At 43.7% G+C, this 72089-nt stretch overlaps 1 protein-coding gene and 1 non-coding gene across 2 annotated transcripts; one reads left to right on the forward strand and one right to left on the reverse strand.

Annotated features, from left to right (window-relative positions):
* Positions 1-22321: 22321 nt before the first annotated feature.
* Positions 22322-22428, reverse strand: LOC142722599 (U6 spliceosomal RNA). The gene has a single exon (XR_012874893.1). It is a non-coding gene; the product is annotated as a U6 spliceosomal RNA (small nuclear RNA).
* Positions 22429-28482: 6054 nt separating this feature from the next.
* NRL (neural retina leucine zipper) lies at positions 28483-47227 on the forward strand. Its single transcript, XM_075852829.1, has 3 exons — positions 28483-28664; positions 37178-37609; positions 46031-47227. Exons 2-3 carry the CDS (start codon positions 37178-37180, stop codon positions 46406-46408), a joined length of 810 nt encoding a protein of 269 aa, XP_075708944.1. The 5' UTR covers positions 28483-28664; the 3' UTR covers positions 46409-47227.
* Positions 47228-72089: the final 24862 nt, after the last annotated feature.

Here is a 72089-nt window from a genome sequence, read left to right on the forward strand (position 1 = left end):
TAGAAGTGTATGACAAGTGTTTGTGTGTGTAGACCTGTTCTCAGGGGGGGCTGAATCCTGGCCGATATCTTCCCCATTGCAGACATTGTGTGTAAGTGACGGGGGAACAGTGTTATCCCAAGTATTGAACTGGTGTTTGTACAATGATAAGATGTCAGCAGTTCTCTAGACATTGTCCCAAGGTTAGTTTGTTTAATAACTGTATTTAAGAAGGGTTGTGGGAATATTAAATATTGAGGTTAAGTTTTATGTAAAGTTCTGGACCAGCCTTAGCATTGGACTATTAGAGTCATGCGTCAGATAAAAGGTACAGAAGCGGAATATTCCCATTCGAAAACATTTTTATTTGTTTATTTTTATTTTTGTTGTGAAAGGGAAATTTTAGAGCAGAGAATTCTGTGCAGTGTATATGTGTAAGTATAGATATGTATATAAAGAAGAAGAATCAATTTGTAAGTTCTAGTTACTGACCAGTGTGAACGTTTGATGTAAAGATGCTATTTGTTAATGTTTTTCTTCAAATTAATTATTTGATTAAGATCTAATTGGTATGTCCCAGGCTTTACAGCTGTTGCTGCTAAATTCTGTTAGAGCTGTTTGATTTGCCTACAGAACAGTCCTGGCAGACCGGTGCCAACCTTATCATACCCGCCTCACACGAAGAGAACCGACCTTGAGAGGCCTTCCCAGGTAGAACGAACCAGATTAGAGTAAGAAAAATTGGTCTGAGACACTTGTCAGATACACATGTGGAATCTGTGTATATTTCTGTGAGATGGAGATGTTCTAGGCAATCAGCTGAGATCAAGGTACAAATCCTGCTGAAAGGGTATCACCAAGTGCAAATGAAATGTACCCAATAATTACACATCTTCTAGGTGCCCTGTCCATTGTAACAGAGAAGTTTTTCCTTATATAAAGGTGTTTGATGTCATTTAAGGGCCTGACATTATTGTATGTACTTAGAACAACGTTTATAATGTATGCGGATGATGTTATCACCAGATTAGTATTTATTTTAACAATTGACAAGAGTTGGGGGTCCCCAGCAAGTGCCAGTAAATATGAACTAAAAGACTTTTAACATGATGAACTCCATCACTGAGATGCGGCAGGCGCAGCCTGAGCCACTACAACGCGTTTATCATGAACTGACGGCAGTGTCACAATTCTAAGCGGCCGCCCAGACAAGTAACTTGCCAGAGGAAGAGTACAGATGCAGAGGGTTTGATAGTCACAATACAACTTCACTAATCCGCCTACGTGGGATCTCACCCCAGGCTCACAGCATGAGGTTCTATGTACAGCCCGGTGACGTAAACTAAAGGAGACTGTGTCGGACAGATGAGAAGGACCAAACCAAGTCCTGATGACGTCAGCAAAGATCAAAGTAAAGACCAAAGACCTGAGTGAATCCGTCAGCAGGATCAAGTGTTTTGATAAGTAAGTGGCTAGGAGGGGGTAATAATAACTCCCCCACTGGACATCAACGTAGTCTGACTCCACAATTGTGTGGGTTACCCTGAGGGTGACAGTCAGTGAAGAGCAGAAGACAGGAGAAGAAGAAGACGATGGTGTACAGGACTGGCAATGAACTGATGGGACCCGAAACCTGAGGGTGATAGCATTATGATTATTAGTTGAGGCCCTATTGTTTATAATGTCTGAGGTTTATAATTATAATGTGTGCAAATATGCCACGGTGCTGCAAATTACAATCTGAGGAGTTTTATGTGAAGGTGTGAGGTGAAGGTCACTGTGCTGCCCATGACCTGTTATATCTGCAGGGGTAAAAGTCCCATTAGGACAGTAAGTGACAGTGCGACAGTTGTTACCATTAATAAAATGTAGACCGGATTAATTATATATATATTACAACCAGCAGCTGTTTGTAGATTATATCAAGACAACCATCCTGTATCCAGAGGAGAATAGGGAAAGTTAGGACCACTCCGACACCTTGGAAGTCCAGGTACAAAGGGGGGTTACTCATCAGGAGTAGCTCGTCTCAAGCTGGTGAAGAAATCCAAAACCCCTACCCGCCTGGTTCGAGTGGTCAGTGGTAGGTTGCTAGGCAAGACTCAGGGATAGAATAATATTTTTAGGGGGGACTGTCAGGGATCATTACCATGTTTATTGTTTGAAAAATATTATCCTTACATATATATATATATTCAGTATATTACACAAAGAGATTGGATTCATGGAGCACAAAGAGCCTGCATAACACGCCTATGGAAGACACCGCCCCCTGGAATGCAAAGAGGAGTGTGCAGAAGAATGTATAAGAAAACTTACAGCAGAGGAGCCAATGGGACTTAAGCAAGTCCAACATCTCGAGGGAGGGGCATGTGTCTCTTTCTGTGTTTCTTTGTTCTGAATAAAAAGTTTTTCAGTCTTCCTCCTGACTGAGAGAGGGAAGCTTTGTACCAGACATTTGTGTGGTGTACTTCTCTCCAGGCATGCCTTCAGCTTTCAATTTACAGAGGTGGTTATTCGGTGTGAAATACGGACCTGACATATTCACCCACCTCCCAATAAAGACACGTGACAACCGAGGTTGGATGTGAAATGGCCACAGCAGCCGTTCATTAATTTACATTATTTTGAAATGTAATTTAATCCGAAACATTCGGATAACTCCTTTATGAATTCGACCAGAGAATTCCTACTATAATTCACATGACCCAACATGGGTCAGAATCATACATAACAATCAACATTTTTTAACACTAAACAGAGCAGGGGAAGTGCTTGAAGCCATTTTTTCCGATTTCCTTTAAATTAGCCATCTGCAAACCGCCACCAACTATTTACCTCCAGCCGTAAACCAGCTCGGAGGCACCGCTCACCCCTGCAGATGGCTCCAACCACCAGAAGACCACTTCAAAGGGATAACACCCTATGAAGTCTTCAAATGATCTACCTTTTTGGGGGACACATACCCCCGATGCGACCCCCCCACCATTTTGTACTGACCAACCTCAAGGACTCCCCCCGCCAGCTGCCATGACACCCGGACCTGCTCAAAAGAAATGAGAAACACAAGTTACATAAGCATACATCAAAAGCACAATAAAATAGACAAACCTACAAACCAACCCAAATCCAAAATTACAACCTAATTCAGGGCGGGTGGGTGGGAGCTAACTATTTTACCTGTTGTTCCTCCCGCTGCTTCCGGCTCAATGCCAAAAACAGCGGGAGGAACAGATACCACACCCCGACTCCTCCCCTCTCCGTCTCTTCCCTCTCCCTGCCTCCACTAACCCTCTTCCCTCCTATTGGCTGACCCTCCCTCCTATGGCAGTCATGGAGGCTTACCGTTAACCCCTCCGTGCTGCCGTCCAGCCTCCTCTTGACTGGCCTAAGTAGAGTCATGTGTTAATTAACCATTTAACCTTTTATTCCCCTTTATTCACCCACCTCCCAATAAAGACACGTGACAACCGAGGTTGGATGTGAAATGGCCACAGCAGCCGTTTATTAATATACATTATTTTGAAATGCAATTTAATCCGAAACATTCGGATAACTCCTTTAGGAATTCGACCAGAGAATTCCTACTATAATTCACATGACCCAACATGGGTCAGAATCATAAATAACAATCAACATTTTTTAACACTAAACAGAGCAGGGGAAGTCCTTGAAGCCATTTTTTCCGATTTCCTTTAAATTAGCCATCTGCAAACCACCACCAACTATTTACCTCCAGCCGTAAACCAGCTCGGAGGCACCGCTCACCCCTGCAGATGGCTCCAACCACCAGAATACCACTTCAAAGGGATAACACCCTATAAAGTCTTCAAATGATCTACCTTTTTGGGGGACGCATACCCCCGATGCGACCTCCCCACCATTTTGTACTGACCAACCTCAAGGACTCCCCCCGCCACAGCGAAACAGGCCTTGACCACCTTGACCACCTTAACCCTGTGAGTCCCTCCAAACCACCACCGCCCTCTCAATTCCTTCTGCTAAAACCAGGCTCCACAAATCAATTCCAACCTCGGTCAAATGTACTCCATCACTCCTCCAATAATTTTCGACTCCTGACTCCAAATCCCTGTGTCGAACACAAATGCCCCCGTTCTTGGCAACGAAACGTGACACCGCCCGGTTTACCTTAATGCGGGCTTTGTTAACCCTCTCGACTGATCTTGCTAAACGCCAAAACTTCCTCGGAACTATGTCCGACCAAACAATAACTAGGCGTGGATAAGATGCCCATAAACACAATAAATCGTGTTTAATATCCCGCACTAACTCACGAAACGGGCGCACCCCCAGATCATTCCCCCCCCACATGTAACACCAGAACCTCCGGAACCCTATCTAACTGAGAGTATGTTTGAAACTCGGCCAGTACCCGGCTCCATAACATACCTCGGAATCCCAGCCAGTGTAAAACCGCATCGTGCCGCGGAATGCGAAGCTGGCGGCCATCTGGGCGAACGTCCACCCGCAATGCCCCCCAGTGCACAAAAGAGTGTCCTAAAAGCCACACTAAGCAAGGGCGATGATCTGAAAAGAAAGAACAAGCACCTCACATGTCAAAAATCAAAGCAAAATTACCCACTCACAACAAATGAGGGCGCACGTAAGTCCGAAACCTATTGGACTCCCACCGGCCAATGCGACGCACACCCTCATCGTCCAACCCCCAACGCCCAGCTTCAGTAGCAGCGCCGATCCTGAACGAGTGAGACGAGTAATACCCATGCCCCACTCCAACCTCAGCCAAGCATTTTTTAAATAAAGCACCAAATTGATACCTGGACCAAAACGAGCCATTCTCATGACGGAGCAATGGCGACTCAGGCACCCCACCCCGTGGCTTAAAAGCAACCATACAAGCAACGGGACACATCGCCGACCCCGGGAGGGCAAACAACACTATCCGTCCCACTTGATCAGTCTTGGACCGCCGCAAAAACAACTCGAGTCTATCCCATATAGACCCACATCCGCCTGTTGCAATCTCCCAGCCCTCGCCGCACTAGGAGAAACCAACTCCCCAATTCTGAGTTCTCCAAAAAACGCGAGGGAAAAAGCCAAACGAAACAACTCTACCTCATAAGGCGAATTACAAACAGCCCCCAGCGATGCGCCCAACGAACCAAGGAGGGTAAATAACACAGGTCGCCTCTGATCTGCTACCGCCCTGCCGCGACGCAAACCTTTCAAAGCTTGCCTTACTAAGAAATGCTTGGACACATCCTGAAAACCCCCGTAATTTAAATCCAAACGCCAAACCCGCAACAAAACGATTCACTTTAGCCAGGGAAAACCCCGCCTCCCAAGCATCCCCCAACCAGTACAACAATGCCACCAACCTGTCTTGCTCCGTGCTGACGTTACCCAAGACTCTTACCCACTCCTCTCACTGCTGCCAACAAGCCGAATAAGCGCTCAAAGTCGCACTAGCCAACGACCGTTCAATCAACCGTTCCACGGGACCGAAACCAGATCCCAGAGATGTTCCGGGCAAGCCAAACCGAACAGCTCCACTCCCGGTGCCAATTGACGAAATCGATCCCACTGCGAGCGAGAAAGAGCATCAGCAATACAATTGAAAACCCCTGGTACATGCACCGCAACTACCCACGTGTTTAAAGACAAGCACACCAAAACTAGGTGACGCAACAACTGAACCACAGGTGGAGAAGATGCTGATAAGTTGTTAATTGCTAACACCACCCCCATGTTATCGCAGTGGAAACAAACCTTTTTATCCCTGAGCCTGTCCCCCCAAATGGTCACCACAACCACGATGGGGAACAGCTCGAGCAGGGCCAGATTCCGCGTAAGACCACTGATCACCCAGCTGTCCGGCCAGTTCCCCGCACACCATTGACCTGCATACGCGCCAAAACCACCGGACCCTGCTGCGTCAGTAAACAGCTCCAACTCGCACATATCCTGTACCGGTGACATCCACAACGATTTACCATTATATTGCCCGAGGAACGCATCCGAGACCTGCAGATCCGCCCTGTGATCCAACCCAATCCTCACAAAATGATGGGATGCCCGGATACCCGCCGTCGCTGCCGCCAATCGCCTACTAAAAATTCTACCCATTGGCATAATCCTACAGGCAAAGTTCAACTTCCCCAGCAGCGACTGGAGATCGCGCAAAGTGATCTTCTTCAATCGGCAAGCCCGCCTCACCTCATGCCGCAATGGCAGTAATTTCTCCTCAGGAAGCCTGCACTCCATTGTAACTGAAACAATTTAGATCCCTAAAAAACAGATGGTAGAGACCGGGCCCTCAGTTTTACCAGGTGCCAGAGGGATTCCAAAATCCGTCGCAACCTTCTGCAAGGAATACAATAAGTTACCGCAAACAGGGGAACCGCTAGGGCCGACACACAAAAAATCATCAAGATTCGTCACCCATTCCACGAAACTACTAAATGCCTCGAAGTATGCGCAATAAAGAGAGCACCCCATTGGAAGACACCTATCGACATAAAACCCCCCGTTCCAGAAGCAACCCAACAGCCGTTGGCTCTCTGGATGTACCGGCAGCAAGCGAAAAGCCGCCTCAATGTCAGTCTTTGCCAACAACGCCCCGGGTCCCGCCTCCCGCACTAACGCACTAACGCCACCACTTTGTCAAATGACGTGTAAACAACCGAGCATAAGTCGTGATCTATCCCATCATTCACCGACGATCCCCTGGGAAAAGACAAATGCTGAATCAAGCGGAATTTATGAGGCTCCCGCTTTGGCACAACTCCCAAGGGGGATACCACTAGATTCTCTATCGGCGGCTCGACAAAAGGCCCGGCCATGCGGCCCAACGAAACTTCTTTCAAAAGTTTTTCTGAAACGACCGCCGAGTGCAGAAACGCCGACCTAAGGTTTCGCCGTGTAACCGGAACCTCATATGGAGGAGGGGGGATAACAAAACCAAACAAAAACCCCTCATAAATTAACTTGGCTGCAACTCTATTCGGATATTCACTTAGATACGGGGCCATCCTTTCCACCCTCACCGGCGACCGCCCCTTGACCAACGGAGGAGGACTGAGGGCCTGACCGCCTCCCTTTTCGCATAGATTTTGCGGCCCAATGCGAGGAGCCATTGCACTCCGAACAGATATGCTCAAATTTACACGTGGCACCGAACTTACATTGGCCATCATTGAATTGCCAGCAGAACCCAAGTTTCGACCCAGAGCCCTGTCCGGACTGACTAGACTTACCACCTTGGCCAACGCTCCCGGGAAAGGACTGCTTAACCGGGGCTGTAACCCGTAACCACAGCGCAATATCCTTTTGATCCCACCGGATCGCCGGCCGGACCGCCTTCCGCTGGCGAAATTGCTCATCGTACCGCAACCACGCCTCGCCCCCGCACGCCCGATAGGCCTCCCCGATGGCATCAAAATAACAAAACAACGCCGAGCAATTTTCCGGCGCCTTTTCCCCGATCACACTTGCCAAAATAGCAAAAGCTTGCGACCAATTGACGAACGTCTGCGGGATAAGCCTATACCGCTGACGTTCCTCTTCCTCCTTCTTACTCTCATCCCGCTTGCCCTTATGCAAATTTAATTTTTCAAGCGGCAGAAGAGAAAAAATTTCCACGTACTCATCCTTCTTCCAAATCCGTTCACGGACCTCCTGCTTAAGGTGAGCCCCTAAAGGGCCCTCAAAACAGACGTAAACCTCGCCCCGAGCACGATCATCAAGCCGAATTCTATCCCCATCCCTCTGCGCCTCGGTTTGGACAGACACTGCTACAGCTTCTTTGGACACCCCCTGAACATCACCAACCATGGACCGCAACTGTACATCACGAGGACCTTCCCAGACCACCACCGGGGACTCCGCCGGAACTACAGGCGCCGCTGCCCTATCTAAGCGCCCGACTAACTCGCGCAAACAACCCACTAAATCCGATAAGCCATCGCGCCCGACAACGCCACTACCGACAGCCGATACCTCCGCGCTCACTGCCCCACCCCCAACACCCGACATGAAAATTGCTGGATACGGTAAAGTAGGAGTTACACACTCACGAGGCTGCCCTGGCGCTGTGTTCCCGCCAGCCGGAAAATTCTGACTGCGCTGCGACTCATCCAGCTCTCCATCTTCCAGATCCTCTCTCGCTGCCGACTGGTACTCGCACCGACATCTCCGACACGGGGATCCCGGCACGCTGGCAGAGGGGCCGACAACCTGCCACCCGACCGCAGGGACCCAGACTTCCGACCGGACCTGTTGCCTCGTCGTCATCGCTGATCTTGGCGTCCTCACCGATGCTCTCGAGGAAGCCTGCCCCCTTGCCGGCACATCCCCATGCGGGGTGGCCGTGGACTGCACTCCGAACACTGCGTCTGAAGGCGGAGGCGTGACAGGGAGCCCGGCCTGCGACTCCCTGTTAACCGCCGAGCCCCGTCGCGGCTGGGGATTCCTTCCAGGACGCAGGCCCTGGGAGGAGGTGCCCATCCCAGCAGCCTGGCCTGCAGCGTCCTAAGAAGGGCTCCCCCTGCGACACCGGGCCCGCGGGGCCACATCTGGACTCAATCGTTCGGGTGGGCGGGACCTCCGTTAGCGGCGGGGTGACCGAGCCTGAGCAACCGCCGCTCCCGACGACGCCCTCTGCTTTATTGGAGCAGGGGCAGCAAGTATCAGCTCTCCCCCCACCGCCATGTCACCAGCGTCTGTGAGGGGGGCGGGGGAGGGGAGCGCGTCCGTGCGAACTGCCGACACAGAGCGCCGGGCTCGGCGCGAAGACAGGGATCCGGGCCAGCGCCGTCACTGTCTCCTCCAGCCATCCCGGATCATGGTACGTAGCTGCTGCCCGCAGCTGATCGAGCAGTGTGACTGGAGACGCCATTACAGGTAAGCAGGAGCAGGGAAGCTAACTATTTTACCTGTTGTTCCTCCCGCTGCTTCCGGCTCAATGCCGAAAACAGCGGGAGGAACAGATACCACACCCCGACTCCTCCCCTCTCCGTCTCTTCCCTCTCCCTGCCTCCACTAACCCTCTTCCCTCCTATTGGCTCACCCTCCCTCCTATGGCAGTCATGGAGGCTTACCGTTAAGCCCTCCATAATGCCGTCCAGCCTCCTCTTTAACTCGTGTTCTTTAGGTTATTGTCTTGTTGCATCACCCAATGTCTCTTCAGCTTGAGGTCATGGACTGCTGCCCTTACATTCTCCTGTAAAATGTTTTGATACACCTATGAATTCATTGTTCCCTCGAGTATCGCAAGGCATACAGGCCCTGAGGCATCAAAGCAGCCCCAAACCACGATGCTCCCTCCACCATGCTTCATATTTGAGATGAGGGTTTTGTATTGGTGTGCAGTGTTCTTTTTTCTCCAAATATAACATTGTGCATTTGTGCTAAAAAGTTCCACTTTAGTCCATAGAACATTTTTCCAGAGGCATTGTGGAGAATCCAGGTGGTCTCGGGGCAAACATGAGACAAGCCGCAATGGTTTTTTTGGACATCAGTGGCTTCCTTCATGGTTTCCTTTCATAAACACCCTTCTTGTTCAGTGTTTTTCTAATAGTGGACACATGAACAGGGGTTTTTGCAGTTTGAGAGTTCTCAGTTGGTCTTTTTGTGTTATCCTTGGGTTCTTTCTCCCCTCTCAGGATTGTCATTGCGCTCTTTTATTGCATCTGTGTATGTGTCTCTTCACGACACATACACAGATGCTCTATAGCAGCTACAGGGCATAGGAGATAGACACGGGAGCCGATCTTATCTCCTAAGTTTCTGCTGTTCTAAGTCTGAACTGTGCATGCTCTATATCATGCGCAGTTCAGAGCGACCCAGCATAGAAGCTGGTTTGTAGAGGGAAAGAACATTTTGGTCAGGACCGGCAGCAGGTAAGGTGTGTGTGCGTGCGTGCGGGAGTGTGTGTTTTGCATGTTTGGGGGGGGTTTGTGTGTGGCGTGGCTTCATTTTTGGGGGGTTTGTGAGTGTGTGGGGGGTTCAGGTTACCGGTGTGCGTATGGGGAGAGAGGTTGTGCGTGTGTGAGGTTGGGGTGGGTGTATGTGTGGTGGTGGAGGGGTTTGTGTGTGTGGGGTGTGTGTGTGAGGGTATGTGTGGGGGTTCGGGTGTGTTTGTGGGGGGTAGATGTGGGGGGGTTTGTGTGTGTGGGGGTACGTATGGCAGTGCATGTGTGTGGGTGGGGGCTGCATGTGTTGGGGAGGTTTGTGGGGGGGGGGGCTCCATGATGTGCCAGAATTATAATAACTATTAATAGTTTTGGCGGGTGTCTAGGTCCCATGTGCCACAATAGAAACTACAGTTCATTGACCTCTAGTTTCTCTTGCGGCGCAGGGGAGTAGACAGAAGACTGCTGTAGGTAAGTATAAGATTTTTTATTTTTCATATTACTAACTTTATATTTTTTTCTTTTGCAGGTCCCGCTGGACCTATTGGACTACGTCGTAGATTAGTTTGACAAAGTCGTAGATTCGGTGGACTACTGCGATGATCTACGTTTTTTTAAATAAAATGTTTAGCGAGGGACTTGTGGGGAAGTTTTTATTTCAATAAAAATATTTTCTTACGCCTCTGTGTTTTATTAATACTATATTAGTGCCTTAGTATTCGCAGTTGTCTGTTTGACGACGTCCATTACTAAAGCGGGGCTTAGTGTTAGGGTATGTTCACACGTAGTCAACAAAAACGTCTGAAAATCCAGAGCTGTTTTCAAGGGAAAACAGACCCTGCTTTTCAGACGTTTTTTTACCAACTCGAATTTTTCGCAGCGTTTTCACGCCGTTTTCGCTGCGTTTTTTACGTCCGTTTTTGGAGCTGTTCTCATTGGAGTCCTGCACTTCTTTTGACGAGGCTGTATTTTTACGCGTCGTCATTTGACAGCTGTCAAACGACGACGCGTAAATAACAGGTCGTCTGCACAGTACGTCGGCAAACCCATTCAAATGAATGGGCAGATGTTTGCCGACGTATTGGAGCCGTATTTTCAGACGTAAAACGAGGCATAATACGCCTCGTATACGTCTGAAATTTGGCCGTGTGAACATACCCTTAGGCAGTAAAAAGGCTAGCACCAACCCCCCCCCATTATTACCCCGGTACCCACCGCCACCAGCGGTATCGGGAAGAGCCGGGTACAATCCAGTACCCGACCATCTGTAGTGATGGTCGGGCACTGGGGCGACCGCAAGCTGGTATTATGAGGCTGGGAAGGGCCAAAAACAGTGGCCCTTGCCACCCTTGTAATGCTAGGCTGCGGCTGCTTTATTGTATCTGGCTGGTTATTAAAGTGGGGGAACCCCACATTGTTTTCGTTTTTTAAATCAATAAATAATTGCTGAAAATTACGTGGGGTTCCCCCCCCCCATTTTCATAACCAGCCAGATAAAATAAAGCAGCCGCAGTCTAGCATTACCAGGGTGGGAAGGCCCACCGTTTTTGGCCCTTCCCAGCCTAATATTACCAGCCTGCGGCCGCCCCGGTGCCCATCTATCACTACAAATGGTCAGGTACTGGATTGTACCCGGCTCTTCCCGGTACCCTGTTGGCGGTGGGTACCGGGGTAATAATGGAAAGTGCACGAAGCGAGGTGTGGACCCACTGGGCCATACCGCGTAGCAGGATGGCAGCTGGCCAAACAGTTTCTGGGGAAAAAATCAGATTGTCATCGAGATACACCACAACACAAACATAAAGGAGATCACGAAAAATGTCATTGACAAATTCTTGAAATATTGTGGGGGCGTTACACAGGCCGAAGGGCATAAATAAGTATTCGTAGTGCCCATCACGAGTATTAAAGGCAGTCTTCCATTCGTCACCTCGACTAATCCGGATCAGATTGTAAGCCCGCCGCAGGTCCAGTTTAGAAAAAAATTTCACCCCCCATATGCGATCAAACAGTTCAGAAATCAAAGGCAGTGGGTACCTGTTCTTCACCGTGATCTGGTTTAGGCCTCAGTAGTCAATGCAATGTCGTAGCAATCCATCTTTTTTCTTAACAAAGAAGAACCCCGCTCCGGCCGGGGATGAGGATTTACGAATGAAACCCCTCTCCAGGAGAACATGGAGAAACAAGAAGGCAACCCTGTCAATGGCTGAAGAGGGGCAGGCTGTGGCGACTGGATAAGGCCCAGACAGCGGTCAAGACACTTCGGGTCCCACTGGAGAACCTCTCCAGAGTTCCAATCCAGGACGGGGGCATGCAGACGGAGCCAAGGCAAACCCAGCAGCACGGGGTTGACGGCCTTGGACAGGACGAACAGGGAGATGAGTTCAGCATGAAGGGCTCCCACTTGGAGTCTCAACGGCTTGGTTACGGACACAACTGGGTCAGGCAATGGCAGTCCATCCACCGAGGCAATGATCAATGACCTTTCAAGCGGGATAGTAGGCAACTGAAGAAGATCCACAAGGTCTTGGCAGATGAAGTTTGCTGCAGAGCCGGAGTCCAGATAGGCAGAGACCAGATGGGACCTCTCGCCAGCAATGATGGTTACGGGAATGAATAGTTTGGAAGAGAGACGCACAACATGGCCAGCGAGGCCACAATATAATCAAAGTCCAGAGGTGCGCCTGCGCTGTTTCTCCTGGACCCATAATTTTAGTCGGTCTACTTGCATCGGGACCTCTGTCAAAGCAATAGAAGCAGGCAAGAGGGGTTGCTGGAAGTTGGGCGCCAGTCTAGGACGCCGACGTTCCTGACGAACCTCGTGAGATCTCTCCCTCAGCCTTATGTCTACCCGAGTGGCAAGCAGAATCAAGTCGTCCAAGGCAGGAGGCAGGTCTCGAGCGGCCAGTTCGTCCTTGATCTCGGACGACAGGCCATGCCAAAGGATGCCACCAAGGCCTCATTGTTCCAGGATAGCTCTCCTGCCAGAGTCCGGAACTGGAGCGTATACTCGCCCACGGATGTGTCCTCTTGGCGAAGGTTGAAGATAGCAGTGGCTGCCGATGAGACTCGCCCTGGCTCCTCGAAAACAGTTTGGAATATTCGCACGAACCGCTGGAAATCTTGGGTCTCGGGTCCCTGACGTTCCCAGATAGGATTAGCCCATGCCAGGGCCTTGCCAGTCAGGAGGGATATGATGAATGTGATCTTGGCTCCGTCTGACGGAAATGCTCGGGAGTGCAAATGAATGTGCCATTGGTTCAGAAAAACCCGACATGCACTGGCGTCTCCATCGAACCGAGAGGGCAATGGCAGCGAGAACCGAGGATCCGGGTAGGAACTGCCAGGAGGAGTAACAGGATGGTCGGCTTGAGGGGCTTGCATAGAGGCAGGAAGAGAAGCAACTAGCATCCCTAGCTGCTGCGCCATAGTGTCCACTGCCACAAGGAGATGATCCTGCCTAGCTTGGAGATCCAGCAGGTCCGCCTGCATGGCTTCGGAGGTTGACATGCCTTTGAATTGACCAGCGGAGTCCATGGCCAGAGCGTACTGTCACGAAGCGGGGTGTGGACCCACTGGGCCGTACCGCGTAGCGGGATGGCAGCTGGCCAAACAGGTAAAGTACAGAGTTCAATAGTTCCGCGAGGATACCTGAGGCAACGTAGACAGTAGCGAGGCAGGCACGTCCTGGACCAGGCGGCGGGAAGACATCAGGTGAGGCGTAGCAAATCAAGCGTAGACTGTAGCACAGCACGGCAACAGCACAGCACGGCACTAGAACTGGGTAACACGGAAACAGGATACGGGATACAGGAACAAGGTACACTGGGAAACTGGGAGACCATTAGCAGGACAAACTATGAATAACAAACAACGCTCTGGCAAAGAGCAAGAGGGCAGAGCCCTTTTTATAGCCCAGGGCATCCTGAGCTAAATTGCAGACTTCCTGCAAAATGCGCGCACTGGCCCTCTGAGACCATGTACGCGCGGGCGCGCGCGCCCGCCGGAGATAGTCTCGATGTCCGGAAGTGAGTGCCGGCGCCTCACAGGAGGACGACGCTGCACGCAGGTGAGATGTCCATGGCCACAGCCGTCGAGGTTTAAGCCAGAACGACGGCCCGTGGCCATAGACGTTACACCCCGCCTTAGTAATGGACGTCGTCAAACAGACAACTGCCATTACTACGGCGCTAATAAAGTATTTAAAAAACAGACATAACTCCCTGTTCACACAGAGTTTTTGGCGCTGATTTTTACTCGGAAACTGCGTTGGAATCAGCGCCATAAAACTCCTGAAATCACCCTGCATTCATTTTAATGTGAGGCAGAGTCTTCTTCCGGGGCAGCTTTTGGCCGCTCGCTGGAAACAAAAACTACGTGCAAATGTGTCAAATACACTAGCGTTTCTTGTGAAGCGCTTTATAAAATACAGGTGTTTTTTTGTCTGTTTTGTGAGCGCTTTTTGCACGTTTTATGGCGCTTAATTAGGACTCCCACTGTCTGTGGGAACATTTGGCAAATTTTATGCACCAAAGGATTGACCCTACACCTTTTTTATACACAACGCGTTTTTTCAAACGCTTGTGTAAAAAAGCACATTGTATGTACTAATGGCTCGTGTTCCCATTAATGTAAATGAGAAGCTTAAGCAAGCCTTTTTTTCAGCTTTTTTGTGCGTTTTTTGATGCATTTTGCACGTAATTAGTACTCCCATCGACTATGGGAACATTTGGCGCGCTTTACGTGCCAAAGAATTGACCCGACACGCATTTTCAAAAACGCTCGCATAAAAAAAGCGCATTGTATGTACTAACAGAGCGCTTTCCCATTGATGTAAATGGGAAGCTTAATCAAGCGTCTGTTTCTGCATTTTTCGGCACATAAATTCAACTGAAAATTCATTCACCACAAGGTCTTTCGTTTTGACTTTCATCATACTAAGGGTATGTTCACACTATTAACAAAATACGTCTGAAATTACGGAGCGGTTTTCAAGGGAAAACAGCTCATGATTTCAGACGTTTTTTGAGCAACTCGCGTTTTTCGCGGCGTTTTCGCAGCGTTTTTTACTGCCGTTTTTGGAGCTGTTTTCAATAGAGTCTATGAGAAAACGGTTCCAAAAACGTCCCAAGAAGTGTCCTGCACTTCTTTTGACGAGCCGTCATTTTACGCGCCGTATTTTGACAGCGACGTGTAAAATGACAGCTCGTCTGCACAGAACATCGTAAGACCCATTGCAAACAATGGGCAGATGTTTGCCGACGTATTGGAGCCGTCATTTCAGGCGTAATTCGAGGTGTAAAACGCCTCCATTACGTCTGAAAAGAGGTCGTGTGCACATACCCTGAGGCTACAGTCACAGGAACGTAGCTAACCTCGGACGTGAAAAACGGCAGTTTTTCACGTCTGAGGTGCACCTGTGCGGGACGCGTTATCACGCATCCCCCATAGACTAGAGTCTATGGGAGGGATGCATGAAGCGCAAAAAAATAGGACATGTCCTATTTTTTCACGGACACTTCACAAGCTCCGTTGAAACAACGGTCGTGTGAACGGCTCCATTAAAGTACATGAGTCCGTGTGACGGCCATTGTTTTAACGGCCGTCACACGGACGAGATACACGCTTGTCTGAATGAGCCCTTAGCTTTTTGGTGTGTCCTATAGCTGCTGCTATCATTGTGCAATCTCTTCAAAAATGGAGACAATGCTTGGCAATTTGAAGACACATCTTCCTGGCTTGTAGCCAAAAATCGGGAGGGGGGTGCGACTCCCTCCCACATTTACAGCAGCTGTGAATCAGGTTTCTTTGCCTGATTCACCTTGCTGTAATTCTGGGAAGTGCTTCCTCTGGTGACCAACATAAGAAAACATGTCAAATTATTATTACATTTTTAATACTTCCCACCAAGCGGAGGAAAAAAAAAAATACAGCAAGAAAACTAAATAATATATAATAACATTAAGTAACTTGCAAAAATATATTTTTTTTATTTGCGACACATTCCCTTTAACCCCTTCCCCCTTTGGCCAGTTTTGATCTTCGTGACAGAGCCTCATTTTTCAAATCTGACATGTTTCACTTTATGTGGTAATAACTTCGGAATGCTTTTACCTATCCAAGGGATTCTGAGATTGTTTTCTCGTGACACATTGGACTTTATGTTACTGGCAAAATTTGCTTGATACATTCAGTATTTAATTGTGAGAAACACCAAACTTTAGCGAAAAATTGCAAAAATTTGCATTTTTCTAAATTTAAATGTATCTGCTTATAAGTTAGGCAGTTACAAAATTGTTGTTAATTAACATCCCCCTTTAGATTGGCATCGTTTTTTGAACATCCTTTTATTTTTCGAGGACGTTACAAGGCTTAGAACCTTAGCAGCAATTTCTCACATTTTCAAGAAAATTTCAAAAGGCTATTTTTAAAGGGGCCAGTTCAGATGTGAAGTGGCTTTTAGGGCCTTCTACATTAGAAACCCTAAATAAGTCACCCCATTTTAAAAACTTCACCCCTCAAAGTATTCAAAACAGCATTTAGAAAGTTTCTTAACCCTTTAGAGGTTTCACAGGAAATGTACAAATTTCATTTTTTTTTGCAGAAATTCATTTTTAATCCACTTTTTTTAAAAACAGAAAGATTTACCAGAGAAATGCAACTCAATATCTATTGCCCAGATTCTGCAGTTTTTAGAAATATCCCACAAGTAGTCATATTGTGCTTATGGAGTGAAACACAGGCCTCAGAAGGAAAGGAGCACCTAGTGGATTTTGGGGCCTCCTTTTTATTAGAAAATATTTTTGGCTTCATGGCAGGTTGAAGAGCTCTTGAAGTGCCAAAACAGTGGAAATCCCCTAAAAGCGACCCAATTTAGGAAACTAGACCCCTTAAGGAAATTATCTAGGGGTATAGTGAGCATTTTGACCTCACAGGTTTATTGCAGAAATTATTGGAATTAGGCCGTGAAAATTAAAATCTTCATTCTTTCAAAGAAAATGTAGGTTTAGCTATTTTTTTTTCTCATTTCTACAAGGACTAAAGGAGAAAAAGCACCAAAACATTTGTAAAGCAATTTCTCCTGAGTAAAACAATACCCCATGTGGTCCTAAACAGCTGTTTGGACACACAGCAGGGCTTAGAAGGGAAGGAGCGCCATTTGGCTTTTGGAGCTCAAATTTAGCAGGAATGGTTTGCAAAGGCAATGTCATATTTACAAACCCCCTGAGGGGACAAAATAGTGGAAACTCCCCACAAGTGACCCCATTTTGGAAATGACACCCCTTGAGGAAATTATCTAGGGGTATCGTGAGCATTTTGACCCCACAGTTTTTTTTCAGAAATTATTGGAAGTAGGCCTTGAAAATGAAAATGTAGGTTTAGCTAATTTTTTCTCATTTCCACAAAGACTAAAGGAGAAAAAGCACCGGAAAATTTGTAAAGCAATTTCTCCCGAGTAAAACAATATCCCATATGTGGTCATAAATGGCTGTTTGGAAAATGAAAATCTACATTCTTTCAAAGAAAATGTAAGTTTAGCTAATTTTTTCTCATTTCCAGAAGGACTAAAGGAGAAAAGGCACCGCAAGATTTGTAAAGCAATTTCTCCCATTTTTTTTCAAAAATTTTCCAATAAGCTTTAGCTCAAAATTTTTCATTTTCTCATAAAATAAAGGAAAAAACATTTGTAAAGCAACTTCTCCGGAGTACGGAAATACCCCACATGTGGTCATAAACTACTGTTTGGGCACACGGCAGGGGTCAGAAGGGAAGGAGCACTATTTGGCTTTTGCTGGATTGGTTTCTGGGCGCTATGTCGCATTTGCAAAGCCCCTGTGGGACCAAAACAGTAGAAACCCCCCAGAAGTGACCCCATTTTGGAAACTACACCCCACAAGGTATTCACCTAGGGGTGTAGTGGGCATGTTAACCCGCAGGTGTTTTGCAGAAATTAGTGTGCATTCGATGTTGCAAAGTGAAAATTTGATTTTTTTCCATAGATATGTCAATATGTGGTGCCCAGCTTATGCCACCATAACAAGACAGCTCTCTATTTATTATGCTGTGTTTCCCGGTTTTAGAGTCACCCTACTTGTGACCCTAATCTTTTGCCTGGACATTCGACCAGGCTCAGGAGTGAAAGAGTACCATGTAAAATTAATGCCTAATTTTGTGACTTAGAAAGTATTGGTTCACAATTGCAGAGGCTCTGATGTGAAGTAATAAAAGAAACCCCTGAGAAGTGAACCCATTTTGGAAACTGCACCCTCAAGGCATTTATTAAGGGGTGTAGTGAGCATTTTCACCCCACAGGTATTTTCCATAAATGATTGCCTTAAATTTGTCTTTTTGTCTTTGTGTGGCAATGAGACCTCATCCTTGCTTGCAGTTTCTGTCCTGTTTAGTAATCCACAATTGGACATTTAGTGCACAGAATCATGAACATAACATTCGATGTAGAACATGTGAATGTCCCAGGAATCTTATAGTCCTGCTATATGCACAGGATCCGTACTCTGCCTGTGGTCATTATATGAGTGTAGGTTTTGCAGTTCCTCACATTGAAGGGAAAGATTCCTATTTGTGTGTTAGAGGGCAATGAACTCCTGATCATAATGTTTCTTAAATTTGGAAGCTGTCTGTAACATAGTACGGGAGGATCTGGGAATATTATTTTCACACGGTCATCCTTGCGTAGGATATGATGTCGTTTTTTGCAGTTTGAAATCTTCTTTTCTCTATATTGGAGAACTTTTTCTTACTTTCTTTACCCAATCCATAGCTTTAAACCAAGACTGGACAGAAAATTACAAGCCAAGTTCTAGTTCCCATTTAGACATGTATGCCGGTTTAAGAGATGGTAGAAAATCAGTGGATAAGTTCTAAAACAAGGAAATACCTTTAGCTTTTGGGAGTTTATTAGTGTAAAACAGTATGGCTGGACATGCGAGTAGTGGACTAGAAGTGTCCACTCAGGACAACTCATGACGAACACATATGTATTTATAAGCCTGAATGGGGGATTTCATATGTGGAAGATAAATCCTGAATGGAACGTATACCAGAATTGTAAAAGAGACACTTAATATTTCCAATCCCGGCTAATTCCCAGGAGTCAATATTGATATTATCAATTAAAGTATACAAGTATCTGAGAAGCATTTCTTGTAGACTCACACAATCGCCAAGCGAGGACTGTCAAAGGAAATACTTCAAAGCAGACAGCAAGATAGTCACACCTAACAAAAGACGCGAGGGCATTTCTACAGGTAAGATACCAAGGGTGCTACTTCGCACTTCAACCTCCACCCATTTCAGAACCCACAAGAATTTAAAAGGGTTTTCCAGGGACACAACATTTTTGAACTAATAGTCTATGTAAATATTTAATAAAGTTCCTAATATACAGTCGGTATTAAATCTGAACATATCTCTGCCTATTCACAGTACCTCTGCCCTGCCGGAAGTTCTGATTTTCATCTGTCTTTTTTTTCTCTCGACACAGGCTCGTGCACGAGAATTAGTATGAACACAGTCCTGTGTCGATACCTCACTTACCTACGTAATGACACAGGGCTGTTCTTTACTAATTATTCAACCCCTCTGTGTCTATTGGCCTTCCCCACTAGTTCTCGCTTCCCCTTTAGTTTATCCCACCCATCTGCTTTATCTGAGGTGCGGTCACAGAATCACATGACCGCACCTTAGATTCCTAATGTGATCCCCATCATCCCTAAATATATGTATTCCCCATCACAGATACCATTGGGGCAGGCAACTTGCAGGCGCCGCTATTGAAGCAGAAACAAAGAATGAACAGAGTGGACATTGAGGAGGCTGTGGACCAATAGGATGCCTCAAACTTGGGACTTCTCACGTACACCCGGGTTTGAGGCATCCTATTGTGCCACAACCTCCTCAATGTCCGCTCCGTTCATTCTTTGCTTCTACTTCAATAGTAGCACGATTTTCTTTGTGTGCATGCTATTCCTCAATTTTAAGGACGGGCAGAGCACAAGCACTGAGGAATAGCATGCACGCATAGAAAATTGTGCTGCTATTGAAGCAGAAGCAAAGACTGAACGAAGCGGACATTGCAGAGGCTCTGGACCAATAGGATGGTCCCGGGACTTCTGACGTACACAAGGGTTTGAGGCATCCTATTGGTCCACAGTCTCCTCAATGCCCGCCCCAGTGAATTCTTTGCTTACACCTCAATGCCCGCCCCATATTCTGCCCATTAATGAAACTCCTCAGCGCTTGTGCGCTGCGCGTCTGGAAGAAAATAGTGTCCCTGGGAAACCCCTTTAATCTGATCAGGAGTGGTTTTTACTCGACTGCTCAAGATCACAACACAAACCAGACAATCGCTGTCACATGGGTGAAACACACATCAACACCGACAGAAAACAAAAGGCACAAGCAACTTACCAGTGGACAGGCGGAACTGAACACCGAAGATAGTAGAAGATGGAGACGATGCATAAACGGAGTGGATGGCAGATGAATAGCATGTAAACAGATAACAGACGAATAGACAGTGGACAAGAATACACAGCACAAACTGACCCTATCCTAATATTATCCCACAGCAGGGTAAGACAACAGCTTGGCAGCAGACCAAACCAGTGGAACTACTGATCCTAGGATACACATAAAACCATTATACAAAAACTAGATCTCTCGGAGGAACAAGGAACGAGGTCACAAGCAAGAATCTGGAAAGAGTACATGCCAGAAACAGTATAACCAACACCTGAGTAATCCAGGCCTGAAGTATATATAGGCCCAAGAAAGGTACTCCGCCCTAATAAACCAGGCAAAGCTAAATGATGATCAAATCCAGATTCAGACCAAAGGCATTGCCTAGCGACGCCCATACACAGAGATAACATAATCATTGATTAGCAGCAGCTATATGTCTACAGTGGTAGACATATAGTATTTATATAAATCTGGAACCCCCATCCCAACTGACTGCCATGGTTTGACTATAGTAGAGATTTGGTCCCTAGGTTGTCTTTTTCCCCAAATGAAAGATAATAACGTTCTCTGTGATTTATAAAGAAAGGAGGGGGGTATAGTCACGGTGCGAAAAGTATACAACATTATCGGTAAGGCCATCATCTTAGTTATCGCTATCCTACCTGCCCATGAGACCAGAGAATGAGAGATTTAATTTGGCAAAAAGGCGAGAGATACTAGAAGTCAGGTAAGAGTAGTTATGAAGAAACAATAAGGTGCTAGGGTATGTAACATTAATTCCTAAATATTGAATATGATCAGGGCTCCAAACATATGGGTAACTGGTTGCTAGTAGAGATTGAGTGATTGTGTCTATACCCATATTTAGGACCTGAGACTTGGACGGATTAACTTTATAATTGTCACGGTGCGGGGTGTGGACCCACTGGGCCGCACCGCGTAGTGAGATAGCAGCTGGCCAAATAGTTACAATGCAATGTCTATAGTTCAGAAAGGGTACCTGAGGCAATGTAGACAGTAGCGGTAGATTCAGGCTAAGATGAGACTCCGACTGTAGACAGACACCCGGCGGGGTGCGACACAATAGATGCAGCGGAGGGTACAACACGACTCCAACTCTTGATGGCACAGAGGCATGGTAGCACAGGATACTGGGTACAGGCAGCAGGAACGAGTAACACTGGGAATTGGAAAACACTAGGAGACCATTTGCAATGACAAACTTTAGGTAACACAACAACGCTCAGGCAAGGATCGAGAGGGCAGAGCCCCTTTTATAGTCCTAAAACATTCTGGGCTAACTGCAGTATTCTGCAAGTGTGCGCCTACTGGCCCTTTAAGGCCGCGAATGTGCGGGACACATTGTCCAATCCAGGAAGTGAGTGCCGGCGTCTCTCAGGAGGGAGATGCCGCCCGGAACTCACAAGTCCATGGCCGTCAGAGGGTAAGTCAGGACGACGGTCCTCGGCCATAGACGTTACAATAATACAATACCACACTGATCTTAGCAAGCAATGTTTGAATTGCCTGAAGGAAATGTGTTGGACATGTAGAGGACAACAGTACATCGTCCACATATAGGCCTGTTTTGTGAGTGACACTTCCCACCTGGATCCTTAAATATCATTATGTTCCCTAACCAAAGCATCCAATGGTTTCATCATAAGGGCAAATTTAATTGGGGACATCCTTGTCATGTGCCATTACCAATTGGGAAGGGATCTGAAGAAAACCAGAAGATAAGACTTTAGCGGATGGGTTCGAGTACAAAGCTAAAATTGCAGACTTGATAAATCCCATTAAACCAAACCTCCCCAGAGTACTAGAGAGATATGACCAATGCAACCTGGTGAACGCCTTCTCCGCGTACAAAAGCTAAAAGCAAAGAAGCGTTCTGAAATTGCTCCAACCATTCGATTAAGTTAATAAAGAGGTGAGTACCATCAAGCGCCTGTCAACCAGTGAAAAATATCGAACGCTTAAGGAATTTGCGTGTCAACCTTGCACAGGGGCCATCATAATTTTCTCTGTATCATTCCAATTTTAGTATATGTGCTGCCGAAGAGAGCACTCTCTCATGGAATTTTATTAGTTGTTGTTTAGAGTCAGTCCAGATGATAAGGTTATCATCAATGTAGCGGAAGTAGGTCAAGGGTTTGATGGTGCAGGATGCCAAGAAGTCACTTTCCAGTTTGGCCAAGAAAATTTTGGCGTATTACGGTGCCATTATACTGCCCATGGTGGTATAGTGATGTGCCTGTTTAATGATCCTGAACAATATGTATTGCAGCCAAGTCCTGCGTTCACAAATCTGCTAAATGCTATTGGTAACAGTCAACAAGTTTGTGTACAGACACAACACTAAAGCTAGCGATTATCATTGTTAACTGCCTCCAGAAATGCACCAGTTTGCATCAATTTTCATCAGTTCTGTAATCTTTTTTTTATAGGATCAGTCATGATTTGATATTTTATTGAGGTTAATGGGTTCCCGGTAATCAACAGGGAAAAATTGCATGCATCATTTCTCTGTCAGGTGCAGAAGCGTTTTTGATGGACGCAAACTTACTATTTTAGTCACTTTTGTATCAAAATGAAATACCATTGAAAACAATGGGACATATTAAGACATGAGTTTCCCTATGACTTTTTAGTGTAAAAAGATAGAGGAAGCACTTTCCCTAACTTTAGTGTCTGAGGACTGGACAAACTGACAATGGCCCATACAGGTATTTTGTAAAGTCAATCAAAATTAAGTAAATCAAGGGGTTAGAGTTTATAAAATTCAGGCAAGGAGTTCTTAGAGATTATGTAAATCTTATAAAAATAACAATGTACTAAATGTACTCGAACTAACCAATATACTCCCAGTGACTGTGGCTGTAGGGGAGCAATTTTTGTTCACATACACGAACAAGGATTAGTGCAAGCAGTGATCAAACTTTCTTGTAGTGCACATGTACATATCCTTGTAAAATACTTTCACACATTTTACGACGTATGTGTTTATGATCTACCAAACTAAGAATCTTAGACACAGGCTATGTGAACACATGTAAATGTTCAATGTGCTGCATTCATTACATCCACCCATTTTAAGAAATGTTATTACTGGTTTGTACTACGAAATATGAGTGTCTGTCTTCCAAGAGATTTCTATGTGCCCATCCTATATATAATTTGCCCACAATGGTCTGGAAATCTTTCCAAATTTGCATGCAACAGAAATGGTCCAATGCCGGATTACAAGGTATTTACTTAATGGTTCCAGACTCCCTGTCCTTGGGTCAGCAGTGTCTGCAGCTTCTGTGTACCATCAGTGGCGTTCATATGATCACATCTCAGTTCATAACTTAGATGTGATCGATTACAGGAGGATCCTGCCTGTCAGAGACACACAGGACCTGCTGACACTGAACACGTCAGTCCCGCGGGTCTGACGGATTCAGGTCTTAGGGAACGTTACAGCTGCTCTGTATAGAGAATACAGAGCAGCTGTATCAAAAAAGTAAATATAATTTTTATTAAAAACTAATTAGAAAGTTGCACCAAACACACTGATACTCATTTTTATTAGAAAATAATAATAAAAAAAAAATTGCTTTTGAAGGTGTACATTTAATTGTCCAGTTTTGATCCTGCAGTCTTTGGGTTAGTCTCTGCCTCTCTTACCATCCTCCTCACTGTATAAGGGGGCAGTATGGGTATACTCCCTCTTCATGACAAGTGTTCCACTGTACTGTGCTTTTCAAGTTTTTTTAACGCCCAGGCTGAGCCTTTCGGTAATTTCAGCTGACAACTAAATGTTCATAACTATTTCCTAATTTGTACATGTTCCTAATCTCATTCACCCATGTTGATGGATGACAAAGGGACGTGTGTAATCTCAAGTTTTTGGCTCAAACATGCAAGTGTTTAGGTTTTACGTAAAATATATTATACAGAGGTGGCAAAAATTTTGAATCAAATATTTTTCTAAGGCCCCATGCACACGACCGTAAAAAACCTCAGTTTTTGCGGACCGCAGTTGCGGTCCGCAAAAACGGAGCCATTCACTTTCATTGAACACTGACACCTTTCCGTAGCACTATGGAAGGGTGTCCGTGCCGTGGAAATGTTCCGGGAATTATGGAACATGTCCGTTCTTTCGCATTTTGCGGGCCGTGCTCCCATACTTTGTATGGGAGCACGGCCCGAAAATGCGGCTGTCAGTCAGCGGCCGGCCGTGCCCGCAATCGCGGGCCGTGATTGCGGGCACGGTCGTGTGCATGGGGCCTTAGAATACACTGATGATGTAAGACGTACCAATGATGTACATAAGTGGTTAAGCAATTTCTCTTAATACTTATGAGGAAGATGTGAATCATTATATGTATTATTTATTTCCACAGTTTCTTAAACGGTGTAAGTAACTCTTGTTTCCTGTAAGGTCACGTTCACATTCGGCGGATTTGTTGTCGATTTTCAGTGCGGATTTTGCGGAATGAAGTTTTCAAAACCTCTTTCACATGTAGCTAATTTTTCCGCAGAAAATGTGCAGATTTAAGGGCATGCTCCAGATTTTCAAAATTGTAACAAAGACAGTGTAAGAATGCTATGAGTTTTATTAAAACTTATATTCAGGTCATACGCACACGGGCTAAGAGCTTGTATGGCAGCGAACAGACGCCATACGGCTCCTTAGTACAGAGCCATACAGTCTCCGTGTACTGCCGTACAGACTCCGTCAGGGGACTTATGTGCAGAGATATTCTCTCCTAGAGAGTCCGATAGAACATGCCAAGAATTTTTTTAAGTGAGATTCCGTATGAAAAAACATCTGTATACCTCTTTATCAAATTGGATGTATATGGAATTACAGTAGAGACAGCACATATTTCAATGAAAGCCCTACTATGGATTTATAAAATAACAGAGCCATGTTACGGCTGAGTGTACGAGCCCTACGGCCTCATGCCCACTTCAGTTATTCTCTTCATGGTGCTATCCGTTTTTTTAATGGATAGCACACTGACACTTTCATTTCAATTCATTTCCGTGCATCCGTTCCATCAAAAGTAGAACATTGAAGTCTACGGGTCCGTCAAAACAACGGACGGCACATGGAAGGCATCCGTGTGCCGTCTGTTTGTCAGGCGTGCCAAAGTTCCCTGCATTTAATACACAAGATGAATTTTAGAGGACCGATTAAAACGGAAGACAAATGGAAGCACAACGTCCGTTTAAAACGGAAAGGATGCGGAGTGACAACGGAAACCACACGGATGTCACAATGGACACACGGATCTGTTTTAGATCTGGTATGGCCAGACATGGCGGAATTGCTCTGGAATTCCGCTGCGGCCACTCCGCTGCGGAAATCCGCAGCGGACATTTTCTCCATTGGTTTCCACACCTTTTTAGTTAGGTTCGTGCACACGTGGCGGAAAACTCCGCTGCGGACAATAGGCTGCAGTGCGGAATTTGGTGTCCGCAGAATACACTGGCTGTTGCGGACGTGTAGCCGACTTGTTGCGGACTCATTGCGGAATTTCTCCATTGACTTCAATGGAGATTCAAAATTCCGCAATGAAATCCGCAGATGTTATGTGTGTTGCGTTGCGTATTGGTTTTAAGAAAAGGATGTTTCTTCATTCTGGCTGGACCTATGCGTTTCGAGGTCTATAGCCAGACTGAAATGAAATGTTTTAAAAGACAACAGGAAGTACTCTTCCCCTGAATACGCAACGGCTAATCCGCATCAATTTCCTGCACATTTTAGGCAAAGCCGCAACAGAATCTGCAACGCAGATTATGTGTGGCATTGATGCGGACAGTGTCTGCAGAAATACGCCACGTCTGGCCATGCTTTTAAAGGGACATGAAAACGGTGAAGGATGTGTGCATGAGGCCTTACTCTATCATTTCTGTACATATAAAGATGTAGAAAGGAATTTTCTGCGCTGAGCTATTTTACTACTTTTACCAGTAGCGGTAATAAGCTTAGGCCTAACATGAAGACTAGTGTTTCTTTGCATGTTTGGCTACGGACGTTTTAATTATCTTTTGTTCCACATAGACTTTATTCTTTCTACATAATAACTGCTGTCTTTCCCTTGTGCTTCTGTCTCGCTCTGACTCTGTCTCTCTCATTCTACCCCCCCTTTCTGTATATACACGCTGTCTGTGTGTCACTGCGTGTGTTTAATCCCATCTCTCTTTAAAGGATTGTTTTGTGTAATCCCTTTAACACTTCATTCTGCTAATTATCCGGAGAACGATGTGCGGAATAGGGAGGGGGGAGAACAGGCACCATTACATCATGGCGAGGGGGGGTAGTCAGTGTGACCCCAGCATAACCGCACTAACACAACAATGGATGCAACGCCTGTCACTAACACTCTGTGACAGGAGGATTAGGGGTGGATTCATACAGTGACAAACTGACAACTCCACACAGTGACAGACATGCACCTAACACACTCAGTGACAGTTACCTGCAATGCATCCAATCCACACAGGTACAATATACAAGCAAGAAACTTGCCCCTGCCTTTCTTGTTTTTCTTCTAATATATCTTCTTTTCCTCCACTTACTTAGTTTCAGAATTTGTGTTATGTATAGTTTTTGCACAATTGCCAATATTTTACTCTATCAGTCATGTGTCTCTAGATCTGTCTCCTAGTGTCATATACAAGTCTCTGGTCGCTTATATATCTAGCTGCTTGTCCGTGATCTTGTCATCTCTCTAAAAAAAACTTCTGAATTACCTTTACGTGTTTCATATCTATCTATCTATCTATCTATCTATCTATCTATCTATCTATCTATCTATCTATCTATCTATCTATCTATCTATCTCTCTATCATCTATCTATCTATCTATCTATCTATCTATCTATCTATCTATCTATCTATCTATCTATCTATCTATCTATCTATCTATCTATCTATCTCTCTATCTATCTCATATCTATCTATCTATCTATCTATCTATCTATCTATCTATCTATCTATCTATCTCTCTCTCTCTCTCTCTCTCTCTCTCTATCTATCTATCTATCTATCTATCTATCTATCTATCTATCTATCTATCTCTCTATCATCTATCTATCTATCTATCTATCTATCTATCTATCTATCTATCTATCTATCTATCTATCTCATATCTATCTATCTATCTATCTATCTATCTATCTATCTATCTATCTATCTATCTCTCTCTCTCTCTCTTTCTCTATCTATCTATCTATCTATCTATCTATCTATCATCTATCTATCTATCTATCTATCTATCTATCTATCTATCTATCTATCTATCTATCTATCTATCTATCTATCTATCTCTCTCTCTCTCTCTCTATCTATCTATCTATCTATCTATCTATCTATCTCTCTATCATCTATCTATCTATCTATGTAATATCTATCTATCTCATATCTATCTATCTATCTATCTATCTATCTATCTATCTATCTATCTATCTATCTATCTATCTATCTATCTATCTATCTATCTATCTATCTATCTATCTACCTATCTATCTATCTATCTATCTCTCTATCTATTTATCTATCTAATCTATCTCATATCTATCTATCTCATATCTATCTATCTATCTATCTATCTATCTATCTATCTATCTATCTATCTATCTATCTATCTATCTATCTATCTATCTATCTATCTCTCTCATATCTATCTATCTATCTATCTATCTATCTATCTATCTATCTATCTATCTATCTATCTATCTATCTATCTATCTATCTATCTATCTATCTATCTATCTAATATCTATCTATCTATCTATCTATCTATCTATCTATCTATCTATCTATCTATCTATCTATCTATCTATCTATCTATCTATCTATCTATCTATCTATCTAGTTACTGGGCAGAACTCACAAACTGAATAGGTAAGGGCAGTGCCAGACTTTCCAACTCCCCCCTCACCTCGTACTTTCTGCCCGTCCACCCTTTCTACCTTACTAGAGAGATTTAGCCCTGGCTCTGACAGATCCAACACTCTGTGAATAATTTTCCAGCACCCACCCCCCCTCTCCAGTGCCCTCTGCCCTCTCCCTCCCCATCTATCCCTGGCTTTCGCTATTGGAGAGTCCATAATGAGATAAGTGTGAGCTCACAGGCCCGCTATTTAACCCCTGCACCCATGGCACCAGCAGCAGATAGGGGCAGTTGGGAGACACAAGGGTAGGAAATTTGGCACCCAGGGGCAGAGCAGGCTTTGCCCAGGACTTGCATGGGGATCTGTGAAAAGGGAGAGGACAGGAGGAGCTGACCACAGTGTTACACACTCAGAGTAAGTTAGACTCCTGTGAACTCCTGTCTTGTACACCTTGTATGTCTGGACTTTGTCACTACGTGTGATTCGCTTTCTGTCACACTTTTGTGTTGTACACGTGCGGTCTGTCGGACTTGCCTTTCCCTCTGACTCTCCTTTGCCTGTTGTAACATAATATTTTAAACATTAAAAATTGTCTTAGCACCTGAGATAAGCTGTAAAAAGATGTGATGTTCTATACACAGATCTCAAGGTTTACTTGATAGGTAACTATTTTTATGAAGTGCGATAATCAATAAAGCGCATAATGTTTATTTCTCTATTATTTTACCTCAGTCATAAGGGCTGTGAATACATTAACTTGGTATAAACTAGGCCGCACAAGAATAAATCAATGGTCTATCCACCAGCGTGTGTGGAATTGATGGTTAGATATCGATTGCTGCGGATTGTCTAATTGAATGTCTGTTCTATGGATGATTGACGGTAATTAAACACTTACTTCAGTCAATATATGCACATTATATGCAGCTTGTATATCCAATTTTAGATGTATTTTACCCATACCCAATGTGAAGAGGGATTTTAGAAGAAATGAAGATGCTCATTGTGATATTAAGATGTACTTCATAGTGTGGCTGTGCGTTCAGTATGGTGGCGGTTGACTTAGCGGACAGTGCACAGTATAGGTTATAAGGAGGGTAGTCAATAGGACTCCTAGAGAGTGTGGGACAGGGACTGGCATAGGACTGGTGTGGTGAAGGCTTTGGTGGTGTTGGGGTTTGACCAGATTTTGTATCTGTGTGAACACTGTTTTTCACGTATATAAAATGCAACATTTAATAACTAATATTTTACTGTTACATTAATGACTAAGAATTTCATTTTAGAGACAAAAATGACATTATGATCAGACTAAGTTGAGCTGAGGATGATGATAAGGTTTCAGCACCCTAACATCTATAGTATACAAATGACTTGAGATTTTTTACAAATATGTCAACTGTGCCCCATGTGCCGTATGCCTCTTCCTAACTCCCCTTCCTGATCTCTCTGTGCCAACCACTTTCCACCTCTTTCCTCTCATCACCCAGTTCCCATTCTAACTTTACTCTTCCCCTGGACTTTTTTCTTCCTTCCCTTTCTAGCTAGGACCTCTCCTAGGTTGTTCATTTTAGAAATATGGTGACTGGGCCTCCCCGGGTTCATTTAATCCCCTGACTTTCTCTCCTGATCCCTGAACTAACGTCTTTTCCCCTCTTTCTTCTCATCCTCCATTTCTATTATAACTTTACTCCTCCCGTGGACTTTTCTTCCTTCTCTTTTTATCCTGATACTCTTTTAGGCACTTTTTGCTTAAAAAAATCACATTGGCATTTTAACATTTTGTGGAAATATAACGCTGATATTTTATGGTCCACAAAATACTTAAAAAATGTCTGATAGGTGGGGGTGACACTTCTTGGGTAGCTACCTGTCAGAATCCCAGACCTTCATTAGGAAATCCAGCAGATATCATTACAAGGTCCATTACAAGGTTCATTACAAGGTCCATGGCAGCAGAGAAGACTTTCATATCTGATCTGACACTTTGATTTTTTTACCCTGCACCCCTTCCTTTTTAAATATTTCCTAACAGACTCTTGGTGGAGTGTCTAACCTTCTTATGGCCATATGAAGCCATTATAGTAGTTCAGATAGGAGTGACCCTAAGCAGTCATTCCAATTACTGCCCTGTGTATATTAGCCAAACCACTGATAAAAATCTGAAGTGATCACCAGAGGCACTCAATATCTCCCTTAAGATAACCAAATATAAAAGCTCAATATGACCGCTGACAACCATGTGTTGCCAACTTTACAGTGATGATCATGTGTGGCTTGTCCAGGGTCCGTCATCACTATATCCTCTAAGTGTTAACAACTGCTTTACTCATCTCTTTCCAAATTTTTGGCTATATTCATGTAATTTTTGTTATAGTATGCATATATATATATATATATATATACATATATATATATATATATATACATATATATACATATATATACATATATATATATATATATATATATATATATATATATACATATATATATATATATATATATATATATATATATATATATACATATATATATATATATATATATATATATATATATATATATATATATATATGTATATATATATAAAAAAAAAAATTTTTAATACTGATCCTTTTTATCCATTTACTTTTATATCATCATCCCTACTGCAACTCTGGAATGAAGAATATTCTGTGCCCCAGTACAGGATGAGTGCGGGAACTGTCAGACAGTATCACTCAAATCTGAGCAGTAAATCCGAGATAAGACACAGCTCAGAGACGGAATTATCTGCACGTTATGGGACAAGTGAGGTCTTGAGATATATATCCTAGAGTAATCATTGGATAACCTCAGGCTCTTAGGAGAATGCTAAAGCTGTAAACAGATGTTTGTATGATGCAATAGTTCACGAAAATAGATAAACCCATAATAAGAGCGATGAACGTATGAATAGGTAAAGGGCACACTTTTTCAATAAACTTATATGGAACATCAAAGCAGATGAATTCAGGGCATTTGGGTGTTATACAGTTGGGACACTCGTTCAGGAGCCCCCACTATCAGCCAAACCAGAGAGCCACTCCTCTTGGCATGACCATGTATTACATGGCTGCTTATTAATTTTGCCCATTCATTTTAATAGGCACCATATAATACTCCATTTTCCCAGTAGTGGCTGCTGCAGGGGAATTGTATGGCTGCCGGCAGCATCCCCCAATGATAACAGCCGATTGGGACATATATCAAGCTCTATCAGCTCTACATATCTATACCTAAGAAAAATATACTTTGCCATTGTTTACTGCATATTACAAGGCTACTTGTCATATTGATCATCTTGCCATATTTTATTGTAAGTAATCTACTTCTGGCCATACTAAAAACAGGCTTATTAAATATAAATATTGTTGATCTCTTCACCAACTACACCTATGTGACCATAAATACTATAGCTATAGATGAATTGTAAGTAAAGCTACAGACTTATTCTGCAGTGGGCTGTCAGGATAAGAAACAAAAGATTTTCTAAGGCTCATTGACTCCTACATATACCATATTTTACACTGCTTATTGTGGTAAAATGTAAGAAAACTGTCTTCATCAATAAGGGCCCAAGACAACTAATATCTTATCTCAAGTTAACTTTTTGGAAACATACCCCTAAGGCTTCCTTCACATGTGCGTTGGGACTCCGTTTATGGGTTCCGTCTGACTTTTCAGTCAGGGAAACCCATAAACGGAATCCAAACTGAGACAAACGGACACCATAGGTTCCCATTTGCATCACCATTGATTTCAAGAAAATGGTTTCCATTTGTCTCCATTGTGTAAGTGTTCTGTCATTTTGACGGAATGAATAGCGCAGTCGACTACGGTATTGATTCCGTCAATACGACGGAACCCTTGCACAACCGGGACAAACGGAAACCTTTTGCACCGGATCCGTCACCATTAAAATCAATGGTGATGCAAACGCAAACCTATGGTTTCCGTTTGTTTCAGTTTGGATTTAGTTTCCTGGGTTCCCCTGATGGAAAGCTCAGACGGAACCTATGGAAGGAGTCCCAACGCACATGTGAATGAAGACGCAGGTGTGAATGAAGCCTTAACTATGTGCAACCATACACTCATTAGTTCTGGCCATAGGCATAAAGACTCAATTACACTAGTCAATTATTGTCGCAATTATTGTTTCTAATCGATCGTAAGGAAAATTGGATGGCATGAATGTAGGAAAGATCAATGATAAAATGTTCATATTGATGGATCGTGCTGGCGGAAAAATCATAGGTATCAGTGGCACGATCTGTAAATGTTAATCCTGCTTATAGCAACATTTACAATAGGCATTGCTACCTACCACACTCCGCACAGCAATGGCGTCACTAGGCAAAAATGACCTTGTAAGGATTGTCCATGACATCTTTTTCAAACCACCGATCGTTCGACTACTGTATTAAATGTCGTAGTGTCTAAACCCACCTAAGGCTGTGTTCACACATTGTGGGTTTGTTGTGGATTTTTATTGTGGATTTTACCCTTTGCAATGCAAAAGAGTGAGATCTGCGTCAAATCCGCAACAAAATCAGCGACATGTGAACTCAGCCTAAAATAGCTGCTAGATAATTCAGCCAACAGATATTTTTACAGAATCTCCTATTAACATGCTTCTTGGTTTAGTCGGGTGTGGAGGTAATTCCTACGGGGAGATAATCAGTTGACAGACGCCTCTGGCAGCTTATCTGGAGAAAAATTGGGAAGGAAAAATACTAGTTTCATTACTTCTTTGTTGGGAGACAATTGGTCCGTCCTCATACACATCAGTATGTTGGTCTCCTGTCGAAGATGCCCTAAGTCCCATGTCAGTTGCCATATATTTTTTAAGCATTTACTTTGTTTGTGGGGTATTCTCCCCACTACCAACCTTGAACTGAATAGTGAAAAATAAGAATATTATACTTTTAGCGGCACATCCGAAGCTGTAACACAAATTACATATAGACAAAGTCCACCAGAGATGTATCTAGCACAAGGAAAACACAAGACCAGAAGTTACTTTTTGGGTGAATCTTTTAAGGAATATCACCGGTAATAACAGGTAAAGAAGGAATTAGCTGTCCTGTACTGCACTCAGTAATTCACATAAGAAATTCCATATTCTGTTAATTTATGGCTCAATCAGCTCAATAGATTATTCAGGATATCAGTGGTCCATAGTCAGTAGATGGGCTTTGGATGCCCTGCCATGGACATCCAGTCCTGTCAAAACTGTCTTTATTGGGACTTACCCATGTAATATGAGTACTTTAATTCTAAAATCTAACTACAATTGCTAATGCACAACACATATTTGTTCCTGTTTTCCTGTAGATTATTTGACATATTTTTACATTTGATTATATTACCATCTAATAGTCTGATATCTTGGCCATCTATCTATCTATCTATCTATCTATCTATCTATCTATCTATCTATCTATCTATCTATCTATCTATCTATCTATCTATCTATCTATCTATCATCTATCTATCTATCTGTCTGTCTGTCTGTCTGTCTGTCTGTCTGTCTGTCTGTCTGTCTATCTATCTATCTATCTATCTATCTATCTATCTATCTATCTATCTATCTATCTATCTATCTATCTATCTATCTATCTATCTATCTATCTATCTATCTATCTATATCTAGGCTTGAGAAAGGTCCTGTGGAGAGGACTGAAACGTAGCAATTGACATGGGTCAATAAACCACAACTTTTTTTGCAAACTACTTCCTGAGTGCTGTGAACATTTCGTTGTTTGTGTATCTATAGGACCATTTGGATTATGGTCAAGCTCGCATGGCACCGTTTGCTTTAATTTCTGTGAAGTGCTGCTTTTTTTGTACCTTCTATCTATCTATCTATCTATCTATCTATCTATCTATCTATCTATCTATCTATCTATCTATCTATCTATCTGTCTGTCTGTCTGTCTGTCTGTCTGTCTGTCTGTCTGTCTGTCTGTCTGTCTGTCTATCTATCTATCTATCTATCTATCTATCTATCTATCTATCTATCTATCTATCTATCGTCTGTCTGTCTGTCTGTCTATCTATCTATCTATCTATCTATCTATCTATCTATCTATCTATCTATCTATCTATCTATCTATCTATCTATCTCATATCTATCTATCTATCTATCTATCTATCTATCTATCTATCTATCTATCTATCTATCTATCTATCTATCTATCTATCTATCTATCTATCTATCTCTCCCATATCTATCTATCTATCTATCTATCTATCTATCTATCTATCTATCTATCTATCTATCTATCTATCTATCTATCTATCTATCTATCTCATATCTATCTATCTATCTATCTATCTATCTATCTATCTATCTATCTATCTATCTATCTATCTATCTATCTATCTATCTATCTATCTATCTATCTATCTATCTATCTATCTATCTATCTCTCCCATATCTATCTATCTATCTATCTATCTATCTATCTATCTATCTATCTATCTATCTATCTATCTCATATCTATCTATCTATCTATCTATCTATCTATCTATCTATCTATCTATCTATCTATCTATCTATCTATCTATCTATCTATCTATCTATCTATCTATCTATCTAGTTACTGGGCAGAACTCACAAACTGAATAGGTAAGGGCAGTGCCAGACTTTCCAACTCCCCCCTCACCTCGTACTTTCTGCCCGTCCACCCTTTCTACCTTACTAGAGAGATTTAGCCCTGGCTCTGACAGATCCAACACTCTGTGAATAATTTTCCAGCACCCACCCCCCCTCTCCAGTGCCCTCTGCCCTCTCCCTCCCCATCTATCCCTGGCTTTCGCTATTGGAGAGTCCATAATGAGATAAGTGTGAGCTCACAGGCCCGCTATTTAACCCCTGCACCCATGGCACAAGCAGCAGATAGGGGCAGTTGGGAGACACAAGGGTAGGAAATTTGGCACCCAGGGGCAGGGGTTATCTATCTATCTATCTATCTATCTATCTATCTATCTATCTATCTATCTATCTATCTATCTATCTATCTATCTATCTATCTATCTATCTATCTATCTATCTATCTATCATCTATCTCATATCTATCTATCTCATATCTATCTATCTCTCCCATATCTATCTATCTATCTATCTCTAATCTATCTATCATTTTCATTGCTCATTCTTTCATTCTTATGCTGTAATGCTGTAAAATAATCTGATTGTCTTCATTTGGTGCTAGTAAGGCCGATGAAAGATCTGGAACTAAAGGCAGGAATAGATGTTAGATTGATCTCAGGTCAGTCATAATGTGGCCATTCAACTTCTCTGCCATTGCCTATTGTTCAGAGAAACTGTAGGATAGCATAGGTAAAATCCAACCATCTAAATAATTTTTCCCTGATCAAAACCCTCGGGTCAGGTTTTGCCAGGCTCCATATACATTAGAATGCTGTTAAATCCCCCTGAAATAGGTGGGATAATGTCTATAGGAATTTTAAAGGGAATATATTAGCGAAAATTACATATTGTTTAAATATATTTAAATATTTTTTTATGTTTTTGGTGGTGTTTTTAAAAAATTCTTATGTGACTATCCACATAAAAATCTTGAAATTTTCCAGTTTTCACACTGGACACTAGAGAACACACAATATGCTGACTCTTCCCATTTTCTGTAGTTTATTTGTCAGCTTTGCTGTATAGACTGGGAGTGAGTAGAGTCATTTCATCATCATTAGAGTGTGGGTTATTAGAGTTACAACTCTATTGTACTGCTAGAGGCTTAGATAGGGCAGGATAGTGAAAACAATACAACCAGATAAGACTCTGTATGCATCTCCTCTACCACTCTCTGGGGGAGGGGGCTGTACTCCATCACATCCTACAGATTGTAATAATCTATGACATTTCTCTGACAATTGACTTTTTAATTTCAGCAGCCATAAAGCACGCAGACGTTGCTCTACTGTCTATACAGACAATACAGGAAGGAAGTGTGTGCCCCCAATATGGCCATCCCCAGGGAAGTTTGTAAAAGTTAAAAAGAAATAGATACACTTTAAAAAAGGGCAAACACATTATTTCTCTTCTACATGTACACCTAATTAATGAAACTAAATTAAATACAGGAGGGTTAAATATTGGGCTTAAAATGGTCATATTCTATAAGATATCTCAACGTCACCAATGTTCAATAGAACATTTCAACTCATCTGACCTGTTATCTTGACCATACTTACAGTATGTGTAACAGAATACTCCTGACTACCTAGAAATAGGGATCCGTCCTGCAGTTTATAGTAGCAGAAACAATTCTCTGAGTTAAAACAACACGCAGCCCGTAGCTTTTTTTTTTTCCGGAACCAGAGACATCAAGAAGTCATTGCCTGGCTGGAAAGAAGACATCAGATTTGGGCTGCTAAAGCACTGATACATTGTGATGTTTCCTATTTTGGTGCAGTCTTTTATGCATTTTCCGACCAAAACTAAAGAAAGGTATAGAGAAGAGACTTTCCACTTCCAATTCCACTTTTGTCTGAAAAAAAAAAAAATGCACCAAAGCTTCTCTCTATGAACAAGGCCTGGGGCTCCTGGCATGGATCCTTCACATTTAACCTTTGGAAGGCCAGATTCACGCAGGGTAGATTGGCTCAAAGTGCATACAAAAAGAGGAGAAGTCTTTTATTTATACTTTCCTCCCTTTAGGAGCCACTCATGGCTTTGGTTAAAAAAATAAATAATACATTGAAAACTCCACAACGCTACCCTTTATGCACCTGACTTCACCCTTTTTGTCCTTCATGTTCCTACATAGAACACAAGAAACATTTGCCTTTGAATAATATTTGTGCTAATTTATATAACATATGTTCCAAGTTAGTGCTGCTCTTTGAATCCAATGTTTCTTGGTTTGATTTCCCATAGATGGCGCTCTCAGATCTTCCCAGCACCCCATTGGCTCTTGAATACCTCAATGACTTTGACCTAATGAAGTTTGAGGTAAAAAGAGAGCCTCCTGAACCACGGATCAACCGTCTTGCCCCACCTCCATCTCTTGGCTCTACTCCATGTAGCAGTGTACCACCATCGCCAACATTCAGTGACCCCCCTGAACCAGCAGGACCACCTCGTCCTAGTCTAGAAGAACTTTATTGGATGGCAGCCCTACAGCAGCAGATGGGTGGGGAAGGACTACCACTAACTCCAGAGGATGCTGTAGAGGTGTTAATGGGTGGCGGAGCACCATCTCTTCAAGGGATGGAGGGGGGATACAGGACTGGGGGGCAGCACCCCCACAACACTCACCCTACTGGTTACTTGCTAAGTCCAGATGATATGAATGCACAGCAGCACCAGGTGAGCTTTCGATTTTGGTTAAATTGTGCTACTTTTCGACATTCTCTATATCTTTTGGCCTAGCTGTCTATGTCAGAATAAGCAGATATGTGGTGTGTAATATTGCACAATGCATAGAAATTCTACAACATTATTACAGTTTGTCCCACCTGAGTGATTATACAGCATGTGAGGACATATGTGTGGGACACCCTGTGTTGTTTCTGTGTGGGACAGGATTTGTCAGTACAGTTATAGCCATAAAGCCGGACATGTCACTGATCACTTAATCAGCTAATATTAAGAGATGAGCAGGAGATCAAGGGAAAGACATTCAATAAACAGAACGGAACAACGGAAAGAAAGAAGACACAATTTACAGCAATCTTACTAGTGTCGCTTCCTTGTTAGAAATAGCTCCAGTTCTGATATTATTACATCGCCTCCAGCTCTTGGATTATGATATGTGAGCTGTGTTAGTTAGGAAGCTGCATTATTGAAGAATATATTATATTTATTCATAATTCATATCTGAATTTACACAGATCAGGGAGCTTTTACAGGCATTAAAATTGGGGGTGTTCAGCATGCCGATATCTGGGGTTATTCTAGAAAGTCTATCCCTCTATTAGTGTTTTAATACGTAATAAAGCGAATTGGACATGAAACTTTAAACATTCAGTCATTTGTCCTACTTATTTCAGCCAGTCTTCTATGCCTTTCTTTTTCTCTGCTGTGTGTGGTTGGGACTTCTTAAAGGGGTGTTCCAGCCAGTAAAAATTGATGGAATATCCTCAGGAAAGGCCATCAATAGCTGATGGGTCGTGGTCCAACTCCCGGGACCCCCACCGATCAGCTGTTTTGAAGGGGGTGCAGCACTCGTACGAGCGCTGCTTCCCCTTCATTTCTACTTGCTCACTGTAAATCTACGACACAGATGTAGCTGCGATTCACAGGTATTGCTGCCTTCTACCATTCACTTAAATGAGAAAGGGCTGTAATACTGTGAATCGCAGCTACATCTGTGTCGGAGATTTACAGTGAGCAAGCAGAAATGAAAGGGATGCAGCGCTCGTACGAGCGCTGCACCCCCTTCAAAACAGTTGATCAGCGGGGGTCCCGGTAGTCGGACCCAGGGCGATCAGCTGTTGATGACCTATCCTGTGGATAGGCCATCAATTTTTAGTGTCTGGAAAACCACTTTAAAATCCTATTCACTTCAATGGAAAATATATCTGTTGTGGTTTTTCAGAGAAAGAAAGCCAGCAAAAAAAGGTGAATTTACAGTAAAATGCTAGGGAATGGGGCTTTACAAAACTCCATTCACATTAAGTGGGGAAAAAAAAATCTGCTAGGCCTTGTTCCCACAGTGCAGATTTGCAGCAGATTTAGCATGTATTTTTTAAGCCCAAACCAGGAACAGAACCTAAACAGAAGAAATATATAAAGAAATGCCTTATAGGTGCTTGCTCTCCTGGATCCATTTCTAGTTTTGGCTTACAAAATGCATTCAAAATCTGCAGCAAATCTGCACTGTGGGAACAAGGTCTCAGGGTACCCACACGTCGCAGGTTTGTTCTAGATTTTCTGTAGCGTTTCCTCAGCAGTTCCGTAGTGAAATCCTCATGTGTTATGTGCAGATTTTGTTGCGGATCTGACCCTTTATACATTAAAAAGGGTGAAATCCGTTGTGAACGTCCAGAAAAGAATGAGTATGCTGCAGATTTGAAAATCCGTAGCATGTTCTGATATCTGATGTCTGTTCGGAAAATGTCTCGTAGCATGTGAATGAGATTTGTCTTCCGCTGCAGATTTTTCGCCTGCAAATCCGGACGGAAAATCTGCAACAAATGCAGAACCTCTGTTAACCTGTGTTTGGCTAAAAAAACTGTGCAAAAAACAACACCAAAAACAGCATGTGTGAGCCTGGCCTCCGAAAAATGTGACTATATATAAATATATTTCCTTTCACCTTTCCAGCATTTCATTATTCCAAGATATTTTTATTTTTTTACCAGATCGCATAAACTGTGAATTGCTGTTTGTCATAATAGTTTACGACCCCGGACAGTTGTTTTTAAATCTTGTGCCTTCACCAAGGCCAGGACTATCACCAAGAACACCGGAGTGGTAAATATATTAGGTAACCGTTTTGTGGCGTTACCTTGTCAGTATAATGCTCCATTGAGTTTGTATCCACTGGCTCACTGATATTATAGTCTCCATATCTACAAAAGGAGTTCTCCAACAGCAATATGCCAAAACATATCTATAACGTATGCCAACCTCATTTATATAAGACCTTGGATAATTGTTGTTCAGCACCCATGATAAATAGGCCAACAAAAGGTGGGCACACCATCAAAACATAAATGCACAATGAATAGATAATATAATATAATATTAAAGGGGAGTTCGGCTTTGGAGCCACTTTAAATATCATACTGAGGAATAACATTAGAAGCAGTTCAATAATGAGGAGAGTTCAGTGAATTTCACGGTATGTTGCATATTGGGATGCTTCTCCAGTGAAGAGTCTGCAGTGTACCTTGTTTGGCCACTAGATGTCAGCACACACAAGAACTACATTATTTTATCATTCGAAAAGACATGACACAACAACACAAAATATATATATATTTTACTGATGCTGCAATACGTTTCTCCATAGAAACAGTTTTAGGAATATTTCCAGAGTTTACAGAATTATAGTGTGCCCTTTTTTTTGGGGGGGGGGGGGGGGATTATTAGGGGTCTCAGTGATGCTCCCACCAATAAAAAATGTATGTCAAATACTGTTGATGTCTTTAAAATGTTTTGCTTTACAAGGAAAGGTTTTTTTTTCTGTCAGGATAGTATATCCATGAAATATGCTACCACAGGAACTGTGATAGCAGAAAGTGTTCATTTAAAAATCATTTTAACTTTTTTGTTTAATTTTAAACATTTTTTCTTTAGAAAGAGTTGGACATCATTCCTTAGAAACTAAATGGGGTTACTGGTGTTAATAAGATGTTCCAATGATCAGTCCAATTGCAAGGGGGGCAATTGAACTTTGCCTCACAATATTATTTGCCTTCCTCTAAATCAAGAGGGTTTTTTTAAATATCAAGTTTAACCCCTTGGCAACACACACGATACATTTACAACACTGGCGCTACACAATTAACTGAGCTCGCACCATCTGCAGCGAGCGTCAGTTGTTTATTACAGCTGACATTCTGCTGCAATGGCCGGGAACCAGGATAACTCTGATCCCGGATGTTTTACCCCTTAGACGGCACGGTCAACAGTGGCCGTGGCATCTAAATGTTTAGACAGAGGGGGCAGCAACAGGTTGTAGTGTTGTAGGCAGAGACGTGGTCAGGAAACAGTCCAAGTTCGGTACACAGCAAAGCAGCAAAAGTTTGTAGAGAGGCTACAAGGAACTAGACTAGAGGAAGGAAGCTGAATAGTCTGGCAAGAAGTGCAAGGGTCAGACTGTATATAGGAAGCCAAAATTATGAAACCAATAAAATCAGAGAGGCAGGAATCAAGAGAACCTGGACAACAGCTTCAGCAGCAAAGCTGTACAATGTTTCTGATGGCTCAATGAGAAGAGCTACAGCCTGGGACAAAGAAGTTTCTGGGTTCATCCTGACAGCAATATGGAAGTATTGTAGTATACAGGGGCGTAACTAGGAAAGACTGGGCCCCATAGCAAACTCTTGACCGGGGCCCCCCCCCCCCGGGTGCAACAAGCAGTCCCCCTTATAAATAGTGCCCCCTGTAGAATGTGCTATACAGCCCCCCTGTAGACAGTGCTATATAGTCCCGCCTATAGACAGTGTCACAACCCATTTGTAGATGGCGCCCCCACCTCCCCCTTGTAGAAAGTTCCATACAGCCCCCCTGTAGATATCGCCATAAAGCCCCCACTGTATATAGCGCTATACAGCTCCCATTGTATATAGTGCCACAGCCCCCCTCCCATTTATATAGTGCAACACAGCCCCCCCTTAGTAGATAGTGCAGCACAGCCCCCCCTTAGTAGATAGTGTCACACAGACCCCTGTAGATTGCACCACACTCAGCCCCCTGTAGATAGAGCCATAGCCCTCCCCTTGTAAATAGTGCCATACAGTTCCCCCATATGTATAGTGCCACACAGCTCCCCCTTGTGTATAGTGCCACACAGCTCCCCCGTGTGTATAGTGCCACACAGCCCCCCCCTTGTGTATAGTGCCACAGAGCTCCCCTTGTGTATAGTGCCACACAGCCCCCCTTTGTGTATAGTGCCAAACAGCCCCCCCCCCTTGTGTTTAGTGCCACAAGGCAATGGCGCATCCGAGAAAGTTGTATCAGCCAGGGAGATGTCACTCAAACAGGGAAAGGTGGATTTGGAGGCAGGACTATGTGACTCTTCAGGTTAGCGGCACCGCCCCATGACCCTCTAATGAGTAATTAGCATATAGTGTGCGCCTTTTTAAAAGTGGATTTTAAAGATTTTGCTGCATCTGAAAAAAACATACAAGGGAATGTTTGGAAATATTGTCAGATCTATGTATTACCGCATGGTGGCGGTTCAAGGGGTTAAAACTACCTGACAGATTCCCATTAAATATACAATGAATTGAGAACAATTCCATCTGCTCTGCAATTTTGTTATTATAAATATATCCTATATAATTACAGATCCAGAACCAAGCTCTGACATATATACAATACCAGAACCAAGCTCAGTACCATATATACAGCACCAGAACAAAGCTCAGTACATAAATACAGCACCAGAAAGCTCAGTACATAAATACATCCCCAGAACCAAGCTCAGTACATGTATACAACTCCAGAACCAAACTCATTACATATATACAGCACCAAAACCAATCTCATACGTATATACAGCACCGGAACAAAGCTCAGTACTTACATACAGCATTATAACCAAGATCAGTACATATATACAACACCAGAACAAATACAGCTCAATTTAGTGCAACCCCTGCCGTATAGCTTTGTACGGCGTAAAACTACAGCTCCCAGCATGGTCCGAACAATGGTAAGGATATGCTGGGAGTTGCTGTTTTACACAAAAAAAAAATCATATCACCCATCATCTCACTGCAGAACATACAGTGACTACAGTGCTGATTAGAGGCAGAATTAAGTGACTCACCAGTGACGTGTCATATTCTAGTTCTTTTCTTCTCCCTCCGGTCCAGACATCTATGATGGATTTCTACCGGCCATGACCCATTTCTGCAGTTTTCTGCTCAGCTGTCTTCAGCTTCTCACTTTTAAAACATTTCTGCACCTATAAAAGTTAAAATTCTCAAGACCTCTAAATATAATAGCGCCATACACTGTGTCCCTGATTATAATAATACCATACACTGTCACACACACACCATGCCCCCTTGTAGATAGTGCCCCCATAGCCCCTAGTAGAGAGTAACCCCCATAGAGCCGCTGTAGATAGTGCCCTACATAGTAGCCCTTGTAGATAGTGTCCCACATACAGCCCTCTGTAGATAGTGCCCATATATGGACTCCAGAGCTGCAAGGCAATAGCGCTAACCACTGATCCACCGTGCTACCCTACATATAGCTTCCCCTATAGACAGTACTCCACGTATAGCCCACCTCTGTAGATAGTCTCACATATAGCTCCCCCTGTATATAGTGTCCCACATATAGCCCACCCCTGTAAACAGTGCCCTACATAAAGCCACCCTGTAGCTAGTGCACCCCTGTATATATCCCATCCCTATAGAAAGTGCCCTGAAAAAATAGCTCTGACATATAGCTCCCCCTGTATATAGTGCCCCACATATAGACCCCCCTGTAGATAGTGCCCCACATCCCCACATATAGACCCCCCTGTAGATAGTGGCCCACATATAGACCCCCTGTATATAGTGGCCTACATCCCCACATATAGACCCCCTGTATATAGTGGCCCACATATAGACCACCCCTGTATATATTGGCCCACATCCCCACATATAGACCCCCCTGTAGATTGTGCCCCACATCTCGACATATAGACCAGCCCTGTAGATAGTGCACCACATCCCCACATATAGACCCCCCCCCTGCATGTAGTGGCCCCACTATAGATAATGCCACTCAGTTTTATTATAAAAAAAACAAAAAACTTGACATACTCACATGACCCCTTGCCCACACAGTCCGATGGCAATGCAGACCTGCTCTCTTCTGAGCAGGTCTGCTGGAGCTGAACGATGCTGATTACCGGGGCAGAATGACTTGCCCCGTCAATCAGCGCCTTTCGAGCACGGAAGGGGCCCTCTCCGGTGCTAGCGACGCCTAAAGGCATTAGATGGCCTGTGTCGCCCGGCCCATACTTGTTGGAGGCTTGGCGGCGTGGGCCCCATAGTAGCGGCGCTACCGCTGTAGCAGCCATAACGGCTGCTAGCGGCGCCACCGGGCATATGGGGGGGGAGTGTCGGCTGGTGGCACAGGCCCCCTCAAGCCAAAATAACTTTTTATCATTGCAAAATGCTTTATTATGTAAAATAAAATAAAAAAAGTACACATAATTGGTATCGCCGCAACCGTAACAACCTGTACTTTAAAATATTGCAGAATTGCTGTTTTTTGTTCATCCAGCCTCCCAAAAAAAAGTAATGAAAAGTAATAAAACATTTGTATGTACCCTAAAATGGTACCAATGAAAAACAACTCATCTAGCCCAAAAAAAAGCCCACATAAAGCTACATGAATGAAAAAATAAAAATGTTATGGCTCTCAGAATGCGGTGATACAATTTTTTTTTTTCTAGAAACTTCTCTGAGCAAAACTAGTAAAATAAAAAAAACTGTAAAAAATGTGGTATTGTCATAATCATACTTGCCCGCAGAATAAAGTGATATATATAAAGAATAAAATGTCATATATATCCCACGGCGAACACTTTGAAAACGAAATCCAAAAACACAATTGTGAAATTCCTGTTTTTGTTCTATTCCTCTCCAAAAAAAATAATAAAAGTTTTTAAAAACATAATATGTACCCCAAAATGGTGCCCTTCCTGCAAAAAACAAGCCCTCATACAGCTATGTCAACAAAAACATTCAAAAGTTATGGCTTTCAGAACGCATTGATGCAAAAACATAAAATAAAAAAAAGATGTGTTGTTAAAGCCCAAAATAGCTGTGTTCTTAAGGGGCATACATCTTTCTTCAACCCAGAAACTGCAATTTTTTTTATATAATCACTGACTTATAATATATTGTGATTTGTGAGAAGCTAAACAATAACACATTTCATGCGCATTGTAAAGTACTGCGGAATATGTTGGCGCTATATAAATAATCTCATATTCCCATTTGGGAAATGGTGCGTTCTTTTGACATTGTGTGTATAATCTGGGAGGATTTGGGTGTAATATGTGTGGATCATTCAGTGGTGGTCTTACACATAAGATAGCTGTCGGAGAAACACTCATTCTGCCAATAACTATCTTCCACATAAATGTGAACGCTCAGCTCAGCCGAGTGTGTGTGTTTATTGCAATGGGCAGAGGATGACGGACTTCTGCCAGACAGCTCTGGTAATGGCTCAATTACTGGCACAAAAAAAGGTCGGGCATGTTAAAGAGGCTCTGTCGCCACATTATAAGTGCCCTATCCTCTACATAATTTACAGCAGAGCAAGCGTAATCTCGCGAAATCACGCTGTAAATGACAGCACAGCATGATCTTGATGTGCTGTGCTGTAAATCCCACACAAACATTACCGAAGTGTCGGGATTGTGAATAGACATCGCGTCCTGGCTGGAAGCGATGTCTATTCACTCTCAAGACACTTCAGTAACGTTAATGTGTGTGTGTGTATGTGACAGCACATTGTGATCTCGCAAGATCACGATGTGCCGAGTACATGAATGGAGAGAAGTGTATGATGCTGATTGGTCACTGATTGGTCAGGGTCATACACTCCTCTGTACAACGCCCACCTGGTCAAAAGCTAAAAAACGCCCAGTTTGGCATTAAGAAAGTCATTAGCATAAATCTAAAATAGGTCATAACTTAGTCAAAATAGATTGTTTTTCTAAATAAAAAACACTGCTGTAATCTACATTACAGCGCCGATCAGATTATGTAGGAGATAGGGCATTTATAATCTGGTGACAGAGCCTCTTTAAAATGTAAAATGCCTGACTGTAATTTACCCAGATGGGCAGTTAAGCATCCCCATACATATTAGATTGTGGGTGGATTCCATCTAAATCCATCAGCATTCATGTATATGGGCAGCTTTAACATTGTCATACATTGGGAAATATAGGGTCATGATTATTTTCGCTGTCTGTTATCTCTGCAAACTTTTTTTTTTTTTGCTTTTTAAAGTGAATTACACATAAGATGCCATAGAGTTTAGGTATGAGCATCCATATTTTCAGTACTGTTCTAATGTTGTTTTCTCCTCCCACAGTTGTCTCCCCTGTCTGAACGTTTTTCTGATGAACAATTGGTAGGAATGTCTGTGCGGGAGTTGAATCGGCAGCTCCGGGGTTTCAGTAAGGAAGAGGCGTTGCGACTAAAGCAACGCAGGCGAACATTGAAGAACCGAGGATACGCCCAGTCCTGCCGGTACAAGCGGGTGCAGCAGCGTCATGTCCTGGAGACAGAGAAGTGTCAGCTCTCTCGTCAGCTGCAACAACTGCAGCAGGAAGTGGCTCGGGTGACTCGAGAGAGGGATGGTTGGAGAGCGCGATATGAGAAACTGCTGAATGCCACAGGAGGGGGAACTGGGGCGGATGTGATGGGTGCAGGGGGAGACACGGGACCTGGAGCTGAGCTCTTCCTGTGATACTCAAATCAAAAGACTGAACCCAACTTGAAAAGTCATTGGATCATGCGGGAGACTGACCTGACTCTTTAAATAAGATACTTATAAAATGCCCCTAATGTGCAAAACATAAGCTCTAAAACCTTTCACTGACATTTCTTCATTTCTCTGAGTAGAAAAACACAATTTTCCAGATTCAGTTTAAAATATTAATTTCTAGAGCTTATATATGTGGTGCCCTACAATACTCCTCGAAACCATGCCATTGGTTACTATAGAACGCCCCTCCAATGCATTTATGGCGAGCTGGTCCTTGACTATACTGGGGTTACTGCCTCTGTACTCTGACTGTACTCTGCACCTTCCAAAAAAATAAGTCATTTTTGTCCCATCCCCCAGGGAAAAAAATCCAAACATATTCTCCTTCATATGAGACCACCACCTACAGCTAACTGGCAGATATGTGATTTTGAGTGATGATAGACCGGCTGAGCCTGTCCTGTTCAGGGCACTCTTCTTTCCATTTTCTATACCATTCACCCCCATGCGAGGGAGCAGAAGAAATGTCTGGTTTTATTTGAGGGAAACATTAAATTATTGCATTTTTTTTATGTGTGATTGTGAATTTCAATAAAATGCAACACCTTGCGTCTCCTCTCCCTGCACATAAGGGGCAAAGCTAGTGTGTTACTAGGCAGATCTGACTGTGTGTTGTGAACAGTTTTAAGACTTTTTTTTTCTTCACATATTATTATTATTTTGTATTCGAAAAAAATATAAAGAAAAAATATATATATTTAAACATAGAGAAATAAAACATACAGAGTTTTTACAGCAGAAGCTCTTGTTACCAGTTTATTGTGGTGTTGTATCCAATATATTGAAATAGTTTTGAATGTTATGAATATAGTCATAGATGATAGTCTGGCCAGGGATGGCTTACATTAGACTCTAATGGCTGGCCTGATACAAGGTCTATCAGATCCCACTGGCTAACCATAGCTGGTCCAGACAGCCTTAAAGGGGTTTTCCCATCAGGGACATCTATGGTATATCCACAGGATATGCCATAAATGTCAGATAGATGCAGGTCCCACCTCTAGGACATGCACCTATCACTAGAACGGGGCCCCCTAAACACTGTTCTATCTTTTCTCTATCTTACCCCTCCCATCAGTATTAGTGAAAGCATCTGCCTATATATGACAATTGGTTCCTCCTGGTTCTAGTAAACAAAGTTTATTACACAATAATCGTAATAAAAAAAAAAACAACTAATGTATATTGGGGATATTTCTCAATGCTCCGTTTTTTTCACGTAATTGTATTGACATTTTTTACTAAGGCTGAGCGCCATTGTTATCTAATTTTATCAAGCTCCCTGGTAAATAATATCCCATGTCAGAAACAAAAAAATTCACACACTGAATTCTAAAAGATTTCCGTCACTTTTGCATGTACAACTAGTTGCTGTGTAGCTGTGCCGTATTCCGTCAGCTGTGTTGAGGACTATGTCACACACTACATTAAACTTGCAGTATAAATGAATATGCCCCATTATGATTACCAAACTGCACTGTTTCTGGAGCCTGGGGCTGCTTCAGGAGATGTAAACCATGTTGTTTTCTAATATCCAAGGGAGACATTCATCCCAACACAAAACTGTAAACTAAATGGACCACATAAAGATGTCAGTCACATTATAGTCCCACCCACATCCAGCTGCTCAGCAGTGTAAATAATATGAATAATACAGCAGTGACCAGTATATTTTTAATGTCAAATGGACTATTATTGACCTAGACTGTGGCAAACTATAATTTATTGGGGTTTTCACAAGTCTCCACAGCCAAGGTTGCCTTTCCTTGGTCCTCCAACCCCATTGGTTAAAGAATCTTTTCTACCCTGACAGCAGAAAGGACAGTAAGGGTATGTTCACACGGCAGCGTCCGTAACGGCTGAAATTACGGGGCTGTTTTCAGGAGAAAACAGCTCCGTAATTTCAGCCGTAATGGCATGTTGAGGCGATTTTTGCTGCGTCCATTACGGACGTTAAATGGAGCTGGTTTTTCATGGAGTCAAGGGAAAACGGCTCCATTTACGTCTGAAGAAGTGACAGGCACTTCTTTGACTCGGGCGTCTTTTTTACACCCCGCCTTTTGACAGCGGGGAGTAAAAAAAATGACCGTGTGCACAGAACATCGTAAGACCCATTCTAATGAATGGGCAGATGTTTGCCAACGCTATCGAGGCGCATTTTCGGACGTAAATCGAGGCTTAAAATGCCCGAATTACGTCCGTAAATAAGCCGTGTGAACATACCCTAAGTATTGTGTGGTTGTCTCATCTGGGAATGTTTTCTATACTCTAGGTAGAGATTTTTGCATTTTGCATTGTTTTCTGATTTGGTTGTTGATAACTTACTGAAGTGTGTGCATTATATATGTATTTGGGGGGCTTGTTTTATGTGTAATTGTGCCTGCTTCTCTATGGATGTGGCTGATTCTCTGGTCATTGGAAATTCATGAGTCATATTGAAGTGCAAAATAATAATATGTCCTGTTGTCAATTAACCTTTTTGGCAGATCCTCTTTTGTTACCTCTGAGGATGAACTCATATAAAGAATCTTGACATATTCAAATTTTAACAATGGCCATTAGAGCAGTCACATAAGGCTGACGCTTCTTGTTTTCTGTAGCTTCCTTGTCAGATATGCTGTGTAGACTGGGACAGAATGAGCAGAATAATCACATTGTCATTAGGAGGGGGGCGAGTGTATCACAGCTCTATTGTACTGCTGGAGACCTACATAAGGCAGTACAGCAACACTATACACACAAATAAATCTGTGTATTCATTAACCCCGTCTCTGGGGGAGGGCTGTACTCCACCGCTTCATTCATTCTTTTTAGCTGCCATATAGCACACGCATCCTTCCTTCTAGGTTGTCTACACAGACATACAGGAAGTGTGTGTCTCCAATATGGCCGCCCCAGAAAAGTTTTTAAAAATATCAATAGATATAATTTAAAGAAAAGCACAAACATATTAATGATCTTCTACAGACATATCTATTTAATTAAATTAATTAACTACATAACATATTCCTGTTAAGGCGCCGCTGCGTGCAGACTTTTGTAGCATGATAGCTTCCATTGCAATTGTAGTATGACAGTTTCAGTCCATTGCAATATATTAACTCCTTAACGCCGAAGGACGGATATATCCGTCCTCAGCAGCTGCTAGTTCGCGCAGGAGGACGGATATATCCGTCCTGTGATGGCGCGGGTACTGCCACTGTACCCACGCGATCAGCGGCAGGAGCACGGCTGTTATACACAGCCTGGCTCCTGCTGCAACTGCCGGAATTGAAGCGCGCTCTGATTCCGGCAGTTTAACCCATTAAATGCCGCTGTCAATAGTGACAGCGGCATCTAATGTGTTTGACAGAGGGGAGGTCACCGTCGCTGTCGGGTTTCCATGACAGCCGGGGGTCTAACAAAGACCCCCAGGTCTGTCTTCCGCAACTGCCTGTTAGGCGATGTCGGAGGCATGACCTAATAGGTTGCCTGTCAGTTTTACACTGACAGGCAATAATACTTTTGTATACTAAGTATACCAAAGCATTCAAGAAAGGAAGAAGTAGGATCCAGCGCTGAGTCGAGTTTAAAATGGATTTTCTGTTCCAAGTTTAATGGCATGAGTTAAAAGGAAGTCCAGTTGTATGTAGTCCTGGGTGTGTAAGAAGTGGAGGTAATTGTCCTCGGGGCCTACGCGTTTCGGACGACTGCCGCGTCCTTAAACTTGGCTACAGCCAAGTTTAAGGACGCGGCAGTCGTCCGAAACGCGTAGGCCCCGAGGACAATTACCTCCACTTCTTACACACCCAGGACTACATACAACTGGACTTCCTTTTAACTCATGCCATTAAACTTGGAACAGAAAATCCATTTTAAACTCGACTCAGCGCTGGATCCTACTTCTTCCTTTCTTGCTAGCCCACCGTGTGCCGACACGAGGATCCGAGTGCTATCCACAACACACCGGAGTGTGTCAGGTGAGCTGGAGGTTCCCTCCCCAGTTTCTATTATACCAAAGCATTATATATGCGATCGGCACATCGCATAGTGAAGTCCCCTGGTGGGACTTTAAAAAAAAATGTCAATCAGTTAAATAAAGTTTGTGGAAAAAAAATAAAAATAATTACAGTCAAAATCAAATAAAACTAATTTTTTTGCCCAAAAAGTGGTTTTATTCAGTAAAAGTGTCAAAACAACTAACACATACACATATATGGTATCCCCGCGATCGTAACAACTTGACCAATAAAATGAACACATTAATTAAACCGCCGGATGAACGGCGTCCAAAAAAACCGCAAAAAACAACGGCAAAATTCTCTCTTTTCTCCCATTCCCCCCATAAAAAATAAAATAAAAGTTAATCTATAAGTCCTAAGTACCCCAAAATAGTACTAATGAAAACTACACATTGGCCCGCAAAAATCAAGCCCACATACGGCCACATCGACGGAAAAATAAAAAAATTACGGTTCTTGGAATGCGGCGATGGAAAAACAACTAATTTTTTTCTAAAAGGGTTTTTATTGTGCAAAAGTAGGAAAACATATAAAACCTTTACATATTTGGTATCCCCGTAATCGTGCCGACCCATAGAATAAAGTTAACATGTTATTTATGCTGCATAGTAAACGGCGTAAATTTATAACGTGAAAATTAATGCTGGAATAGCTGCTTATTTTCAATTCTCTCCTAAAATAAAGTTAATAAAAGTTAATCAATATATTGTAAGCATCTAAAAATGGTACAATTACAAAATACAACTCGTCCTGCAAAAAACAAGCCCTTATACGGCTGTGTCGACAGAATAAAAAAAAAGTTACAACTCTTGAAATGCGACCATGAAAAAACAAAAAATAATCCTTGGTCATTAACGTGCAAAATGGCCCGGTCATTAAGGGGTTAAGCGGCAGATTTTCATGTGAAAAAAATATATATCAACAAAAAAAACATGGTAAAGTCGCATGAAATTTGCCATTTTTTAAACAAACTAATCAGAATGTTACACATTCATGTATACAGGGCAGCCATCGGGAATTTATGGTCCCCCTCATTACCGGGGGCAGTGTTTGGCAATGGAAAGTGACAGGAGGGAAGCAGGGGTGAGACGCAAACTGGCAGGGGCTCTGTGGAGAGGCAGGGCTGAGACAGTAGGTTAACAGGGGCTCTGGCAGGGTGCAAGGAGGAGAGACTAGGTGGCATGGCTCTGTGGGGAGAATGGAAAGTTGCAGGGGAGGGAGCCAGGGAGAGATCCAACCTGACAGGGGTTCTGTGGAGGGGCAGGGGGAGAGATAGGTCGGCAGGGTCTCTATGTGGAGCCAAGGGGGAGATATTTGGTGTGCAAGGAGTGGCAACATAAAAAAGTCAATGCACTGAAGTTGCTGTCTGAACAGAGCATAGCCATTCAGCAAGATGCAGTGCTGGTTGCTGTTTCTGGCTTCTTCGGGCTCCAAGATCTCCTGCCCCCGTGGCACGCTTGGATGAAGACTCCACCTTCTCCTCACACACAGCACCACATCAGCTGTATATATTCCAGACTAGATGCCGAGATTAATTCATTCATAACTGACCCTTAAATTAATTCAGATCCCCGATCAGTCTCTTAAAGTATTCCGGTTATCACAAATTATCACCTACCCAATGGACAGGTGATAACTGTTAGATCAGAGAGAAACAAATGTGCCTAAGGCACACTGAGAGCCAGTTTCCCAACTGCTGACTGGTGTTGTTAAAAAGTAACTTTTATTAATTTTGCCGCTAAGAATGTCCATATGGACATGAACAATGAACACGAACGGTTAAAAGTTGTAGCCAAAGTTGCTTTAGCACACGCTCTGATTAAACTCTATCTGCATGTATTGCCAGACAGAGCATAGAGTGCCAGAATTTATCAAGTGACAGGTCAGCAGCTGCAGACTGCCGGGCTATGTCAAATGCAAAGTTAAATTCAAAGTAAAGTGCGTGCTGGGATTGCTAGTCAAGCCAGGCTGTTTAAAACAATTGATTTAGCCCCCCCCCCCCCGACATGTTTCGCTGTCAACACAGCGTCCTCAGGGGATCAAAACGGGGCTAGTGAGCGCGCGTACATATTGTTACTTCCTTTTAAAGACTTCAATTTTACGAAACACAGGATTCACCTGTGTCGGAACCAATAGGATCTCTATTTAGAGGGCGAGCCTCCACATCCCCAGATTGGCATGAGAATTAGCCAATGTGGGGGCCGTGTGTGTGTGGCCTATTGGAGTGCGCCAAGTGCGCATGGGCACTAAATTCAAAGTTGGACTTAGTCATTTTCCGGATTTATCAAAGGTTTTGCATGCGCATATTGCACCTGGTTAGTTTTAGCCGATTTTTACGTTTATGGTAATAGTAACAAGTGCGCATGACTGGGAGGCGAGCCTCCATATTACATGATTGGCATGTGAATTAGCCAATGTAGGAAAAGATGTGCGACCAATTACGGTGCACCAGATGCGCATGGGCATCAGCATCACGGCTGGACATAGTCGATTTTGTTACTCGTTTAGTTCTCTTGGCGGCGCATGCGTATATCCCGATCAGTTAGACTTGGTCAATTTGGACATTTATAAGAATATTTATGCGCATGTCTTAGCTCTTAGAAACTTCAATGAGAGTATATGGAGCGCACTTGCGCATTGCGGTCATAGAAAGACTTAGACAGAATTTGTGGTGAGAGACTGCATACATAGTAGTTTGAGTACGTAATTCTCACAGTTTAACTCAGCTAAGTCCTACGGATGTCTGGATAAGTGTGCATGTCTGGGCACTTAAAAGATGCAGCAACGAGAAATCGGAATAACGTACGTATTCCTATGTAAATGTATATTGTCCACACTATGAATTAGTGTATAGAATTTGTGTCCAATACTTATATTAGTCCAATACTTATATAAATCCAATATATTGGTTCACTTAGGAAGAAAAAAGGGGAAGACTCGTAGTCCAAAAGGACATATTCAACAGATAGGTTAAACGTACATAGATATCTTGTCGTTTTTGAATAAAGATGTAAATGGTCATGATAGCTATATAGCAATTGATAGCATATAGTAAGTCATATATCTGACGTTGTGAGTCGATATATGGCAAGGGGGCTATAGGAAGGCTACAAAGGTGAAGCCCTCATTTAGTCCATTAGGGCTTAGAGATCCAAGCCTATGAATCCATTTGGCTTCTTCTTGTAAGAGTTTTTTGTCAAGGTTACCCGCCCTGGGGCCCAATTTGACCTTGTTGATGCCCCAAAATTTCAGGGCATTAATGTCACCTTGATGATGGAATCTGATGTGTTTAGAAAGAGGTGTATCTTCTTTCGTATTAATCGTACTCTTATGTTTAGAAATTCTTCTACGGAGTTGTTGAATGGTCTTGCCCACATATAGTTTTGGGCAAGGACACTGTGCAGCATAAATAATGCCACTACTTTGGCAATTTATAAATTGTCTGATGGTGTAAGTCTTGCCATCAGCTGGATTTATGAACGTTTTGGTTGTCGGCATTAGAGGGCAGAAAGAGCATCTGCCACATGGAAAAGATCCCTGTACTGGGGATGGAAGCCAGCTTTTTTGTGACGTTAATGGTCGAGAATAGTGGCTATGTGTCAGATGTTCACGGAGGTTCTTACCTCTCCTATAGGTGATGTTGGGAACGCTGGAAATAGTGTCACAAAGGTCAGTATCTGTTTGCAGGATAGACCAGTGTTTTTTAAGAATGTCTTTAATTTGATAGGAACAGTTGTCAAAATTCCCTATACATCTGATCAGGGGAGATTGTTTGGTGTTGTCAGAGTTAGATTTGTTATTCTCCTTTGTACCATGAAGTAATTCATCACTAGATGTTGCCCTAGCCCTGGCATAGGCTCTGTGCAGGGTTTTCTTTGGGTATCCGCGTACGAGAAATTTATTGTATAATGTGTCACATTCCAATTGGAAAGTGGATTCTTCAGAGCAGTTTCTTTTCGCTCTTAAGTATTGTCCAATTGGGATACCTTTTTTGAGGGCCAGTGGATGGAAACTTCCCCAATGCAAGAAGCTGTTTGTTGCAGTCTGTTTTCTATAGATATTGGTTTGGACAGCCCCACCATGGTCCAGGGTGATTTTTAGATCCAAAAAATTAATTTCTTTTGTGTGTATGGTGTAAGTGAATTTCATCCCAATTTGGTTATTGTTATGATGTCCATAAAGTTGGAGAAAAGGGCAGTGTCCCCCTCCCAGAAAACAAGTATGTAATCTATGTATCTACCCCAAAACAAAATGTGACAAGTGAAAAAGAGTAAATCATCGTTAAAAATTAAAGTGTCCTCCCACCACCCTAGAAATAAATTAGCGTAGGTGGGTGCACAAACAGTGCCCATAGCCGTGCCTTTGAGTTGGTGATAGAATTTATTGTCGAAAAGAAAGTAATTGTGTGTGAGTAGAAATTGTAATAGAGATACTGTGAAATTATTATGTGCCTGAAACTGAGTCCCCTTGGTGCTCAAAAAGTGTCGAACAGCATTGAGGCCCAGATCATGATTGATGTTAGTGTACAGTGACTCGACATCAATGCTGGCTATTAGTGTAGTGGAAGAAACATTAATCCCCTGGATCCTGGTGAGGGTGTCTTTTGTATCTCGTAGATATGAGGGTAGAGCTGTGACAAAAGGAGACAATATTTCGTCTACATATGTGCTGATGCCTTGCGTTAAATTATCATTGCCGGAGACAATTGGTCTACCGGGTATCGGTGTAACGTTTTTATGTATTTTCGGCAAAGCATAAAATGTTGCCAGAGTGGGGGTAGAGTTATACATAGATTTAAATTCCTCCAGTGATATTAAACTGCTTGATCTTGCATCATTTAAAAGGGTTTGTAATTCAGATAGGTATCGTTCAGTCGGATTACCATCCAGTACCTTATATGTAGACGCATCGTTGAGAAGTCTATAGACCATGGAAACATAGTCTATTCGATTAAGAATGACAATGTTACCCCCTTTGTCAGATGATTTGAATGTAATTTCCTTGTTTTTACTGAGTTCATCCAGTGCTATTTTCTCTAATTTACTATGGTTGCTTCGGGGTTTTTGTTTATGCGGTTGGAGTTTTTTTAGGTCCGCACTAACCATTTTAACGAATATGTCAATATGTGGGTATTGTGAAATAGGAGGTGTTAGTCGTGACTTGGGTCGTAGTGAGGAGAAAGGGCCAGTAGCCCTGTCAACCGTGTATTCGTTCTCATTTGATAGTTCTTCTAATGCACGTAAAGTGGTAAGTTCAGTGTAATTTAAAGAGGAGGTGTCATCAGATTTGTTTTTAAAATATTTATGTAAGGCAAGTTTTCTTGCAAATAAATTAATATCTTTTGTCCACGTGAATTCATCAAAATTTGGAGTGGGGGTGTACGATAGACCTTTACACAACAGTGATTTTTGCTGCGGACTCAGTTTGAATTCTGATAAATTAATTACTTGCATATCATCTAAGCGACATTTTTCGCTATGTGTTATTTGGTCTGACTCCACGGTGTGTTGTGCAGTCCTAAAAAAGGAATCGCAGAAAAGGTATTGGTTGATGCTGAGGTTAGAGAGCCCATATTTCCAGCATTCACAACGTTCCTCACAGGGCCATCTGTATGTTTCCCTATGGGGAATGGAGTGTTGGGTGTCCCTGCTATGGGTATATGGGATGCTGATGAAATTGAGGAGGTAGCATGTGCAGAGGTAGTAGAAATAGCCGAGGTGGCAGTACGTTGCCCGTTGTGAACTGGCCATAGTGTTGGAGTTCCCTTAGGACCGGTAGATGTCCTTTTTGATGGATTATATTTTCTATTTTTATTTTCCGTTTGGCTCCTAATCTATTATCGTCAGGAGGTATTCTGGACTCCTCGGTACCAGATATATCTGACTCGGAGATGTCTATGAATTTGTTGTCACGATTCTGAAATGGAGTGGAAGGGGCACGGCTACGATATGTATATATTTGACCTGTGTCAAAATCTCTGCGGTCTCTGTTAGATCAGTGGGGGACACAAATTTCCCCCCAGCCACAAGTTCGCTTGCCGGGAGGCGTTGAATGAAGCGGAGATTGAGCATGCACCCTGCTGCTCCATTCAAACTCATTGGTACTGATGGAAACTGCTGAGCACAGCGCTCAGTAATCTCCGTAAGTGCCATAGAGTTTGAATGGAGCGGTAGGGCACATGCTCGATCACTGCTGCATTCTGCTCCATCCCGCAAGCAGAATTTTGGCTGGGGAGAATTAGAGACAAAGAACCCCTGTTCTGGAGATTTGTGGGGATACCAGCGGTCGGGGATAATTTGTGAGAACCAAAATAACCCTTTAAATTAATTCAGACCCCCAACCAGATATCTATATTAATTCAGACTCTATATAAGATCTCTAAATTAATTCACCACCCAACCAAACCCCTGAATTAATTCAGACCCCAGACCAGACCCCTAAATGAAAGGGGTTGTCCGAGATTTATTTTTTAAGTACATTTAAAAATCCATTACACATATTAAAAATTGCATAATATACTTACCCGTGCAATCTTGCTTCTGTTCTCCGCTCTGGCTGCTTCTTCCTTCTCGTCACATGAGCTCTGATGTCACCTTTTCAGCCGCCTCCACTGTCGTGTCGTATCCCGATCACATGGTCTCGTACCAGAGAGACCTCGGATGGTATATGACACGTCACTGGTGACGTGTCGTATATCGGCTTCTTCTGCTTCACATACCGTAAAGCGCATCGCGGTCACTGCTGTTCTCGCGGTCCCTGCTGTTCTCGAGATAACAGCAGGGGCCGCGCATGCGTGTTAAAACAGAACAAGCCGATATACACCACGTCACAAGTGACGTGTCGTATACCCGGCAAGAATTCAAGATCAACAAAGCGGCAGAGCCAGAGCAGAGAGAGACATCAATAGTCAAGTTCCCGATGGCAGGATCTGGAAACGGGGCCACTTTGGAAAACGTAAGTATATTACAAATGTATTTATATTTAAAACTTAAATGATTTAAAGGTGTTATTAAAAATATTATGTTATCTCAGACAACCCCTTTAATTTAGACTCCAGACCAGAACAAAAAAAAAACTTCAGACCCCAGAACAGAACCCTATGTACTTACCATGATGGATTGGCTTTACTCTTCACTACCGAGCCCCTCAAGCTTCGGACACTCGAGCCGTGCTCACAAGGTCCTGAAGCTGCCTAGCGCCAGGACATTGTCTGCGGCGGCGCGCACAACATCGTGGCACTGACCAGTGTCAGGACCTTAAGAGCAGGGCCCCAGCGGTAGTTAATTTGGAGACAGGAGCAGGCCTTTCTAAGTAACTGAGCCTTTTTCTAAAGTAACTACAGTGGCGATGGCAAGCGGCGATTGGCTGCAGCGGATCATTCATTTTTCTATTTTTGTGGCTGGGCCCCTAATGAAAGTACCTGCTATGCTGCCCTGATGGTGGCTCTGCATGCATGCATAGCAGATCTAGAGCAAACCACATGCTGACTAGTATACAAAGCTTTCTCTATAACTTTATAACACACATACATTGTGGACAAGAAAACATGACAACAGTTTGAGAGTTGTAAATACGTGATAATCCCATGAGGCAGTGAATGATGCTGCTAAACATTATTATGACCTAAGATACGGCAAGTAAAAGTTTAAGGGCATGGCCAGACGTGGCAGAGTTTTTCCACTGCAAATGTTGGTGCAGATTTGGGGCAATTACGCAACGAATCTGCACCAACATTTGCATATTTGACATGTAATTCAGACGTTGTAGAAAACACAGCGGACTTGCCACAGATTTCAGTTTTTGCATTGCAAAGGCTGAAATCCGCAGTAAAATTCTGCTTCTTCTCCGCAACATAATGTGCAAGCTGCGGAAGCAAAATTCCGCACCGCAGCCTATGGTCCGCAGCAGAGTTTTCCACAACGTCTGAACTAACTTGCCTAAAAATGTATTGAAACAAGTGTAAAAAACGGCCGCTGGAGAATTCCACTGCGGACTGTCCGCAGTGGAATTCCACAGCAATTCCGCCACGTCTGGCCGTGCCCTAACAGAACATAAACTGCTAGAGTAGGAAAAAGTCTATTCTGATAAAAGCGCTGTTCCTATGTGGAGCACAGCAAGATTGGTGCTACCAAGTGTGTACTGATGCCAATCACTGGTACCCAAGTCATTGCTATGAGCTTACTGGACATTCAGCACATTAGATCTAAAAGGTGAATATAGAGTGGACATGTGACTGGTAACAACGGAAAGGGACCACTCATCCGTCCTCTGCTCAAACTTAATCCCCAAGCCATGATAGTTCCTGTAGCCAAATGAGGAAACACAGTTGTTACTTCTAAGGCTGGGTTCCCACAGGTGTGAACCTACGCAGCATATCTGACCAAGAACCCACAAGGAATTCCACCCAAAAAAACCCCCACCAAATTGTGGTGTAGGTTTTCGGGTGGAATCTGTGCAGCCCGGCCTCTTGGAATGATGGTGCAGCTCATGTGACCGCTGCAGCCTGTGATTAACCGTAGGAGTCAGATGGGATGAAACGTCATCCCAGGAGGCGGGCTGCGCTCAGTACAGAGCTACCAGTCGCTAGGACAACAGCCGGGGCTAAGTTTATGGTTTTATAAATTCATTTTAAATCAAATAAAGTTGTTTTCTTCCTCCTCATTTGCGATTTTTGCGGCGGAATCGCAGAGTTTTCGCCGCAAAAGTCGCAACACTTGTCGCAACGAATACACAGCATAAATTGACATGCTGCGGATTTAAAATCCACACCGCAGGTTCATTTATGAACGTTTTTGCTGCAGATTTTTTTCTGCAGCGTGTGCATGACATTTCTTCAAATCTCATTCACTTTACTGCAACTGTAAATAATGTGGAATTTCCACACAGAATTTTAATCCGCAGCATATTACAGTAGCAGCAAAGTGGATGAGATTTTAACAAATCTCATCCACACGCTGCGTAAATGATGAGCGGGAAAAAAACTCTCAAAAATTGACCTGTGGTGTGGTTTTTTAATTTGCAGCATGTCAATTGTATTTGCGTAATCGCTGCTTTTTGTTGCAGGTTTTCCCCTTTGTATTCAATGGGGAGGTAAAACCCGCAACAAATAGCAGATGTTTACATTTTTGCGGCGAAAAAGCTGTGATTCCGCCGCAAAAATCGCAACTCAGAAAAAAATAAAATCTTATACTTACTCAGAATTCTGTGCTTCTTCATCCAGGGCTGCTCATCCCATGTGACTGCTGCAGCCAATCACAGGCTGCAGCGGTCACATGGGATATAACCTCTTCCCTGGAGGGCAGAGGGACACGTAAGTATGAAACTTTTTTTACTTGACTTGTAGTTTTCCACAATGGACGTCCTGGCCGAAAAACTGCACCACAATTTTGTGCGGTTTATCGGCCATAATTCCCTGTGACGACCAGGGCGGATACGCTATGTGCTTTTACGTAGCATATCGGCACTGTGTGAATATAGTCTAAGGCTACATTCAGATGAGTGTAGCTAACCTCGGATGTGAAAAACTGCAATTTTTTACTTCCAGGGTGCACCCAGTGCGGGACGCGTTGTCACGCCCCACCCCCCCCCCCCCCATAGAGTAGAGTCTATGGAGAGATGCGTGATACGCATGGAAATAGGACATGTCCTATTTTTTCACAGATCCTTCACACGCTCCATTGAAACAACGGTCGTGTGAACGGCCCCATTAAAATACATGAGTCCGTGTGACGGCCATTGTTTTAATGGCCCTTACACAGACGAGATACACGCTCGTCTGAATGAGCCCTAACTCTTCACTTAAACTGCAGAGAAGCAAGGACCAACGTTGTAGCATGTGCCTAAAAGTAAATAATGTAACATTAGTTCCAACCACAGCCCATTTATACTCATATTTTCTAAATAAAAGTTTTTGGGCTTAAAGAGGATCTGTCGCTAGTTTAGTAATTCCCTATCTCCTAGCTAATCTGACAGGCGTGGAGGTATCACCAGTTAAAGATACAGTCGGGAATAGAAGCTGTATACCAGGGGTCTCAAACACGCATGCGGCCCCTGAGGCTGTCATTTGCGGCCCGCGGGACACAGAGACGCTCGAATAGGCTCTGCTCCGGGACTCTGTGCAATTCCCTGACATCACTGCCCATATATGGACAGTGTTGTCAGTGTCTTCCCCAGAGCGGAGTCCCGAATAGAGGGCTAGTATAAGCTCTGCTCCAGGACTCTATGTGGAATCCCCTGACATTGCTGTCAACATATGGACACGCGATGTCTGGGGCTTCCCCAGAGCCGTCATCCCGGGCAAGCGCTAGTATAGGCTCTGCTCTAGGACTCTGAGGAATCCCCTGACATTGCTGTCCACATGTGGACACGCGATGTCAGGGTCTTCCCCAGAGCGGAATCCCGGGCAGAGCGCTAGTATAGGTTCTCTGGAATTCCCTGACATCGCTGTCCATATATGGACAGTGTTGTCAGTTTCTTCCCCAGAGCGGGTATAGGCTCTGCTCCAGGACTCTGTGGAATCCCCTGACATCGCTGTCCACATATGGACAGCGATGTCTAAGGCTTCTCCTGAGCTGGACAGTGATGTCAGGAGCAGAGCTGGAATCCCAGGCAGAGTACTAGAAGCGGCTCTGCTCCGGGACTCCAGCTGTAAAGGATTTGCCAGACACAGCTTCTGTGTCAACACCCGTGGGTAATCAGTCTGCACCTGCTCCTATGTCTGTGAGACTGACTCCATCTTCCACCACCCAGGATGGCAGGCTTAGGAGTGGGAGAGCCTATCACAGCCTGGCCAGACGGAGCTAGTTCCCGCCCACTGTCTATTTATACCTGCCTTTCCTGTTCCTCCTTTGCCTGTGATTCTTCTATGCTTGTTTCCTGGCTTGCTGCTGCTGCTTGTACTACTCATCCTCTGCTTGTTATTGACCTTGGCATTCTGTCCACTCTCCTGCTCAGCGTTTTGTACCTCACTCTCTCCTGGTTTGACTCGGCTCGTTCACTACTCTTGTTGCTCACGGTGTCTCCGTGGGCAGCTGCCCCGTTTCCCTTGCTTCTGTGTACCCTTGTCTGTCTTGCACTTACTGAGCGTAGGGACCGTCGCCCAGTTGTACCCCGTCGCTTAGGACGGGTCGTTGCAAGGAGGCAGGGACTGAGTGGCGGGTAGATTAGGGCTCACCTGTCTGTCTCCCTACCCTGTCATTACACCAGCTCTGGGCAAGCCCCTGACATCACTGTCCATATATGGACACTGATGTCAGTGGCTTCCCCAGAGTTCCGGAGCAGAGCCTATCCTAGTGCTCCGCTCTGGGACACCGGCTCTGGGGTTGCCCCTGACATCACATTCCGGTCCAGGAGGATCCCCTGACGTCACTATGTATGGACAGTAGCATCAGGGGCTTCTCAAGCAGAGGAACCCCTGGCCAAAGCGTCGGCAACGCTCTGGCTGGGGATTCCACTCCTAGAGGGAGTCCCAATGGAGCTATCTACTGGGGGTGTGTGTGGCACTATCTACAAGAGGTCTGTGTGGCATTATATACAGAGGGCACTGTGGCAGCATCTGCAGAGGGCACTGTGGCAGCATCTACAGAGGGCACTGTGGCAGCATCTACAGAGTGCACTGTGGCAGTATCTACAGAGGGCACTGTACTATAATTTGCACTATAATTACCCAAAGTAGATTTGAAAATCTCCCATTTATCATTTGTACCATTATTTGACATTAGTTATTCCCAGTCTATATCCTGAATTGCAGCCCTCATCCTGGGGAAATTGGCCTTCTTAAAATTAAGTGTCTTTGCCCTCCCAGCCTGTGTTTGTTTTTTACAGTATATGTAAAATATAACTATATTGTGATCACGGTTACCGAAGGTTTTCACGAACATTGACATTCCCAACAAGCTCTGCATTATTAGAAATGACCAGATCCAACAGAACTTCACCTCTAGCCGGGTCTTCCACAAACTGGCCCATAAAATTTTCCTGCAACAGGTTGAGGAAATATCTCCCCTTTCCAGTTGAATCCGAACCATGACCCCAATTAATATCCTGGTAATTAAAATCTCCCATTATTACTACAGTACCCGCCTGTGCAGCCTGCTCCATCTGTTTATATAGCTGACCATCCATCTCCTCAGTTATATTGGGGGGTCTATAGATTACACCAAATGTAATTTTTGTCAGTGTTTACCTCCCTTTGTTTAATCCAACCACAAGGTTTCAACCTCCTCACAATCTTCACCCTCTAATGTCTCATTCACACTCACCTTCATATTGCTTCTCACATACAGACATATACCACCACCTTTCCTATTCGCCCTGTCTTTCCGAACAGTGTAAAACCCTGTAGATTTACAGCCCAGTCATGTGAAGAGTCTAGCCATGTTTCAGCAACACTAACTATATCTATATGTTCCTCCAGTACCAAGGGCTCAAGCTCCCCCATTTTGCTTGCTAGACTTCTGGCATTGTGAACATACACTTTAACTTGCCTTTCACTTTTTCACTTTTATTAACAGAAATGTGATTATTTGACATTATTTGGGCATTTTTATTTTCATTGCTGTTTTGTAACAAAAGGATCTCTTTATCTTGTTGTCTAGTCCTCTCCCCACAGTCTGTTTCTCCCCCCACCAATATAGTCTGACCCCTCTCTAACCTGACTACCCCTTTATTTTCTACATTGACCTCCCTCCTCAGCCCTAGTTTAAATACTCCACCACCCAAGCTAGAATTCTCTCCCTCAGCACAGCGGACCCCCTTCCATGAAGGTGCAAATCATCTGCAGAATACAGTTTGTACCCCAATGAAAAGTCAGCCCAGTGCTCTAGAAACCCAAAGCCTTCTCCTCTACACCAAGACTTAAGCCATGTATTTAACTCCCTGAGCTCCCGCTGTCTTTCCTGAAAATACTACCTTGGAGGTCCTTCCCTTCAGCTTGTAGCCTAGTTCTTTAAAATTATTCTTAAGGCTCCTCCACCTACCATTTATTCTGTCGTTGGTACCCACATGGACCACGACAGTTGGATCATCACCAGCCCCTCCCAGTAGTTTATCCACCTGTTCCACCACATGCCGAACCCTGGCACCAGGGAGGCAGCAAACCATTCGGTTGAGGCGGTCTTGGCAACAAATTATTCTATCCATCTTCCTGATTATAGAATCCCCTACAACTACTAATGTGGGCTTGATTTTTGTGGGGCAAGGTGTAGTTTTCATTAGTACTATTTTGGGGTACATGGGACTCATTGATTAACTTTTATTTGATTTTTATGGGGGGAATTGGAGAAAAAACATAATATTGCCGTTGTTTTTTCGGACGCCATTCATCCGGCGGTTTAAATAATGTGTTCATTTTATTGTTCGAGTCGTTACAATCGCGGGGATACAATATATGTGTATGTGTTTTTTGTTTTGACACTTTTACAAAATAAAACCAGTTTTTGGGGAAAAAAACAGTTTTTATTTTATTTATTTTTTTTAAGAAACTTTATTTAACTATTTTACTTTTGTTTCTTTTCTCCCACTAGGGGACTTCACTTTGCGATTTGCTGATCGCTTATATAATGCTTTGGAATACCTAGTATACCAAAGAATTATTGCCTGTCAGTGTAAGGGTATGTTCACACGCACTATTTTCAGGAGTAATTCGGGCGTTTTAAGCCTCGAATTAGACATGAAAAAACACCCCTAATACAACTACAAACATCTGCCCATTGCTTTCAATGGGAATTACGATGTTCTGTTCCCACGAGCCTTTATTTTACGCGTCGCTCTCAAAATACGGCGCGTAAAATGACGGCTCGTCAAAAGAAGTGCAGGACACTTCTTGGGACGTTTTTGGAGACGTTTTTCATTGACTCCATTAAAAAAACAGCTCCAAAAACATCCGTAAAAAACGCAGCGAAAAACGCGAGTTGTTAAAAAAAGCTCCGTATTTTCAGACATTTTTGGTCACTGCGTGTGAACATACCCTAAAACTGACAGGCAATCTATTAGGACGTGCCTCTGGCATGGCCTAATAGGCAGTTGCTGAAGACAGACCTGGGGGCCTTTGTTAGGCACCGAGCTGCCATGGACACCCAACAGCGCCCCACAATTATTTTATATTTATGCGAGTTAAATAATGTTATATTGTAATAGGTCATACTTTTACAGATGCGGCGATACCAATTATGTTAATTAATAATTTTCTTTACACTGCTTTTGGGGGAAAATTCAGTATGGGACTTGAACCAGCGATCGTTGGATCACCAGTGGCGGATTATCATTAGGGCGGTTCGGGCGGCCGCCTGGGGCCCAAGGCTCCCGGGGGGCCCATAGCCACCCCAAACCCCCTCATGCCCGGTGGCGTCGCTAGCATCGGAGGGAGCCCCGGTGCCAGGACCGCACCTGTCATGAGACATGGGGAGCTTCGCTCCTACTTAGCAGCCGTGGTCTGTGCTGCTTTAGAAGCTCCCCCTCCAGCCCCCCTTCCCTGCTCTAAACATCTCTCCTCCTGCTAGCTGTCGGAACATGGGGGAGGGGAGACTGTCGGCGGGCTCTGTGTCAGGCTGTGAGCAGGAGAAGAGCTGCAGTGAAGACTCACAAATATCCTACATAAAAGGTAAGTGCATGTGTGTTTACAATGTGTACTTTATATGTGTATAATGTGCATACTCGTGTGGGTCTGTGATGTGTATAATGTGTATACTCGTGTGTGTTTACAATGTGTACTTTATATGTGTATAATGTGCATACTCATGTGTGTACTTTATATGTGTATAATGTGCATACTCATGTGTGTACTTTATATGTGTATAATGTGCATACTCGTTTGTGTACTTTATATGTATATAATGTGCATACCCGTGTGTGTACTTTATATGTATATAATGTGCATACTCGTGTGTGTACTTTATATGTGTATAATGTGCATACTCGTGTGTGTCTGTGATGTGTATAATGTGCATACTCGTGTGTGCGTGTGTGTATATATATATGTATATATATATATTTCTGCAGAAATTCCGCAGAAACTAGCAGAAATGTTGCTGCAGAAAAAAAGCACCATTTCCTGCATTTTTGCTGTCGAAAATGGTGCGGATTTTGCTGCGTTTTTCTCAATGTTGGGAGATTGTGACGTCTCCTCTGAAAAAACGCAGCAATTCTGTCCACTTTCCGCAGCAGGAATTGACATGCTGCAGTACGAGAAATACGCACCGCAGGACAAAATGTCTGGTCGGAAATTTTATGCAGCGTCAGGATGAGATTTGGTAAATCTCACTCACTTTGCTGCTACCGTATTCTGCGTATTTTCCGGGCGGAAAATATGCAGCAATTCCGTTAAGTGTGGACATGCCCTAATACAGTAGCAGCAGAGTAGATAGTTGTGAACAATTCTCATCACACGCTGCGTAAATTATAAGTGGGGAAAAAAAAGCTCAGAAATTGACCTGCGGTGCGTTTTTTTTATTCCACAGCATGTCAATTGTATTTGCGTAAACGCTGCTCATTTGTTTCGGGTTTTCCCCATTTAATTCAATGGGGAGGTAAAACCCGCAACAGATAGCAGATGTTAAGTAAAAACGCAATTTAGAAAAAATTAAAATCTTATACTTGCCCAGAATTCTGTTTCTTCGTCCGGGCTGGCCTCCTGGGATGACGTTTCACCCCATGTGACCGCTGCAGCCAAACACAGGCCAATCACAGGCTGCAGCAGTCATATGGGATAAAATGTCATCCCAGGGCTGCAGTGTAGCGACGCTGTGTAGCACTATATACAAGGGGGGGGGGCGCTGTGTGGCACTATATATAAGGAAGGGAGCGCTGTGTGGCACTATATACAAGGGGGGGAGCTGTGTGGCACTATATATAAGGGGGAGTGCTGTGTGGTGCTATCTATAGGGGGCTGTGTGACGCTCTCTACAGGGGGTTGTGTGTGTGTGGCGCTATCTACAGGGGGGTGTGTGTGTGGCTCCATCTACAGGGGGGTGTGTGTGGCTCTATCTACAGGGGGCTGTGTGTGTGGCGCTGTCTACATGGGGGGTTGGCGTTGTGTCCCTGCACAGTGTGATACTGTCAGTATGTAGGGACACAGCCCTGTGAAAGGGGAATCGTAACACTCATTTGTTAATGATTGTGCAAAAAGGTAGTGTTAGCAATATTTATGGCGCGGCAGGGTGGCGGTGGAGAAGGGGGGCCCAAGTTTGGGTAATGGCCCAGGGCCCATGGTCTTCTTAATCCGCCACTGTGGATCACTGATGTATTGCAATATATAGAATGGATGACAGGCTCCTATTAAGCCCTGTCCCCAGCAGGGCTTAGCAGCAGCACAGAGATGGCAGACCTGGGGGCCTTCATTAGGCCCCCAGGCTGCCATGACAAACCATCGGCACCTTACAATCGCAGGAGTGCGATGCAACGTCAGAGGGGTCAGCCCCCTGTTTATAACAGATAGTTGCTTTTGGCCACGGCATCTAAGAAGTTAAAGAAGCGGGATCCCGCTCGTTACACTGAATTGTCAGTTGTATCATACAGCCAACAAGCTTGTCTTATGGAGCGGGATTAGCCTGTGAGCCCGCTCCATACTCCTCCCAACCTCCGACGTATATGTACGGCGGGTGTCAGTAGGTTGTTAAACTGCAAATCCGCAGTAGAAATCCAAATTGCAGCCTCAGATTACTGCCGCAGATTCTCAGCCAATTCCGCGCATTTTCAAACAGAGAATCTGTAGTTTGAACATAACCTAAGGGGTTAAAGGAGTATTTCTATCTCTGTAAAGGATCTGCCAGACACAACTTCTGTGTCGACGCCCATAGTTAATCAGTCTGCACTTGCTTCTATGTCTGTGAGACTGACTCCATCTTCCACCACCCAGGATGGCAGGCTTAGGAGTGGGAGAGCCTATCACAGCCTGGCCAGACGGAGCTAGCTCCCGCCCTCTGTCTATTTATACCTGCCTTTCCTGTTCCTCCTTTGCTTGTGATTCTTCTCTGCTGGTTTCCTGGCCCTGCTGCAGCTTAGAGGGGGATGAGTGGAAGACTGCGTTTAACACGCCCGAAGGTCATTTTGAATACCTCGTCATGCCCTTTGGGTTGTGTAATGCTCCCGCGGTCTTCCAGAATTTCATAAATGAGATTTTAAGAGACTACCTGGGGGTATTTCTTGTAGTGTACCTTGATGACATACTTGTGTTTTTCAAGGACTGGTCCTCCCACATTGAGCATGTCAGGAAGGTGCTCCAGGCCCTTCGGGAAAACAAACTGTTTGCTAAGACCGAAAAATGTGTGTTTGGGGTGCAGGAGATACAGTTTTTGCGTCAAATCCTCACTCCTCATGAATTCCGCATGGACCCCGCCAAGGTCCAGGCTCTGGCAGAATGGGTTCAACCTGCCTCCCTGAGGGCGTTACAGTGCTTCCTGGGGTTCGCTAATTATTACAGGAGATTTATTGCTAACTTCTCGGTCATCGCTAAGCCTCTTACGGATCTCACTCGCAAAGGTGCTGATCTCCTCCACTGGCCTCCTGAGGCTGTCCAGGCTTTTGAGGTCCTCAAGAAGCTGCAGCAGGGCCAGGAAACCAGCAGAGAAGAATCACAAGCAAAGGAGGAACAGGAAAGGCAGGTATAAATAGACAGAGGGCGGGAGCTAGCTCCGTCTGGCCAGGCTGTGATAGGCTCTCCCACTCCTAAGCCTGCCATCCTGGGTGGTGGAAGATGGAGTCAGTCTCACAGACATAGAAGCAGGTGCAGACTGATTAACTATGGGCGTCGACACAGAAGTTGTGTCTGGCAGATCCTTTACAATCTCAGACATTTATGGAACATCGACATATTCCCTGTTCCCCCAGGTGAGGTGGCCAGCAGTGGCTGCATCTAGTCCCAGACTGATGGAAGCCTGTTTACTTGGCTCCTGCTGTAGCTACAGTACTTCAGACTTAAATGGCGCTGTGCACATGCGCGGTCACCTCTCCATTCAGTCTGCAGCTGGATGCTGCCACCTTGCCTGCTTGAATGGGGGTTAGGGGATCCTTTGGATATGAATGAGATGGGAATACCCCTTCAAGAACTCAAACTTCAATACAATTGCATTACAAATATATTGGTTCAGAACACATTTTTAATGTGTAAACTTGCAAAGTGCTTTTGTCTTCTTTCAGGATAAAGTACATTTACAATGTTTAATACTACTACTACTACTACTACTACTACTACTACTACTACTACTACTACTACTACTACTACTACTACTACTACTACTACTAATAATAATAATAATATTATATCTAAAATAGGGAAATGTCCACATGTAAGGAGGGCCAACTAAGTACCCCCATGGACTGTACAAGTGTTCTTTGTGTAAATAGTTACCTGTCACTTTAAGAAAAGACTGCAAGCTACTGAGAGTCACTTCAGGCATTTCATGGTAATGTTATTGTATTGCACTTTATATGTTTGTCATTTTTGGCTCACAGGTTTGTTGAGGGCAGGTCCAGCGCCAGATAATGGGCCATGTGGGCCTAAAGCTGAAAATTAAGAAAAGCCAATTGTGAGCAGCGCAGTGCCCGTGAGGAAGGAGTGTTGGCCAGCACCATGGGCACATAGATATACATTATAGATTTGCAAACTGCACACTCTTGCCTCATTGTCTATTTGTTATTAACCAGTCTTATTTTACTACTGCATTTGTTCCCAATTGTACCCTCTATGTATTGTGCCTCCTATGCACAAAAATATAACTACTACAATACTTCCCCCTTTGTATAAGAATATAACTACTATAATACTGCCCCCTATGTACAAGTATATAATTACTATAATACTGCTCCTATGTACAGAATATAACTACTATAATATTGCCTCCTATATATAAGAATATAACTATTATAATACTGCTCCCTATGTACAAGAATACAACTACTATAATACTGCCCCCTATGTACAAGTATATAATTACTATAATACTGCCCTCTATATACAAGAATATAACTACTATAATACTGCCCCTATGTACAAGAATATAAGTACTATAATACTGCTCCCTATATACAAGAATATAACTACTATAATACTGCTCCCTATATACAAGAATATAACTACTATAATACTGCCCCTATATACAAGAATATAACTACTATAATACTCCTATACACAAGAATATAACTACTATAATACCGCCCCCTATATACAAGAATATAACTACTATAATATTGCCTCCTATGTACAAGAATATAACTACTATAACTGCCCCTATGTACAAGAATATAACTACTATAATACTGCCCCCTATATACAAGAATATAACTACTATAATACTGCCCCTATGTTCAAGAATATAATCACTATAATACTGTCCCTATATACAAGAATATAACTACTATTATACTGCTCCCTATATACAATAATATAACTACTATAATACTGCCCCTATGTTCAAGAATATGACTACTATTATACTGGTGGGCCTGTGGGGAATATATAGTGAGGACTGGTTGCCCTGCCTGAGACGTGGCCTGGTGATTGCAGCCCTGGGAAAGTCTGGACTGCTGGAGTAGTCAACGAGAGGGGTAGCATTTGGTAACCCTTAAGAGTCAGGGACCTAGAAAGAAGGCTACCTTGGTCCCGGGTTGTTGAGGAGGAGACTTGAGAAAGGGTCTGGAGGCAGTGGTGGAACTACCACTGTAGCAGCCATAGCGGCTGCTACGGGGCCCGCGGCATGAGGGGGCCCGTGCCGTGTATCATTATATACAAGGGATTGCTTTGTAGCACTATATACAAAGGGGGATTGCTGTATAGCACTATATACAAGGAGGGATTGCTGTGTAGAACTATATACAAGGGAGGGGGTGATGTGTGGCACTGTATACAGGGGTTAGCTGTGTGGCCCTATATACAAGGGGGCCTGTGTGGCACTATACTAAGGGGGGCTGTGTGGCACTATATACAAGAGGGGGCTGTGTGGCATTATAGTAAGGGGGGGGCTGTATGGCACAGGGATGGGATCCCAGCGCAGGCCAGCGTGATGACGTCACTGGATCACGCCGGCCTACGCAAGGATCTTGTCAGCGTTGATTCGCTCCGTTCGACGCGGGAACGGGGCCTAGATGAGTATGACGTTTTTTGTTTTATTTGTATAGGGGTCGCTATATAGCGATATCTACAGGAGGGGGGCTGTATTGCGCTATCTGCAGGGGGCTGTATGGTGCTATATACAGGGGGAGCTGTATGACACTATCTACAGCCGGGGTTCTTTATGGCGATATCTACAGGGGGGCTGTATGGCACTATCTACAAGGGCGAGGTGGGGGGCACTATCTAGAAGCGGGGTGTGGCACTGTGTACAGGGGAGGCTGTATAGCACTGTTCTCAGGGGGGCTGTATGGCACAATCTACAGGTGGGCTGTATGGCACAATCTACTGGGGGGCACTATCTACAAGGGAGGCTGTGTGTGGCACCGAGGGGAGGGGGGGCCAGTCAAAAGTTTGCTATGGGGCCCAGTCTTTACTAGTTACGCCCCTTCTGGAGGAAGTGCCGGGAGAGTGTGAGTTGCAGAGGAATGTGGAGAGCCAGTGTCCCTAATATACTTAAAGGGGTTATCCCATCAGAGACATTTATGACATATCCACAGGATATAAAAACTTCAGGACAGCATCCGTCTGGCAAAAAGTATGGCAAAAAGTAGTAGTGTTTATTAAAACATCCAAAATATAAATGACAAAGGCTATGTTTCGACCCTGCTGGAGTCTTTATCAAGCATAAAGTGCAAGTGTGGTGGCCCGTGGGTGGCGGGGGATGCAGGAACCCAAAATGGTGGATACTGGGCTCTCTGTCTTGTGTCACGGTGGTATTTTGCCTTGCAGGCCTTCCCACCTCCCAGGGACACACACACACAGTGATGAGGGGGCTGCACAAGATGATGATGATGACTGTTGTTTCCCCCGGGGCACTCCCTTGGTGGCTGACTCCTGTCTGGTGTTATTTGGGGTGCCCTTGGTGTAGAGTGCAAATAGAAGACAGGAGACGGTGGTGGCAGTTAATCAGGAGAGCTTGCATGCACACTTTTACTTTTCAAGATGGAGATTGTACAATACAAATATGTCATCCAAATTCAGCTCAATCAGTGTAGCCCAATGCTAAATGCAGGAGTGCTATTATCTCTCTACTCACAGTCTCTCTTTCTGGACTCTTCTGGCTCCTTGAGCTGTTATTCCAATAAATCTCTTTAGGCCTGTCCTTCTCTGTAATCCGGAAATGGCTGAACTCAGGAGCACCTTCACTGTGCTTCCTGCTGCATCCACTCCTAGCTCACCACTGCCCTCACTCACTCTAACCACTCCCTAATTAACTCCTCCCAGCTCCTGTTACATTATAGAAAACCACTCCGCATAGGCTGAAACACAATGTCATAACATTTCTGGACCTGTAGATGGCAGCATAACACAACACATGAAGACAAACATAGTTTTCATAGTAGTGCTCCTGTGGGACACTACATACACCCCCTCTTTAAATAAAGCCGTCCTCGGCGTCCGACTCTCCAGGCGGCAGGTTAACCTATAACAAAGGTTAATCACAATTGCAATAATAAACTAAGAGTCCATACAGTCTCTGAGGAATGTGAGGATATAA

This window comes from Rhinoderma darwinii, chromosome 1 (assembly GCF_050947455.1).
Source record: "Rhinoderma darwinii isolate aRhiDar2 chromosome 1, aRhiDar2.hap1, whole genome shotgun sequence".
Taxonomy (NCBI): domain Eukaryota; kingdom Metazoa; phylum Chordata; class Amphibia; order Anura; family Rhinodermatidae; genus Rhinoderma; species Rhinoderma darwinii.

What these genes read in the sequence shown, in the direction of transcription:
- NRL (XM_075852829.1), top strand. Translation starts at nt 37,178, where the DNA reads ATGGCGCTCTCAGATCTTCCCAGCACCCCATTGGCTCTTGAATACCTC. An exon ending in TGAATGCACAGCAGCACCAG is followed by an intron (nt 37,610 to 46,030) that starts GTGAGCTTTCGA and finishes CTCCTCCCACAG; the next exon opens with TTGTCTCCCCTGTCTGAACG.